Source organism: Lepidochelys kempii, chromosome 1, assembly GCF_965140285.1.
Source record: "Lepidochelys kempii isolate rLepKem1 chromosome 1, rLepKem1.hap1, whole genome shotgun sequence".
Taxonomy (NCBI): domain Eukaryota; kingdom Metazoa; phylum Chordata; order Testudines; family Cheloniidae; genus Lepidochelys; species Lepidochelys kempii.
In genome coordinates, this window is record NC_136380.1 from 145362038 (window position 1) to 145434126 (window position 72089).

A 72089-nucleotide genomic window follows, 5' to 3' on the forward strand; every position below is an offset into this window, starting at 1 on the left:
GGAGAAAAATTGTTCTTAACCTCTGAAAATAGGACAAGAAGCAATGGGCTTAAATTGCAGCAAGGGCAGTTTCAGTTTCACTGGAATAAATTGCCAAGGGAGGTTGTGGAGGTTGTGGAATCTCCATCATGGAGGATTTTTAAGAGCAGGTTGGCCAAACACCTGTCAGGGATGGTCTAGATAATACTTAGTCCTGCCATGACTGCAGGGGACTGGACAAGAATCCCTCTCAAGGTTACTTCCAGTCCTATGCTTCTAAATGGGCTAACAGAATGGATCATTGACAAATTTTTAAAAATACAGCAAGAATTTAATGCAAACTCCCCCCCGCAACTAACATTCAGAAATACTCCTCAAGATTTGACCTTGAGATCTGCTGGAAAAGTCTCACAGTCACTTGGAGTGGCAGTGTGGCCCAATGGGTAGGGCAGGTGAATGAGAGTCAGAAGACATAGGCTCTAAACCTACCCATGCTACTGACTTGCTGTGTGACCTTGAGGAGGTCATTGCACTTCTCTGTGCTTCTGCTTCTCTCCTTCTCTTTTCTTCATAGAGTACAGACATTTCAGGGCAGAGATATTTGTTGTGATGTTTGCACATTGCCTAGCATAGTGGAGCACCACGTTCTTGGGCCTCTAAGCATTACTTCAATACATAAATACAATAACAAAGAACACTCTTTGTTGCGGGAAGTTGTTGTCTCATGTGCCCACTGAGTCAAAAAGTGTTCAATTACATTTTCTGGCTTTTTTCATTCTTCCTTCTGCATAATGCTATTTATTATATTAATTATTATTATGACTATTATTAATTAGTTAAATCACAGTCTTGTTGCAGCATAAGACACCAGGGAAGACACATTCCTATCTTGAGAATTTTACCATCCAACTGGCAACGTGTTCTACAAATTCTTTTTTGAAGCAATTTTTGAGGGACATTAAATAGTAGCCACGTAATAGACCCTCAAAATGTGTGCATTAATATTTTATACTTTTTTGACACTAGCTACTGCTAGAAATAAAGGATTGCTTGTCAAAAATTTCTTATGGGCTACTTTCAAAGAAATAAATGAGGTCAGATGACTATTTGACTCAAAGATGTGTTTTAATCACATTATTCTTGAAAATGAAAAAAATATTTCTTTTGATGACCTGATTATTACATTATTATATTCTTCTTCTAGCATCTAGTGAAGTCCCCTATGACCACTGATTTACATCAAAGTTTTGCTGACAATTCAGCATTCTCAACTTATTCTTATAACTAGGAGAAGAAATGCAATGTAGTTTAGTTTGGATTATTCACTAGAGGGCAAAGGAGATGAAATTCAATTAGATGGGAGAAGAACAGTAAAATTTTACTATCCTGCAGTTTTCATAGTGCTACATAAGCCTAAGACCCCAAATATATATGACATGACAGATGACTGTAAAGGTGCTTTATTAGATCGTGTGTGTGTGTGAATTTCATCGTTGGTACTAAATACACTGATTGGTCAGAACAGCCTTTGAAAAAGGCTTTACACAAAGGAAACAAACATTTTAATCAGGATTGTCAAGTGATTAAAACATTAATTGTGATTAATTGCTCAATTAAAAAATAATCACAATTAATCACACTGTTAAACAATAATAGAATACCATTTATTTAAATATTTTTGGATGTTTTCTTCATTTTCAAATATATTAATTTCAATTACAAAACAGAACGCAAAGTGCACAGCACTTACTTTGTATTTTTGATTGCAAGTATTTGCACTGTAAAAAAACAACAGAAATAGTATTTTTCAATTCACCTAATACAAGTACTGTAGTGCAATCTCTTTATCCTGAAAGTTGAATTTACAAATATAGAATTATGTACAAAAATAACTGCATTCAAAAATAAAACAATGTAAAATTTTAGAGCCTACATGTCCACTTGGTCCTACTCCTTGTTAAGCCAATTGCTCAGACAAACAAGTTTGTTTACATTAGCAGGAGATAATACCGCCCAGCTCTTGTTTACAATGTCACCTGAGAGTGAGAATGGGCTTTCTCATGGCACTGTTTTAGCCAGAATCGCAAGGTATTTACAGGTTTCAGAGTAGCTGACATGTTAGTCTGTATTCGCAAAAAGAAAAGGAGGACTTGTGGCACCTTAGAGACTAACCAATTTATTTGAACATAAGCTTTCATGAGCTACAGCTCACTTACGTGCTAGATGCACTAATGATTCATATGTCTCTTCATGCTTCAACCACCATTCCAGGGGACATACGTCCATGTTGATGACGGGTTCTGCTCAATAAGAATTCAAAGCAGTGCAAACCGACGCATGTTCATTTTCATCATCTGAGTCAGATGCCACCAGCACAAGGTTGATTTTCTTTTTGGTGATTTGGGTTCCATAGTTTCCGCATTGGAGTGTTGCTCTTTTAAGACTTCTGAAAGCACGCTCCATATCCTGTCCCTCTCAGATTTTGGAAGGCACTTCAGATTCTACAACCTTGGGTCGACTGCTGTAGCTATCTTAAGAAATCTCACATTGGTATCTTCTTTGCATTTTGTCATTTCTGCAGTGAAAGTGTCCTTACAATGAACCACATGTGCTGAGTCTGAGACTGCTATAACATGAAATACATGACAGATGCATGGAAAACAGAGCAGGGACATACAATCAGTGGTGAGCTGGAGCCGGTTCGCACTGGTTTGCTAGAACCAGTTGTTAAATTTAGAAGCCCTTTTAGTACCGGTTGTTCCACGAGGGACAACGGGTTCTAAAAGGGCTTCTAAATTTAACCGGCCAAAAGTGGCACCTTAGGTGCTGACTCCAGGGATGCTCCAGCCCTGGAGCACCCAAGAGGAAAATTTGTTAGGTCAGCAGAGCACCCACCAGCAGCTCCCCGCCCCACCCCCAGCCCCAGCTCACCTCTGCTCCACCTCCTCTCCTGAACACGCCGCCCTGCTCTGCTTCTCTGCCCCCCTGACTTCCCGCGAGAAGCAGGCTGCAGCTTCCTACTCAGGCCCCAAGAGGGGGGGGGTGCGAGGAGGGCCGCCTGCGCTGCAGAAGGTAACCCGGTGGGGGGGCACGCAGGGGAACCGCTCCCCACCACAGCTCATCTCCGCCACCCTCGGCCTGAGAGGGAAGCTACGGCTTGCTTCTCAGCCCTCTCCAGCTTCCCACTGAACAGCTGATTCGCGGGAAGCTGGGGGGGGGGGCAGAGAAGCAAAGCGAGGTGGCACATTCAGGGGCAGAGGCAGAGCAGAGGTGAGGTGCGCTGGGGCCAGGTGCAGGGCGGGGAGCTGCCGGTGCGTGCTCTTCACCCACCAAATTTTCTCCGTGCGTGCTCCAGCCCTGGAGCACCCAGGGAGTCGGCGCTTAAGGTGCCACTTTTGATGTGATCAGTGGGAGAGTGGCTGCTTCCCCCCTAGCTATGTTTCCCTGCCCCTAGGAGCCAGAGGGACCTGCCGGATGCTTCCTGGGAGCTGCCCCAGGTAAGCATCTCTGGAACTCCCCACCTCGCCCCCTGGCAGGTGCCTCTGGCTCTTCGGGGCGGGGCGGGGTGGGCACCCACTATGGTGGCCTACGAGACCCTCCTGCCCGGTTCTGGGGGCAGTCAGGGGAGAGGGGAGGGGGGTCAATGGGGCAGGGGTCCTGGGGGGTGGTGTCAAGGAATGCAGGGAGGTTGGATAGGGCAGGAGTCCCGGGAAGCGGGGGTGGGCAACGACCCCCTCGTGGGGTGAGGAGGGAACCAGCTGTTAAGATTTTGGCAGCTCATCACTGCATACGATTCTCCCCCAAGGAGTTCAGGCACAAATTTAATTGATGCATGGAAGCATGTCCTCTGGAACAATAGCCAAAGCATGAAGGGGCATATGAATGTTTAGCATATCTGGCACATAAATACCTTGCAATGCCAGCTACAACAGTGCTGTGTGAATGCCTGTTCTCACATTCAGGTGACATTTTAATTAAGAAGTGGGCAGCATTATCTCCTGTAAATGTAAACAAATTTGTTTCTCTTAGCGTTTGGCTGTACAAGAAGTAGGACTGAGTGGACTTGTAGGCTCTGAAGTTTTACATTGTTTTGTTTTTGAGTGCAGTTATGTAACAAAGAAACCTACATTTATAAGTTGCCCTTTCATGACAAAGAGATTGCGCTACAGTACTTTTATGAGGTGAATTGAAAAATACTTATTTCTTTTGTTTATCATCTTTACAGTGCAAATATTTGTAATAAAAATAATATAAAGTGAGCAGGGCACACTTTGTATTCTGTGTTGCAATTGAAATCAATATATTTGAAAATGTAGAAAAACATTCAAAAATATTTAATACATTTCAGTTTTTATTCTATTGTTTAACAGTGTGATTAATCATGATTAATTTTTTTGAGTTAATCACGAGTTTACTGCGATTAATCAACAGCCCTAAAAATACTATTTCTTCTATTTCATCTACCGTGCAAATATTTGTAATAAAAATAATATACACTTTGATTTCAATTACAACACAGAATACAATATATATGAAAATGTAGAAAAACATTCAAAATATTTAATACATTCAATTAGTATTCTATTGTTTAACAGTGCAATTAAAACTACGATGAATCTCGATTAATTTTTTTTAAGTTAATTGCGTGAGTTAACTGCGATTTATCAAAAGCCCTAATTTTAATACAATCAATTGTAGGTAAAACTGTTCAGAACAGATTTGATTTATGGCTCTTGGTAGACCAATATTCAGGTTTGATGCTGAATACCATTTTGTCTTTGAATTTCCATTCAACAGCAGCTTAAACCTCAGATGCTTAGATTTAAAATATTAATAAAATACTTTTCCTGTTTTAGATGTATCCTGAATAGGAACAAATATCTTATCTGGGTAGCTTGAACAAGGACTGGTTATTATATATGCTCTTTCTCCAAACTGGAAATACAAACTAGCTGTATCTACACAAGAATGACATTTGCTTTCTGTTAGCACTAAAGTTCCCCATCCCAAATTCAAATACAATTTGAAAAGAAAGACATTCATTCATACTATCCAGGATGGCTCAGAAAATATCAGTGCTTTGCTGTATCGTATGGGATTAGACTCAGCTACAAATAATTGTGCTACAAGGTATCAGGAAAGCTGTTTAGAAAAAGGGAGAAAATATAAAAAAAATGCACATTTTGAAATTTAAATTAGCACTAGATTTTAAAAAAAAAGTAATGGCACCCATGAGTTCACCTTTCATAGTGAGAGAAATGTTCATTTGAGTTTTGAGCATTAAGGTTTCAGCTGCAAAGGCAGATGCTTTGAAGAAGCCATCACAGCTTTTCATGGGAGAAGGCAGGTGGATTTATATTAAAAATGTTTGGCCTGAAAAAAAAAAGTGACATGAAAGATTTCCATGAAGATTGCTCATTACTTCTCTAAAAGAAAAGGAGTACTTGTGGCACCTTAGAGACTAACCAATTTATTTGAGCATGAGCTTTCGTGAGCTACAGCTCACTTCATCAGATGCATGCCGTGGAAACTGCAGCAGACTTTATATATACACAGAGAATATGAAAAAATACCTCCTCCCACCCCATTGTCCAGCTGGTAATAGCTTATCTAAAGTGATCATCAGATGGGCCATTTCCAGCACAAATCCAGGTTTTCTCACCCTCCACCCCCCCACACAAATTCACTCTCCTGCTGGTGATAGCCCATCCAAAGTGACAACTCTTTACACAATGTGCATGATAATAAAGTTGGGCCATTTTCTGCACAAATCCAGGTTCTCTCACCCCCCTCCCAAAAACCACACACACAAACTCACTATCCTGCTGGTAATAGCTCATCCAAAGTGACCATTCTCCTTACAATGTGCATAATTAAGGTGGGCCATTTCCAGCACAAATCCAGGTTTTCTCACATCCCCCCCACCCCCATACACACACAAACTCACTCTCCTGCTGGTAATAGCTCATCCAAACTGACCACTCTCCAAGTTTAAATCCAAGTTAAACCAGAACATCTGGGGGGGGTAGGAAAAAACAAGAGGAAATAGGCTACCTTGCATAATGACTTAGCCACTCCCAGTCTCTATTTAAGCCTAAATTAATAGTATCCAATTTGCAAATGAATTCCAATTCAGCAGTTTCTCGCTGGAGTCTGGATTTGAAGTTTTTTTGTTTTAAGATAGCGACCTTCATGTCTGTGATTGCGTGACCAGAGAGATTGAAGTGTTCTCCGACTGGTTTATGAATGTTATAATTCTTGACATCTGATTTGTGTCCATTTATTCTTTTACGTAGAGACTGTCCAGTTTGACCAATGTACATGGCAGAGGGGCATTGCTGGCACATGATGGCATATATCACATTGGTGGATGTGCAGGTATACGAGCCTCTGATAGTGTGGCTGATGTTATTAGGCCCTGTGATGGTGTCCCCTGAATAGATATGTGGGCACAATTGGCAACGGGCTTTGTTGCAAGGATAAGTTCCTGGGTTAGTGGTTCTGTTGTGTGGTATGTGGTTGTTGGTGAGTATTTGCTTCAGGTTGCGGGGCTGTCTGTAGGCAAGGACTGGCCTGTCCCCCAAGATTTGTGAGAGTGTTGGGTCATCCTTTAGGATAGGTTGTAGATCCTTAATAATGCGTTGGAGGGGTTTTAGTTGGGGGCTGAAGGTGACGGCTAGTGGCGTTCTGTTATTTTCTTTGTTAGGCCTGTCCTGTAGTAGGTAACTTCTGGGAACTCTTCTGGCTCTATCAATCTGTTTCTTTACTTCTGCAGGTGGGTATTGTAGTTGTAAGAAAGCTTGATAGAGATCTTGTAGGTGTTTGTCTCTGTCTGAGGGGTTGGAGCAAATGCGGTTGTATCGCAGAGCTTGGCTGTAGACAATGGATCGTGTGGTGTGGTCAGGGTGAAAGCTGGAGGCATGCAGGTAGGAATAGCGGCCTGATTCCTGATTCCCTTTTTTGCAACGATGATACGCCACATAAGATTACTCACTCTAGGTAGCTTGGCCTGAGAAAGAAGTTACTCTTGGATGCCTTGGGTCTCAGACTGGTTACTTTTTACTACGGCCACTCCAGGAGAAGGCATAGCTGGCTCCTTTTTCAGGAAGCTGTCCTTCTTCAGGTAGGTGAGTTTCACTCAGGGCCACTATCTGGATGCAACATCTGGTGAGTTCTCCACCAGCTAGAGCTGTTCTTCTCTCTGGTCTAGCTGCTGTTGTGCAGTCCAATAATGTGTTCACATTCTGAGCACCGCTGGCAAGAGGTGTCACCTTGGTCCTTTTTTAAAAAAAATTATTTGTCTTTTTGTGTGATTTTTGACCACTTTAGAGGGATCCCCATCAGCCACAAGACGCTGACCAGGGTTAAGATGAAACAGATAATGTTTAGGGCACCTTTTCTTGTCTTTTCCTCATACTACGGAAGTGAGCAGTGTGATCCTAAATAGGACTGCTCAGTCACCCAGGGGGCTGCTGAATTCCACTGCTACTTCAGTCCAGTGAAAAGCAACCATACACCCTGTGATGCCTCGGTGCAGGTCTGCAGCTACAGCTCCCAGTGTATCCACATCTGCTGCTTTGCTGCTCACCCATCACCACAGGACTTGAGCAGGGGGATGAGTAGTTTATGTCATGACTAGCACGTGAACTGGATTTAAGTGAGGAAAAGTTGCGCAGAGTCTCCCTCACTCTCTCTTCCAGGCCTGTCTGAATCCAGTGGCACAACAATGTCAAGATGTCTGGAGACAGGTCTGAGTGCAGTGGAAGGCCATCAGGTCCTACTGCACCCGAACTGATGTCCTAGGCCATCCACACAGCTCTCACCATCCACTTTCACAGTTAGAAAGATAAGCATATCTGCTTCACCACCTGGTCCACCAGAGAAGACTTTTCAGAGGGAGCCAGGTGTAGCTGTCTACTCTGGTCAACAGTTGCAGGTAGCATCGTCTACTGTTACTTACAGTAGCACGCGTAGCCTGACCTGTCTTGAGAAGTTCAGACCGTGTTTCAGCTGAAACCTCACCTCAGATCTGTTCGCCAAGGGTGGCCTGACCAGGAGTACAAGATTGCTATGCCAGACAGCAGGTGCTCCTATAGTGCTCCAGCCCATGCATGTTTTGCAAGGTGTGGCAGGGTGCAATCTCCCGAGTCCAGAGCAGCTCTTTAACTCCCTCCTTTCCAGTGTTGGGTTTGTAAACCCTGCATGTGCATCAGCAAGACCAATCTTTCAAAGTGTATCGGTTCTCTTGAAATTTTTGGAGCATGAAGGAGGCTGCTGACTTGGTAGATGTTTTGACGAGGTAGGTGATGTTGAGTAGGATGCTGGCTGGACATTAGTAGAAGGGCTTTTTATTGGCAAAAGGCTACTTTTCATTTTTCCAAATAATTGTTTTAAAACTTTGTGCATGCCCTTAAAGGTTTGGTGAAGGCACATTTGGAACCAGTGAATAGATAATTAAATAAAACAAGTAATATGCTTTTCTAAAAAAGAATGCCAGAACAAAATGGTGGAGTATTTGGGGAGGCACTATTTCCACTGCTATAACTTAGAGACATGACAGAAGTTCTATGTAGGTCTTGTTAGAAAAGACTTTATCATCAGGAAAAGGAGCCACTTGGTTACCGATGGGTATTCTAGACAGTGGTGAAATAGTATTGGAGGAATACACTTGACAATATTTTTCCATTTTCCATCAAATAATTATTAGAGAAAGATTTTTTGTGTGGTATTTGACTACCTCTATAACTGGCAAAATATTGTTTGTCTAATACATTATCTGAAGAAAAACATAATATTGCCTAGTGCTTTATTCAACTATTATTTTATTCTGATATTGAAGTAGCTCTAAACTGGAGCATCAGCAATGAAACAGAAGAGGCAGGAGATAATCTAAAACAGCCCTGAAGGAGTCAATTATGTCATGAATCCAATACTGGACTAAAATATGACATAGAAAGATTGGTAATCTGTAAAAATGGCAATCACGGCCATGAAAATGATTTGATGGGAAAATATATTTTCAAGCTTCTTTCATGTGAAAGTCCCTTTGTAAAGATGGATTGATGAAGCACTGACATTTATTTCAAATGAATGGTCAAATCCTCCAAATTATTAATGCCACCAGTGATTATACATTCAACAGGCAAATTTGGAAATGTTTGCCCTGAAACGTGCTCTGTGTAAATGTAACATTGTCTGAGCTAATTCTAATTCAACAGATCAAAACTGTGTCTCAATGCCAGATGAAATTCTTTGAAGTCCCCCCAATTATTATCACTCTTCCAATTTTTCTGCTATTGGATACATGTTTTTGCCTAGAGAAGCAGCAAGGCAGCACCTGGGAATGTCTTTAATTAAAATCTTAATTATTCCAAAAATTCTAATTAGTTACATAAGAGAATGGTAGCTACTTTCTTCTCTAGTTACTGGTTGACTGTAACATGATGAAGGGATAGATGGCAATTTCAGGAGCAGAGCTTTGAATAATTACGCCCTAGTGACAGTATGAAAAATTGCCATATTAACTAGCCTGAAGATAATGGCAATCCAAGAAGTGCAAAGCTCACTTACAGTATGATGCTTCAAAATAATAAAATAATAATTATTCTGGTCTGATCCCACCATTTCATCCAGATGGACACTGAGCTTGACACATAGCTTTTAATGAGACTCCTACACCTATGGCTGCAAGGGGCTGCTCCAGAACCAGTGATTGGTAGGATACAGAGATACTATGGTCTGGGAGGAGATGTAGAAGCAGCTCCAGAGGCTCAACTCACTTCAAGATTGTATGATGCAAAGCAGGTTTAGCACACCAAAAGATCAAGGCTGATGTGTCTGTGGAACCCAGAACTGGGGCCTCGGACATGGCTGAAAATGTAAGTGCTTAGCATCTCTATAAATCAGGCTTTATGGGCTAGATTTCACAAAGACACTTTGGTGTGGTGCTTAGCATCACCATGCCTAACGTTTAGGAGCCTAGAAAATCACTGGGATTCACAAAGCTTGAGTTCAGTGCCTAGGCTTCCTATACTATGATGGAGAGAGATAGGTGCCTCAGAGTGGGATTCACAAAAGCCAGCACACTAGGTGGCTACTAGGTGGGAATGTCACACTCAGTAAAGCACAAGGTGACACACTAGTTTACATCACACATGGTCTTTAGTTTTGCTATTCCACTGACTATTGTACAGCTGATCCTTGAAGGTCACTCAGATGCTTTCAGTCAACCAATAACTTTTTGGTTCCTGTACCATGCATGATCAATAAGGATGCATGCCATGTTCACAGACCCAAATGCTTTGTGTATTCTTTTTCTTGCTCATTTACTTCAGGATCTTAAAGCTATTGACCTAGGTTTAAAATTGAGTTTTTTCAAAGGGCAAAATCAGTAAATCACCAGTATTCCAGGATTTTAAAAGTGGGATTGAAAATAAAAACAGGCAACAAAAAAGTAATCAGATTGTTTCTTTAGATACATTCATTTCAAGGAGGTCTTGGCATCCCTTAAGTGCTTCATTAAGATTAATATCTATTGAAGTTTATTGCATAACCATGAATTAAGTTCTTATGAGATTTTTAATTAAAATTAAATTTTAACTTAATTTAATTTGAAATCACATTTCATTTGAATTCTGTTTCACTATTATTTTGTCTTGGATGGTTAGCTGAATGATATTTCCATCAATTCAGCTGTGTTTCTTTTAATGTTCATTTGTCACAGAAAGTTGGGAACTGGTCCAGTAGTGGAAGTAAGACATGTTATGCTTCTAGTGATTTATACAGACCCCAGGAATGTTATTTATACCATATATCCAGTTTTGAAAGGTTAAAGGTACAGTTCCTACTGCCCTTGCAGAATACGCACAAGGGGAAGCAGCTATTACCCAAACAGAATAGATGCTAAATTGCTGATAGTGGCTAGTGCAGAAAGAGGTAAGAGGCTGGGAGTTGACAGCATCCTAAAATGGGGCCGTGGGGGAAGAAAGGTGATAAATCAAAGTTGGGGCAGTGCATATTTTGCATCTGTTTTGATTGTTTTCTGTTTTCTGAAAATGAAACAGTAATGTTTATGATTCCTGGAATTTGCTCATTGTTGTGAAACACAGCTCTTTCAATTAAGTATAGGGGGTAATCTTCCAGTTCTTCCAAAACAGTGGACAGTAGTTTTTCCCCAAATTGTTACAATTTAGAATCAATGTTTTGTTTCAGTTGGGAAACTAAAAGCTTTCAAGGAGAAAAAAAATATATATTCAGTAGTTATTTCAGTGGGAAAGTAGTATTCAGGATGCAAAATGTCATTGTAATAAACATGTGCTAATAGCTTCTGAAAATTAACATTCAGAAGGCACATTTAACAAATGCTGAATTACAATGGAATGTTTTTAACTATATGCTGTATTCATACTGATTCCAAATGAGGTTAGTGCAATGCAATGAATATCAAAGTCACTCATAAACATAAGACATTTTGAGTAAAGTGCTATGAATGTTATTCTCCTCATTGGTCTACCATTTGCAGCTGATGTTTTCTGGACTACTCTCATTTGACAAGATATTTTACAGTTTTTCATCAAATTAAGTAGATGTCATTCAGGGTTTTTTTTTTTTTTTTTTTTCATTTGGCGTAATTGATCTTGTTCTGTCACGACCCACAGAATATTTTAGTGGTTATAGCAAGGACAGAGACCGGAGAATTCTCAAAGCTAATGCTGTGTAGCTGAATAACTGACAAAGTTTGAGCCATTGGATAGCTCAGTGTCTCCCAAACAACCTAAATTTGTAAAACTGGGTTAGAAAAGGAGCGTTCATCTTCTCAGATGCTGTTGCATCTAGCTGACCTTTCATTATAAAATAAGTTGAAAAAATAAGCTACTTCAAGCACTGTGAAAGTAGTGATTGTCATTAAAATATCGATATTTACCCAGTCACTCCATAACAGCATGTGTTATCCTACATTCCACAGATAGGACTGGATCCTGCAAGCAGAAAGAAATGTTAGTTAATATGGGCATGAAAGGAGAAATATAGAACATTTCAGTTTTATATATCATCAAACATTGTAAAATATCTGGCCAAAGGTAACTTTTCTTAACACTAACAATAGACAGGGCTGTTTGACGATAATAAAATATTTAGCCAGGTGGAAGTTCAGAGTGCTCAGCACCTCAAAGGAGCTTGTTTGCTGTTCAAAGTACAGAGGATAACTGTGTTATCTCATATCACTGTGAGGTAAGCGTGCGTAAATGTTGCCTTTTTAATGGTCACCACTGTGTTAGTCAAATGGATTTCCTCTGGCAATGCTCTTTTCTTGATACATTCCTATGGTGTTTATTTTAGCTCTTTCTTCCATATCTGAAGGAATACTGTTTGTGTGCTATTCTTTATATCTTAAAAACAGCACTGCTACTTGGATTCTACTTCATTTACCTAAACAGAGCAATTAGCACTATGGCATCAGCTTGCCCATATTTCATCAAGGCTGCTTTATTCCATATGAGAAGTTAATATTCTGTGCAATTGCTTATGATCCCTCTATTGCATGGCTTTTTACGTAATGTCATGGGACATAGTCTTCAATAAAACCAGTCAGCAGAGGAAATAAGTGGAGTTAACCTTTAGCATGGATGTATAGCCTTAATAAAACTGGGGTAAATAAGAGGAGAATAGTAATCACCCTTGTCTTGCTGAACCCAGCAGAAAAAAGAAATGTTAAAATAGATCTCTCTCTCTCCCTGATTTAAACTATCTTTAGCCCATTGGCTGTTCCACCCAACAGATATTTGAATAGTTAAAAAGCCCCCCCCCCACCCCATGAGTACAGAACTCTGACTACAGTTCCTGACTAGCTTATCTAGTAATTTTCATTTCTCATTTTTCTCCAATTTTCTCAGTTTTCTCTGACTCTCAGTAGTATTTTTTCAATTAATTGTTTTTTTTTTGTTACTTACATTCTTATCCAAAGATCCAAAGTATTTTATGACTACTTCCTTAATTACCACCCTGCATCTCATTGGTTTAGTAAATACTTTTATCATGCCACCTTTTCACCTCATCTTTTTCTACCTCTATTATAAAGATTATGCCCATCACTATTTGGCCCATTTTGCCATCCTACCAATTTTCTAGAAAGGGATGATCTCTCAGTATAGAATTATCCCTCATTATTTTAATTTTGAAAAAGTCTAGGTAAAAGTGTGGAGACTTCTGTGCTTCTCTAAAAATTGCTAAATCATAGCTATCATTCCATTATTGTGATACCCCAGTAAGAATGTAAAACACAATGGGTAACTAAATTTAATTAACATGGCCAAATTTCTCATGAGTTCAGTAGAATTTTGCTGCTGGACTAAAGGAGATTTGACACTTTTCTTAAGTTTAATTTTGAGTGATTATTCCTAATAATCACTTACTAATACAAAATTCCTGCAGGAAAGGAACAACACTTATCATTATTACTAACTTTATATTAATCAGCAATACCAAAACCTGAAATTCTACAAAATTAACATCAAAGTATCGCGATGATATCCCACCGAGTGTGCAACCTGGGTGATAAATTCTATCCTTCGTTTTCCATAAACACAGGATTTTATCAATGCTAATCAACTCTAAACTCCTGGCCTGGCTAGAAGAGTACAGCTCTAGAAAAGAAAAAAACTCATCCTCCAAACTCAGGCCTAAACAATTTGGTTAATTACTACCGCTGATGAGAATATTTTGAAATATTTGAAATTTGGACAAAATGTGTTAAAAATCTGTCAATTTCCCCCGATTTTTTAATTTCCCCCCATTTCTGTATTAACTACTCAAGTGCCATTTTATCAAGCTTTCATCTCTGCTTATCAATTGTTGTAGCTAATCCCATTCTCTCTCTCAAAACACACAGACGTTACGAACATACCTGCAACAAACCAGAAATATCTTTTTATAAAGGAATTTACTAAGTATAACTTTCTAATCATTTTAAACACTTTACTATACATATGCATACACAGTTGTCTCAGCAACAGTAGATATAATACAACAAATTATTTCATACATATACAATACACATATAACTCTAACAAAGCCATTTTTTTCTAGCGTGTGGCTGTCTAAAAACACTGAAGAAAAACTCTCAAATATATGTATCAAGCATGTGATAGGGTGAGTATCTGCAGTCAGGCACGCATGTTCACATCTCCTTATTAATGAGGTATCTACTCTTAAGATGTGATTAAGAAACTAATTGGGTTAGCACCCCAGAGAAAAAGTCTGTAATACTTATCACCAGATATTAATTCAGTCACAAGCTCTCAGCTTGAGCTGCAGTTCCTTACTTCCCAGTTGTAGTTGGTACTGCAAGAATAACTCAAGCTATTAATGGTACCGTATATTTTTTGTTCTAGTAATGCCAATAGACCCCTTGTGGATTGAAAAAGAGAGGCAGTTAATAGTGTTTAACTGTAATAAGTCTTTTGATGATATCAGCACACAACATCCTTAGGTCTTAGAGCTTTTGGATATCATCCTCCATTTTTAACTGAATTTGACTTGAAGAAGCAAATTCTGAAGCCATCATAATTTTTTAAAAACAGACTTAGGGTACAAGTCCCCTGTTAAAACTCCTTCTGAGGTAGAATCTCAGACAATTCAATGGAGGGGCCACACTTATAACATCCCTTTCCACAAGTCTAACCAGAGGAGGTGTCACATTTGCATTTATTTATAACTTAGCCACTCAGTTCATTTTTCAGACACTCATATTTCTGGTGATATTCATTGGTACCTTATTTTGGGGAGTCAGGGGATGTTACCCACATAGACTGCTCATAAGTAATGTTTTTTTGACACTGAATGAGGGGGAAACTTGCAGCATGTATAGAAGCCTGATGCAGCTTCCTCTTTGAAATAAGAAAAATGTTTTATGTCTATATTCCTTCTTTGGTCTGTTTTAATAGAAATTCCAGGACCTACATCAGTTTTCCATTTGTTTAGAAGAGGTGACATCAACTTGTTCTTACTAGTTGCTTGCTTACTTGTATGGCAGTTGCAAGAATCTTTGCCATCTACCACACATCCTCCTCCTCCTCCTCCTTCACGTATGCACAACTTGCTTCAGGTGGCACAGGACCAGGATTCATCTGCTGGTTGGATCATTAGATGTGAACACTGACATGAATGCTGATCCATGCCCACTACTCTTATTCTTCTGATAATGATGGTTTCGTTAGAGGTTGTGTCCCCTTCTAGATTTCTTTTTCTGCTTTTAGATACTTGGGTATATAAACACATTGTACAACTTTATCATACAAAGACATGATTTGCTCTATAATGATTCCATAACTTTGTATAGCTTTGTTTCAAATACATTATTAATTTATTAATTATTATTATTATTTTGTATTGCAGTAGCAACTAGGAACCTCAGTCCTGGAGCGAGACCCCATTGTGCTAGCATTGAACAAACAGAACAAAAAGACAATCCCAGCCCTAAAGAGTTTACAATCTAAGTAATTTTTAAGATTTTAGGTGTTAGAATAAACACTTTTACACAGTATTTGGGTTTTAATCTTTCTGTAAGAAAATATAACCACTCAACTCCATGGTTGGCATTTGATATTTCTGTTTTTGGAGCTGTCTCACAATATCCAACTTGGTACATTGCAGCTAATATTTATTTCCTCATGGTTAGTTTTTTTTTTTACTCAGTTTTAAATCCAGGTGAGAGTTTTCCTAGCCAAGTCTCTCTGAATTCAAGTTTTAAATAAGAATTCTCAAGATGTATTATCAAATGCTTTACTAAAATCCATATGTGTGGAGATATATAAAACATTCTCTGCATCCCTTTTGGTACCTCTGCAGTTGTCCAAGATGTAGCAGAAGTAGTTTTTAGTACAGTCACATTGGAGAAAAACAGATGAATTACCAATTTTCAATTTAGGAAAGAAGAGTGATATTGACAATTACCAATTGAATAAAATAGTTAGAGAAATACGAAGGCCATGTCTGCACTACAAAGCTAAGTTGACTTAAGTTACAGCAGTTTATGATCATCGCTGTAATTACATCGAGTCAGAGGACCGCATCCACAGTTGGTGCGCTAGGAATGACAGAGAGAGCAGTGCACCTTGGGTAGCTATCCCGCTGTGCACCTTGTCACCTTCTCATGGTAGGAGTTCTGGGAATGGATCACAATCTATCACAGGGGTGGGATCACTGCCCCATGATACAGTTTTCTCCATCCTATAATTCCAAGGTTTTGCACCACTTTCAACTGCTGCTATAAACTTTGCGCCCACCTAAAATCATGGATCCTGCACTGCTCACTAGTCTTGTGAGAAGCATTATGAACATAACACAGCTGATCCTGCAGTATTTCATGACCTGCAAATATGAACAGGAATCCATGGTGCCTACCCTACTGTGTGCCATGGAAAAAAACAATTCAAGATTGATGTTGGCATTCATGGAGCAGCTGCACATAGTGGACCACCACTATTGGGCTTGGGAATCAAGCACTGAGTGGTCGGATCAGATTGTGATGTAGGTATGGGATGATAAGCAGTGTCTGCAGAAGTCTGTATGTGCAAAGCCACCTTCCTTGAACTCTGTGCGGAGTTTGCCCCCACCCTGCTGTGGTGCAAGGACACCAAAATAAGAGCTGCCCTAATGGTGGAAAAGTGTGAGGTGATCAGTGGATGGAAGCTGGCATCTCCAGACTGCTACTGGTCAGTCAAAAATCATTTTAGAGTTGGGAAGACCACCATGGGGTTCTGGTGTTGCAAGTGTGCAGGGCCATTAATCTCCTCCTGCTACTAGGGGCTGTGACTCTGGGCAATGAGCAGGAAATCATAGAATATCAGAGTTGGAAGGGACTAGTCCAATCCCCTGCTCAAAGCAGGACCAATCCCCAATTTTTGCCCCAGATCCTTAAAAGGCCCCCTCAAGGATTGAACTCACAACCCTGGGTTTAGCAGGCCAATGCTCAAACCACTGAGCTATCCCTCCTCCCTAAATAGCAGATGGCTTTGCAGCAATGGGATTCCGTAACTGCGGTGGGATGATAGAGGGCACGCAATCCCAGTTTTGGCCCCAGAAACATCTTGTGATGGTGTATATCAACATAGAGGTCTACTTCTCTATGGTATTTCAGGCATTGGTGGATCACTGGGGTTGTTTCCCTGACATCAACGTGGGGTGGTCAGGGAAGGTGCACAACATACACGTCTTCAGAAACACCAGGCTGTATAGAAAGCCGCATGCAGGGACTTTCCATATCAATGGATTCCAACAGGGGATGTGGAAATAGACTCAGTCTACCCCTTATCCCTGAGGCTCTTGAAGCCATACACCAGAAACCTTGACAGCAGCAAGGGGTGCTTCAACAATAGGCTCAGCAGGTGCAGAAGACCACAGAATGTGCAACTGGCAGATTAAAGGGTCACTGGTACTGCCTTTTTGGCAGGCTAGACCTCAATGTGGAAAATATTCCCATGGTCATAGCAGCCAGAAGCCAATGGGTAAAAGTTTCCCCGGGGTGAAACACTGAAGTGGATCACCTGGTGGCTGATTTTAAGCAGCCAGACAACAGGGCTCAACAGGGACTATTCAAATCAGGGAGGCTTTGAAGCAACATTTTGACAATGAGCCCCAGTAATGTGTCTTTCTGTAATGAATTGAGCCAGACATTGTTTACTTGTCACCTTGAATGATCCCTGTAATGATTCCTGCCTGAGTGTTAATTGTAGTCTGCAAATGTGCCAATTGCCACTGTGTATGAATTTCTGTTCAACCACCCTGTGTAGGTCACAAATAAAGAATCACTGTCTTTGTAAGACTAAATACATTTTTATTAAACATCAATACAGAGATTAATATTTATTACAAGGGACTTGACTGTGAGCACCACTTTCTGAAATGAGGATGTCACAGATGTCTGTAAGCCCAGCTGTTGTTATGGAAAATGTCCCTGGGAGAAGGGTTGGAATTTGGGGGGAGCATGGGCTGTTATAACAGGGATAAAAGAGAGACAAGACAGAACTGGGGGGGGGGGAATCAAATCAGTATCTTAGATGTCTGTATACTAATGCAAGAAGTATGGGGAATAAGCAGGAAGAACTCAAAATGCTAGTAAATAAACAGAACTATGACAAAGTTTGCATCACAGAGACTTGTTGGGATAATACACATTATTGGAATATTGATATAGAAGGGTACAGCTTGGTCAGGAAGGAAGACAAGGGAGGAAGTGTTGCCTTATATATTAAAAATGCATACACCTGGACTGAGGTTGAGATAGAAATAGGAGACAGACTTGTTGAAAGTCTCTGGGTAAGGATAAAGGGAGTAAAAAAACAGAGGGTGATGTCATGGTAGTGGTTCACTACAGACCACCTAACGAGGAAGAAGAGGTGGATGAGGCTTTTTCTAAACAACTAAACCTCCAAAGCACAAGACTCGGTGGTGTTGGGGGACTTCAACTACTCAGACATCATTCTGGGATGTATTAGCAGGAGTGTTGTAAGCAAGACATGAGAAGTCATTCTTCCAGTCTACTCCATGTTGATTAGGCCTCAACTGGAGTATCATGTCCAGTCCTGGGCACCACAGTTTCAGGAAAGATGTGGACAAATTGGAGAAAGTCCAGAGAAGAGAAACGAACAATGATTAAAGGTCTAGAAAACATGACCTATGAGGGAAGATTGAAAAAATGGGTTTGTTTAGTCTGGAAAAGAGAAGACTGAGAGGGGACATGTTAATTTTCAAGTACATAAAAAGCTCTTAAAAGGAGGAGGGAGAAAATTGTTCTTCTTAACCTCTGAGGATAGGACAAGAAGCAACGGGCTTAAATTGCAGCAAGGGAGGTTTCGGTTGGACATTAGGAAAAACTTCCTAATTGTCAGGGTGGTTAAGCACTGGAATAAACTGCCTAGAGTGGTTGTTGAATCTCCATCTTTGGAGATATTTAAGAGCAGATTAGACAAATACCTGTCAGAAATGGTCTAGATAATATTTAGTCCTGCCATGAGTCCAGGGGACTGGACCAGATGACCTCTCAAAGTCCTTTCCAGTCCTATGATTCTACTTAAGGACCTAGCTGAAGCAATCTCTGAATCATTAGCATTTATCTTTGAGAATTTATAGAGGATGGGTGATGTCCCAGAAGATTGGAGAAGGGCAAACCAACTTATTTTTCTTCTTTGACAATATTACTGGCCTAGTGGAAGGGGAAGCAGTAGATGTGATATACTTTGATTTTAGTAAGGTTTTTGACAAGAGTGCCACATGACATTCTCATAAGCAAAGTGGGGAAATGTGGTCCAGATAAAATTACTGTAAAGTGGATACAAAGACCAAACTCAATAAGTAGTTATCAGTGATTCACTGTCAAACTGGGATAATATATATTTAATAGGATTCCATTAGAGGAATCAGGCCTGAGTCTGGTACTATTCAATAGTTTCATTAAAGACTCGGATAATGGAGTGGAGAATATGTTTATGAAATTTGCAGATGTCACCATGCTGGAAAGGGTTGCAAACCCTTTGGAGCACAGGATTAGAATTCAAAATGACCAGGAAAAAATGTAGAATTTATCTGAATTCAACATGATGAAATTCAGTTAAGACAATACGCTACACTTAGGAAGGGAAAATCAAATGCACAATCACAAAATGGGGAATAACTGGTTAGGTGGCTGAAAAGGATCTGGGGGTTATAGTGGAACACATATTGAAAAAGAGTCACCGATGTGATGTAGCTGTGAAAAAGACTAATATAATTCTGGAATATGAACAAGAGGCTGCTAGCCAGCTCTCTAACTCCACATTCTACAGGCCATTATCCTCTGATCCCACTGAGGATTACCAAAAGAAACTGGACCATCTGCTCAAAAAACTCCCTGAAAAAGCACAGGAACAGATCTGTGCAGACACATGCCTAGAACCCCGACCAGGGGTATTCTGTTTGCTACCTAAGATCCATAAACCTGGAAATCCTGGAAGCCCCATCATCTCAGGCATTGGAACCCTGACAGAAGGATTGTCTGGCTATGTGGACTCTCTCCTCAGGCTCTACACTACCAGCACTTCCAGCTGTCTTTGAGACACCACTGACTTCCTGAGGAAACTAAATCCATCTGTGATCTTCCTGAAAACACCATCCTGGCCACTATGAATGTAGAAGCCCTCTACACCAACATTCCACACAAAGATGGACTACAAGCTATCAAGAACAGTATCCCCAGTAATGTCACGGCAAACCTGGTGGCTGACCTCTGTGATTTTGTCCTCACCCACAACTATTTTACATTTGGGGACAATATATACCTTCAAGTCAGCGGCACTGCTATGGGTACCCGCATTGCTCCACAGTATGCCAACATTTTTATGGCTGACTTAGAACAACGCTTCCTTAGCTCTCGTCCCCTAATGACCCTACTCTACTTGCGCTACATTGATGACATCTTCATCATCTGGACCCATGGAAAAGAAGCCCTTGAGGAATTCCACCATGATTTCAACAATTTCCATCCCACCATCAACCTCAGCCTAGACCAATCCACACAAGAGATCTACTTCCTGGACACTACAGTGCTAATAAGCGATGGTCACATAAACACCACCCTATACCGGAAACCTACTGACCGCTATACTTACCTACATGCCTCCAGCTTCCATCCAGGACACACCACACGATCCATTGTCTACAGCCACGCTCTAAGATACAACCGCATTTGCTCCAATCCCTCAGACAGAGACAAGCCCTACAAGATGTCTATCAAGCATTCTTAAAACTACAATGCCCACCTGCTGAAGTGAAAAAAACAGATTGACAGAGACAGAGAGTATCTAGAAGTCACCTACTACAGGACAGGCCTAACAAAGAAAATAACAGAAAGCCACTAGCTGTCACCTTCAGCCCAAACTAAAACCTCTCCAGCACATCATCAAAGATCTACAACCTATCCTGAAAAATGATCCCTCACTCTCACAGATCTTGGGAGACAGACCAGTCCTTGCTTACAGACAGCCCCCAACCTGAAGCAAATACGCTCCAGCAACCACACACCACACAACAAAAACACTAACCCAGGAACCTATCCTTGCAACAAAGCCCGATGCCAACTCTGTCCACATATTTATACAAGTGGCACCAACATAGGATCTAATCACATTAGCCACGCCATCAGGGGCTTGTGCACCTGCACATCTACCAACGTGATATATGCCATCATGTGCCAGCATGCCCCTCTGCCATGTACATTGGCCAAACCGGACAGTCTCTGTGCAAAAGAATAAATGGACGCAAATCTGACATCAGGAATCATAACATTCAAAAACCAGTAGGAGAACACTTCAACCTCTCTGGCCACTCAGTAACAAATTTAAAGGTGGCAATTTTGCAACAGAAAAGCTTCAAAAACAGACTCCAAGGAGAAACTGCTGAGCCTGAATAAATATGCTAACTTGATACCATTAACTTGGGTTTGAATAGAGACTGGGAGTGGCTGGGTCATTACACATATTGAATCTATTTCCCCATGTTGAGTATCCTCACACCTTCTTGTCAACTGTATAAATGGGCCATCTTGATTAACACTACAAAAGTTTTTTTCTCCTGCTGATAATAGCTCATCTTAATTAACTAGCCTCTTACGCCATCTTTTCATGTTCTCTGTATGTGTGTGTGTGGTGTGTGTGTGTGTAATCTTCTTACTATATGTTCCATTCTATGCATCCGATGAAGCGGGCTGTAGCCCACAAAAGCTTATGCTCAAATAAATTTGTTAGTCTCTAAGGTGCCACAAGTACTCCTGTTCTTTTTGCTGATATAGACTAACATGGCTGCTACTCTGAATTCTGGGGTTTGTTAACATAAGTATCATATAAGACAAGAGAGGTAACTGTTCCATTCTACTTGGGACTGGTTAAGGTCCCTTCCAGTCCTACATTTCTAGGATTCTGTGATTCCACTGAATCTATAGACAAATTGTTTGTTTTTCTAGAACATGAGGCATAAAAAGATCTGTTTTCTTGTGCATTGGTGATTTCTTGATGTAACACTATTAATATTTCATTTTTGTCCTTGCAAAATAATAAGCCAAAATGTCCAAAACATACAAACAATAGGAATTTTGTGTGTGTACTAAATCTTTTAAATGTCCATCTATTGCTAATCATGATTCTTAATATTCTTGGAGCTGCTTGTATGATTACCACTTTTTTCTGTCCATATATAACAGAGATGCAGAGGTTATTGTGCCCAACCCTGCTCAATTCAGATATTTGGTCTAGCTATATTCTGCCTTTATTAAATTTTCTGTGACTAATGGGACTGATGAATGACAAATAAAATTATAAATATAATATAACCCCCCCACCACCAAATGTAGAATATATTTCAATAATTGCTTAATGGAACACGATATAAATATAATAAGAAATATACGGTCCCAAATATCCCTGCTGGTCCTTAGTACCATTTTTAGGAAAAGGGAGCTCCCAATCATTTCAAGTTACCAATACCAGCCAGGCAATTTGTATGTCGTCTGAAAACAGGCAGCAACAGCAGCAGGTTAGGGCATAGCCATCCTGAACAGTAACTGAGAAGTGATTAAAGACACCAAAATACCCTGTCTTGAGACTATTGGAAGCAGAGAAGCTGCACCTCACAATCAGATCTAATTTAATACCAGGCATCAAATCAAAAAGATTTCTTTAATTTTTCCAATGATTTACAGAGAGTGAAACCTAAAAAACAAAATGAAGAACAATAAAAAAACAGTATGAGTCCTTAGATTCTGCAATTCATATATCTCTGTGTTTTATCTTGACGATGTACAGTACTGCAATCAAAGTGGGTTTACTAATTAAGAACATTGGATTAACAAAGTTCATTCAAATTTCCTTTTGTTCAAATCCATTTGAGAAAAAGTTACTGTATGTGTCAGTTTAAAAGCACTGTAATCATGCAGCAGTTCATAGTACCCAGTCAGCCGGCATTAGTTTCAATAGTTTCTTTCCTAATGAAGTTGACTGAGGACACATGTAGAGAAGGGAATAAAACTGATGTGAAATAATAGAATCTGTGTCTTGAAATTCCACCTCTGGTGTTGCATCCTTAGATCAGATCTACGATCAACATAAGTCATTGTGACTCCTTAAACATACAGAAATACTAAATTTTTCTTGAGCAAGTCAGATTTTATTAGTCAGGATCCTATTTGTCACAAGATGACAGTTGCCGTCGGGGTGGGGGATACACATAAGAAATGTAAATGTGTTCTGAGGTGCCAAAGTTCATTATTTTACAAGCCCCCAGCAAATCAGTACATATGTAAATGATATGCACAATATCTTAACACGATGCATCACACAGGAGGCATGTAACACCTTTCTGGGTTTTTTGAACCCTTAGTCCATATGTGTTTGTTATGGTTGTTGGCAATATGGGTGTATAGATCAACATCTGCCTAGCTTCGGATTAACTGAGTAGATAAATAATATTTGTTAACTTTGCTTAGAAGAAAATTCCTACTGATAATCCATGTTTCTCTTTATTGGAATATATATTATTTCAGTCTTTAAATAATACTAGTGAGAAGAGCTATAAGCATCCTCTACTCACCTGTGGATACATTGAAATTCTCTATTAACACATGGAGGGGTGCACTTTACCATCTGTATTAAGAGACTACAAACCTTCTGGCTAATAAATGGTCTTGCTTTAAAATATACAAGTAGTTATAGAAGACCTTCATTATTTGAACATGCTATTATACTGTACCCAGGCCAGGGCACTGCTGCTGGGTGCACAGTCCTTGCCTCAGCTGGCACCACCTGGAGGCATGTAATATCCCGTCATCCCTAAGAAGGATTCTGCTCAGGCAAGGGACCTGCTGATTGGCTTCAAACATCAAAAGATTGCAGTCTAGGCCACAAACATCACTATCTGAGGATTATAAAACCTATAAAAGGAATGTCCTCTTGTGGGGCCTGATTTTTCATCCAGCTGCAGTTATTATGGACTTGGAGACACTCTGTAATTATGAATAGTGTATGTTAGCCTGGTTATTATAATGTTAACTGTGTGGATTTATTGGTTTGGTTTATTAGGGGCTTTCAGGGAAAATAAGCAGGAAGGGAAAGAATGGCTCAAAGATAAGCAAATTCTCAGCCAACACTTGAGACTTGTTAAAAGATAATGACCATGGTTAGCATGTAATGATGACAACTTATCAGGTCTATGCCCCCTTCTGTTAGTGGGCTACTCTTAGAGTCATAAGGAATCATAGAATCATAGATTCTTAGAATAATTCTTAGAGAATTCTTACATAGTCCTTAGAATCATAGAATACCAGGGTTGGAAGGGAACTCAGGAGGTCATCTAGTCCAACCCCTGCTCAAAGCAGGACCAATCCCCAACTAAATTATCCCAGCCAGGGCTTTGTCAAGCCTGACCTTAAAAATATCTAAGGAAGGAGATTCCACCACCATTCTAGGTAACACATTCCAGTGTTTCACCACCGTCTTAGTGAAAAAGTTTTTCCTAATATCCAACCTAAACCACCCCCACTGCAACTTGAGACCATTATTTCTTGTTCTGTCATCAGCTACCACTGAGAACAGTCTAGAGCCATCCTCTTTGGAACCCCCTTTCAGGTAGTTGAAAGCAGCTATCAAATCCCCCCTCATTCTTCTCTTCCACAGACTAAACAATCCCAGTTCCCTCAGCCTCTCCTTATAAGGCATGTGTTCCAGTCCCCTAATCATTTTTGTTGCCCTGTGCTGGACTCTTTCTAATTTTTCCACATCCTTCTTGTAGTGTGGGGCCCAAAACTGGACACAGTACTTCAGATGAGGCCTCACCAATGTCGAATAGAGGGGAACGATCACGTCCCTCGACCTGCTGGCACATATACATCCCAAAATGCCATTGGCCTTCTTGGCAACAAGGGCACACTGTTGACTCATATCCAGCTTCTTGTCCACTGTAACCCCTAGGTCCTTTTCTGCAGAACTGCTGCTGAGCCATTTGGTCCCTAGTCTGTAGCGGTGCATGGGATTCTTCCGTCCTAAGTGCAGGACTCTGCACTTGTCCTTGTTGAACCTCATCAGATTTCTTTTGGCCCAATCCTCTAATTTGTCTAGGGCCCTCTGTATCCTATTCCTACCCTCCAGCGTATCTACCTCTCCTCCCAGTTTAGTATCATTTGCAAACTTGCTGAGGGTGCAATCCACACCATCCTCCAGATCATTTATGAAGATATTGAACAAAACCGGCCCGAGGACCGACCCTTGGGGCACTCCACTTGATGCCGGCTGCCAACTAGACATGGAGCCATTGATCGCTACCCGTTTAGCCTGACAATCTAGCCAACTTTCTATCCACCTTATAGTCCATTCATCCAGCCCATACTTCTTTAACTTGCTGGCAAGAATACTGTGGGAGACTGTGTCAAAGGCTTTGCTAAAGTCAAGGAACAACACATCCACCACTTTCCCCTCATCCACAGAGCCAGTTATCTCGTCATAGAAGGCAATTAGATTAGTCAGGCATGACTTGCCCTTGGTGAATCCATGCTGACTGTTCCTGATCACTTTCCTCTCCTCTAAGTGCTTCAGAATTGATTCCTTGAGGACCTGCTCCATGATTTTTCCAGGAACTGTTTTATATTTTGTTGTCAAAATATCATTCATATTTCTTGGAGTCAGGGAGAGCAGTGACCACTGCTTGAATGAGGTGATGGTCAGTCCAAGACAATGACTGGTTTGTAATGTTTTCTTTGTCAACATCTATTCAGAAGGCCAGGTCTAAGTTATGGACAGCAGTGTGAGTTGGACCAGATACGCGGCTATTTTGGTGGTGCCAGTGGCAAGCCTTCAGGTTCACCTGCTAGGTACTGCTGCTTCCATAACAGCCTTAATCTCTGTTATTATGAAACCTACAAATAATCAAATAAAATCAAATATAGGGTGATTATTTTCCTTCCTCATATGTTATGGGAATAATTTTTTCTTGAGAAGGCATGAGTGTTTCTCTTTAGGGGCATACTGTGCTTACTCGATCATGTACTTTAAACTCTCTGTTTACCTGTCCATTTCTCAATCAGGATGATCACTTTTAATCTTGCAACCTTCACCAATGCATAAGGGTAACTCAGTTTTAGACAGGTTTCAGAGTAACAGCCGTGTTAGTCTGTAATCGCAAAAAGAAAAGGAGTACTTGTGGCACCTTAGAGACTAACCAATTTATTTGAGCATAAGCTTTCGTAAGCTACAGCTCATCTGATGAAGTGAGCTGTAGCTCACGAAAGCTTATGCTCAAATAAATTGGTTAGTCTCTAAGGTGCCACAAGTACTCCTTTTCTTTTTTCAGTTTTAGACATAAGTCTGAAATCTAGACAAAGTACAGCATTAAAGATCTTTTCTTTGCCCATATAATTATTCATAGTTTATTTCCTTCTTTTTCCTTTTAAAAAAAAATCTTGTCATTCCCCCCACCATTGATTTAGTTAAATGACTTTTCTTCATCTTCATGTCTGTTGAGGAAACTGGCAAATCAATACATTGTTTTTTTGTTATTATTTGTATAACAGTAATAACTAGCGGCACAAGCTTAGATCAGAGACACGTGGTGCTAGGCACTGTACAAACCCGTGTTGAGAATCAGTCCCTGCCCCCTGCTTACAATTCACAGAAAGTTCATGATTTTACTTGCAATAACTTCACATATGTTCTATTGGAGCAGGGGTGGTGGAACCAGGAGGGCAGGTGGATAGAACCCCCCTGGAAATACTGAGGGGATGGATCTATGTTTCCACCTGCCCCCCCACCCATCTTGCAGAGATGAGAGCATGACTGGGCTATGTTCCATGCACATGTGGGAAGGGGGTGGAGATAAAAGCAAAATCCAGAGGATGGGCTAGAATGGTTGCCACAGCACACAAGATCAGGCCAGCTGCTGGGAAACAGGTAGGACTCCCCAGCCCAGCTCATTCCCAACTTCAAGCTACTGGAGGTCCAAGTAAAGACACCCAATCCAGGTGAGGAGCAGGAGCATGTGCGCCTGCCACCAGGGTGGGTTATGGGACATAACATTGACATCTGGGGGTCATCGGCACACAGCACCAGCCTCACTGGGCATGGAGAACAGGGCACTGTGAACCAGCTGCCGAGGAACTGCATTAGGAATGGCAGTAGGAACCACCAGAACACCCCTTACCAGCCTGGAGCCAACTTGTTCTCCTTTCTGCCCCCAAATCTGAACAGCTGCCCTCCTATCCCTCTGCCCCTTCCCTTCACAGGGAGCTTCCTCCAACCCCTCTTGCCCCATATAGCAGCAATAAGAGTAATGTAGCTGCTGGCCCAGGTTTGTCTTGTGCTTCAACAGATCCTTCAGAGAATTCTATGATCCTTGCAAAAGTTAGTCAATTTGTAGACTTCCACTCAGTCTAATTGCATGATCAATAAGATACAATCCAATTTTCTTATATTTTCATCTCTATTAATACCCATAATTTAACTTCAATCAAACTTCTCATAAGACATCATAATTCATCTGTGGTATTCCTATTTTATTTTTATTCTATTTAGGTTCTTATATCACGCTCATCACCACAGTATCTGAGCACCTTCTAGTAGGGCATTAAGCAATGTGATAAATAACTTTCATGTGTTTGCTCTCTCATCCTCTCCCCAAGGGTAGAATGTTTGTTTGGGCAAAGACCTTTTATGTGTATATATCTATCTATATATCTAACATATGTTGCATATGTTTGTTAGAGAAGGCCACATCAAAGAACTTCGCCTTGCACTTGAAGTGGAAGGTGGTCAGGTGGCAGTTCATTCCACAGTCTTGGGTCAACCACTGGGAAAGCTCTCTCTCCTGTACAGAGGAGCTTCACTTTTACTGTACTAATCTCATTTTGACAGAGGAGTGAAGTCTCTCTCTCCCAGTGTCAACTAGGCTCTGCAGAGCATCCCTCATATTGCACTTCTAGCTGCTGGATGCTAACTGCTCAGTCTGTCTTCTTGCATTTAAAATAACTAGTGAATTCTGCCATGTCATTGAGTTCCATACATTGACCAGGTAGGCTGTATCATGAATAATACAGTAATTAAAAAAATCTAAATATTTAAAAATAATGAGGGTGCACTGCTTTATCACAAGCAGGCATTAGTTTGTACAATCACACTGTGACACTTTGTTTCTTCTTATTCAGGGATCGGCAACCTTTGGCACACGGCTCACCAGGGTAAGCCCCCTGGTGGGCCGGGCTGGTTTGTTTACCTGCCACGTTTGCAGATTCGGCCGATCATGGCTCCCACTGGCCGCAGTTCACCGCTCACTTCACCGTGGGCCGAGGCATGTGATGGCCGCCGCTTCCCTCAGCCCCCATTGGCCTGGAGCGGCGAACTGCAGCCAGTGGGAGCTGCAATAGGCCAAACCTGCAGAAGGTAAACAAATAGGCCCGGCCCGCCAATGGGCTTACCCTGGCAGGCCATGTGCCAAAGGTTGCTGATCCCTGTTCTTATTTTTATGAGTCTCATGTTGTCATCTGCAGGGCAGCTGCTGATTCTCACAGGTTCCAGAATCCAAATGAAGCAATGTTCTTCTATCCCACTGTCATCATGCTTGAATTGCTGGGTTAGGATATATGTTCCTGTTTTAACTAAGACAATCCCAAACTAAACCTCTGGACCTATACACCCCAAAACTTTGTGGAGATTGAGAATCTGAATCCAGATCTGTAAGTAAAATTTGTGAATTACCCCAAGTGATATAATAAGCAGACACAAAATCTGATACCAGACACCTTAAAGCTTTCAATATACATATTCCAAATGTGAACATAAGAACAGCCATGCTGGGTCAGACCAATGGTCCATCTAGCCCAGGATCCTGTCTTCCGACAGTGACCAATGCCAGGTGTTTCAGAGGGAATGAACAAAACAGATAATCATCAAGTGATCCATCCCCTGTTTCCCATTCCCAGTTCTGGCAAACAGGCTAATAGCCATTGATGGACCTATCCTCCATGAATTTATATAATTCTTTTTTGAAGCCTGTTAGTGTTTTGGTCTTCAGAACATCCTCTGGCAAGGAGTTCCACAGACTGACTGTGCGTTATGTGAAGAAATACTTCCTTTTGTTTGGTTTAAACCTGCTGCCTATTAATTATATTTGGTGATCCCTAGTTCTTATGTTATGAGGAGTAAATAACACTTCTTTATTTACTTTCTCCACACCAGGCATGATTTTATAGATCTCTGTCACGTCCCCCAAGTCATCTCTTTTCCAATCTGAAAAGTCCAAGTCCTAATAATCTCTCCTCATATGTTGCATACTCCTAATAATTTTTGTGGCCCTTTCCCTAAACTTTTCCAATTCCAACATTTTTTTTTTTGAGATGGAGTGACCAGATCTGCATGGAGGATGTATGAAGCTTAGTCAAATTATCAGACTTAGGATAAGTAAGTTAATAATAAACCTGCCTGTCTTGGGCCTATGTTTATCATATGTTGATGTTCTGAAAATAACTGCTGAGTTTGGAGTATGTCTGAGAGAGTTCAGTAGACACCACAAGAGACCATTGGTAGCCAGGATGAAATGTTAGAGACTTCCTTAAGGTAACTGTCTGTTAATACGGTAATAATGTGGTGGAAATGTTAATAAGTACAAGGGAAACTAATGAGTTAGCCTATAAAAATGGAGCACTCCAAGAGTAGAGGGGTGTGGAAATTCAAATAAGGAAAAGGAGTTAAAATCTTCAGAGATGTGTATGAACACCAGTGGGCATCAGCATAACACATTTATAAAAGGTGTCATGGTCTGCATGCCTTGGTGTGGGGGAGATGCAGGACAATGACCACTGGTGAGGGTGATGATGAAGACTAACAGTTTGGGTTTTCTGCAAGGCCTGGTGTGAGTAATGCAAATATTATGCATTTTGTAATGGTCTCGCTCCTTTACCTGATTGCAGTCTGTGTATTGTTTGGTTGGCTACTAAAAGTAATTATTGTAGAAAGAGCATGGTGTAGATTCTATTGTGCACCATCGGGTCCCTGTACTATTAAAAGCTTCTCTCTACTGTAGTTGATCTTGGGGGCTGAACTCTCATAGATTAACATAGGTTTTAACCCTCACTATAGGGTGAGTAATTGGTTAAAGATGTGGGCATACCATGGATTTATATAGAGGCATTATGATATTTTCTGCCTTATTATCTATCCCTTTCCTAATGATTCCCAACGTCCTGTTAGCTTTTTTGACTGCCACTGCACATTGAGTGGAGGTTTTCCTGGGTGTCTGTGAGCCAAAATATGCAGTATAGGCCTATCTCTTGAGTTAGCTTTTGATTGGATCTGAGTCCATATTATAGAAATCATCCTCTCCCTCTTTGTATTGTTATCTCTTCTATTGTAGGTTAAAGACTGACTTAAAATCTATCACTCCCACTTTATGTGCTCCTGAATTAAGTTGGTATTTTCTTGGTGTAAAAACGAGGAAAATGACAGCTACTGTCATTTACGTTGCAAAAAAATCCAGCTAACTTAGCTCCCAAACTTTCCAGCTCTTAACTGCACTAGATCCAAATTGCACATCATTTCAAGATTGCTCATCAGTGTAAAAATCCTTGACAAACATGCCATTTGTCAAACATCTACAGTTTACACAGGGCTGTCAATAAGCCAAGCCATAAAGTTCTGACCAAAATCCACTTTATGAAAGCTGAAGGAGGTAAGAAGTGAGGTTTGAGGGAGTTGCATTGGAACAGGATAAAGAGAGGACTCAGTTCACAAGTTTCAATTGAATTTAGATCCAGACTTCTCCAAAGTCTGGGCATGGTCAGATCCAGTGTTTTGGATTAGCTGCATTTCTGCTTAAAACTCTATAAAGCATACAGTCCAAAAAGTTCACAGCACAAATTAAAGTGTTCCTGTCATAGAGCTCTGTATCTAAAAAAAGAGCATGCACTTTCCATCATGTAGTACATGGTATATGTGGAGTGTTTTAGTTAGCAGGCACTCAGGCATGCAAAAACTCTACATAACCCATTACTTGATGGTACATAATTACTGCATTTTTAGAGTGCAGCAAGTTGTTCACTTTTCTGTTTTAAAATGGCTTTTGCTGCCTTTTTCCTTTTCTTCGTTGATGTGCTGCAGATTTATGGTAGCAATTCTTCCTAATGCTAATAGGAACTGAGTATGTAAAACAAGCGTAAAACAAACAGGTAGCATTAGAATGATAGATGAAAATATATATGCAGATGGTTTGGGGGGTTATTTATTAATTTACGGATCCATCCTTGCTGTTTTTTTAATCAGAGACCAACTTTGCACATACTTTCTCTAAACATACATTTTTATTATGGCAAAGTTACAATAAAAATTAACATACAACAGCATACATTACTTGATACATATTCAGGATCAGTTTAATTTTCAAAGAACCTGGCTAAAGATTCTGTCTTGTTGGCTAGGGAGCCCTTCTCCTCTGAGTATGCTAAAAAGAACGAGCAACGTTCTAAATACTTGTCCTCTTTTTGGCACTTCTCTTGTGTTCATACTTGGCGTGAAAGCTTTTCCATTACAAAGACCGTCCATATTTAACTATACCACAATTCCACAGAAGTCACATTTTTCCAATAATGTGCAATACAAAGTCTTGCTGCTAACAATAAAAACAACAACGTGTTGTTCTGTTTAAAATGTAGATCCTTTGTAGGTGTCTCATGTAAAATGGGATGGGAATTCCAATCTGTATGTTAGTGAGAAAATGCTACATCACACTATACACTCATGTTGCCAAAGGAGTGACAGATAGTATGGCCATCAAGAGTGAATTGTTCACCGACTGTGACAGGAATTTGCACCACCACTGTCCAAGTGATACATGCTTTGTGGACTAAGGACTGCCGTTTGAACTGTGAGTCTGTCAGCTTTTACAAGCATTAAATTCACTTTTTACAACATAACACAGGGAAGCAGAAAGTGTAAGAACCTCAAAATTAATGCAACAATATTTTTTCCACATTTTCGCCACATTGAAGTAAGTGAAAATCCCAGAGAAAGGAAAAGAAATGACTCAGCACCAGAAAACATAATATAGTATCTTTTAAACATGATTATTTCTCTGCTTAGAACAAATACTTCCTTAACATCTATTTGTTAACTACTGGCCAACTTATGCTGGAGATTGCAGTAGTTATATGGTATTCATTGCTTCCATATGTGTTTCATTAACTGATGAAAAAGCAAATTAGAAAATGGGACAAAGCTAAGGGAGGGAAAATCTCAAAAGAGCTAGATGACATCTCTGAAGTTCTGATTAAATCAGAATAAAATATTTTCTGAGGAATTAATTTTCCAGTGTACTAAACACAGACTTCCAAACACATAAAAAATTAATTCTCAGACATTCAAGCTTCCTTGTTTTGCATAGTTTTCAGAGGAAATGGCAGATAATAATGCCTGCTCCACATTTCAGAAAGGTGGGGTCAGAAAAGAGGTACAATTACATGACAGCATGGGTACTTTATCTGAAAGCAGAAAACTTGATCGCTACAGTTGTGAGGAACGAAGAAGTCTTCAATGAAGAGAAATATTTTCCAAGTCATAATTATCATCTAGTTCACACACTGTATTAAATTGATTGTAAAAAAATGTAATCACAAAAAAAAAGAAATTGACAGAAGCATGACATGGGATATATGCTCGTGCATATATCATGATGTTCCTATATGTAGAAATTGAAATGAATTGTAAAAGTCAATGAAGCATCAGAGAGATAGCTGACTGTAAATCCTAGCCAGTGTCCTAAATGTGTCAGTCTTCAAGAAACACATACTCTCTGACATTGCCTTTCCCATTTACAAATTGATATCTAGAGAGCTGATGAATAGGGCCTTGGGTTAATTTGCATGTCACTGATTACTTCCTCACCCTCCAGTATCCCCCACCTCCATGCAATAGGGTGGCAACATTTTCCCACCTACATAACATGCAACAGTGTTAATTTTTTGATAACTTCCTAGTAATTACATGACCCTTAAAGTGCTCCTGTGCAGGATTCGAAGATAATCCCCCAGTCTGAATGTGAATCTTGTCTCATTTGAGGCTGGCACATAGTTATTAGCTTTCACTTGGCTGACAGATGTAGTGGGCGACAGCAGAACAAGAAAAAGAAAGAGGGAATAGGAACCAACAGCTTTAATCTAAATAGAAGAAGAAAGAAAAAAGGTATGTAAAATCTAGAAATGTATAGATCAGTTTCAACAGAGCATATTTAGTTATTTTCACAGGGTTTTCTTCAAGCTGCATAAATTGTCCTATTGTTTAAAGGAAATACAACATGTACTGTACACATAACAGTTTCAACCTGTGTTCCCTGCATGCCTTCCACAGGGATTAGTACAGTATGTAGCATTGCTATGGGGGAGGTTTGGAGTAGGGAGTCACCTTGGTAATATTGCTTTCCTGGCTGCTGAAATACTGGCATGATGTTACAAAGCGGACATACTTGGCCTCCTCTCCAGAAGTGTGTGCATGAGACCCACCATTCTTAATTTATCCCCTGCCAGCCAACTCTTGGAGTAACACTGAAGGTGTCTAGCACCACACTCAGAAGAGGTGACAGCAGGTTTTACCCTCTTTGTCTAAGGTATCACTACTGTTGAAGTGGAAAATGAGGGGTGGAGAGAGGCAGCCCATAACAGAGAAGCTGGAGAAAGCTACAATTTATATATTGTGAAAGATACCCAGCAGCATCAGCCAAATAGTCTACAAGTTTAAACTTAAAATACAAACAACCTGCAGTTTGACATTTCTCACAGCATTATATTAATGACTAGATGATAGCAGCTAAGCAATTACATTTATTAAAGGCTGAAACTGGCATTTAACCTAAAATCTGAGTTAAGATCAAGGTATTTAAAAGAACTAGACTTCCACTTTTTAAACAGTCACCTATAGGATATAAAGTCAGATTTCTCCCTCTCTCTCAAAGGTCATGGACAACTTGCAGCACTATTTTAGTCCATCTATCTATTACTCTAGCTGTGCTATTATCACAGCAGCCTCCTGAATGTTGTCTCACAGGATTTTCAGCATTTCTGTTTCTTTCCTATGGAGATTATAAGGCTGCAAAAATTTTCTGTGTCTCGGAGTACTATCCAATATTGCTCTCATTATTAATGCTTATAAATATTTAATATAGCTATGATACATTATGCCAATTATGATTTTATTATGTGCATTATGTCACCTGGAGGCCTCAAGCAAGATCAGGGCTCCATTGTGTGGGGCAGTATACAAACATATAATGAGAGACAGTCCTGTGCACCCAAAAAGCCTGCAGTTTAAACAGCCAAGTCAGTTAAAGAATGGGAGAGATACAGAGGCTCAGAGAGCTGACGTGACAAGCAAACAAATGGCAGAGCTAGGAATAGGTAGCCCAGATCCCCTGAGTTCCCATGCAGTGCTCTACCTACTAGATCATACTGTCTCTCTGCTTTTTAAACAATTTTTGTTGCACTGTTATCTACTAGAATAGAATGGTTTTTTTCCCCCCCTTGATACAGCATTATTTATAAATATGGAACTTGGCTTATAATTAAACACTTGAACAAGAGCACCCAGAATGCGTAGAAATCTGACACACACTTTGGTGTGTTGTGAGGGCACAGGGACTAGGACACACACACTGAAGCAGCATGAAGGGGGACACATTTGTGGACACACATGCACACACACATTTGGAAGCAGAGATTGCTCTGTAATGGAGACTGCAAGGGGCTGTCAAGACCCCACACAAAATATTTTTTTCCTCTCTTATATTGATTAGACTTTGTGCTTTGTCTCTGACCTTAACTCAGTGTTGCCCTTCTGTGAATTTGACATTTTACAAACAGAAAAATACCCATTATTAAAGTATGCTAAGGATGTGTTTAAAAGTAATACAGATGGCTTATTTATTTTTGACCCTATAACTTTGTATCAACTAGATGGAGGAAGAGAATCTCATCTGGAGGTATAGTTTTAGCCACATTATTTCCCTTTGTGCTAAAAGAAATAGTTTGGCTAATGTTCTATAGTCTACGCACTAGAGATAGGGCCTATACTAAAAACCTGGGTCTGAACATCCTGTTTGGAGAAATTTGGATGCAGATTTCCAATTATAGTGAAACACTCCTGTCTCTGCTCTGCTGAAATGTGTCCTAGCATCCTGACACTCCTAAAGCTTGAAGAACCTCAGATCTACAGTCAGAATAAAACTTCATGACCCAGGGTAAGTCTATTCCCCAAATATGCGAGGAGTCTGGCAATATTTATCTTCTATCAGCCTTAACAGAATTATCTCTATCAATCCCCTGTATAGCAATTAGGAAATAGACACTAGAGTTCCAAATGCAAGTTTGGTCTTGCTCTCCATTACTCAATTCATATCAGTGTAACTCCATTAAAGTAAATGTAATTACAACACAGTGAGAGCAAAACCTCTACCTCTGATAATTTCTCTAAATTGCCAGAAGATGGGTTCTCCTTCTCCACTGGTGTGAGTAGCACGCTTCCATCAAGAGAATAAGTATTATTTCTCCTTTTCATTGTGTATATATAAAAAAGTCCATATACAAATTCTCCTTCTTTCTGGAACCCCACTCTTCTCCTGTACTGAAACTAAACACAGCAACTACTCACTGACTAATTGAGCACACTGGCCTTCTTGTTTTTATACAAACCATCCGGGCATGATAGGTTAACAAGCCTCAGCTGCATTTAGTCACCAACCAATTAACTCCTCCCTATCTGGTTACAAACCCTGGCAGGCCTAACAGGAAAACTGGAAGTTTGGGCTTTGAGTTTATGTAGGTGATTCCACTGTAGCTTTATACCTCATTTTAAATTAAATAAAGAGGAATAACATATGGGTTATTGCAACCATTAGGGGTTGGAAACTTTTCTCTATTTTGGGATAACTTTTCAGGCTAAATTGTGGTATTAAGTAACATCTGGTAGTAAGGGGCAGTGGAGATGGCCCTCCCTGGTGGGAGGTCCTGAAAGCAAAGTACTATAGAATATGTCTGCTGCATTACCTTTAAAATAATATTTGGTATTCTCAAAAAGAAAAAGGAGTACTAGTGGCACCTTAGAGACTAACCAAGTTATTTGAGCATAAGCTTTCGTGAGCTACAGCTCACTTCATCGGATATGAAGTGAGCTGTAGCTCATGAAAGCTTATGCTCAAATACATTGGTTAGTCTCTAAGGTGCCACAAGTACTCCTGTTCTTTTTGCGAATACAGACTAACACGGCTGCTACTCTGAAACCGGTCATTTGGTATTCTGTTGCCTAGAGTTGAAGAGGGGTGGGGATCTCCTCTGGGGAAGTTTAATATGACACTACTCCTGGGATAGTCTTTGCTCTCATAGGTCACAAGAGCTATTGTACTGAATCTTGCCCTGGGCATTAGGAAGAGAGGTCTTCACTTCCTCACTTGCACCCTTGCAGAACTAGGTGCAATTGAGTCCAATTGATTTTTAGCAGATTTACCAGATAAGGTTTCATACTCAAATCAGATGCTGAAGAACGAGCATTCTCCAGACTAACACACTGTCCCCCTCTAAAAGAGATTGATTTTGAAGAATCAGAGGATGGCAATACTTTTAAGCAGCCTACACTATCATATTGTCACTGAGCTTTATTCATGTCTATCACATTTAAATACACCTTAAAGGGATTTCATCTAGGGCTTGTTGTTGTTTATTGTAATACCAAGCCTCAAAGAAAACTTGGGAGCAAACTTTCAGCTTGTGTAACTCCACTAAAGTCAATGAACAATTTACACCAGTAGAGGATTTACAAAGCTTGTTACTTCTACATTTCAATTAAGTGGAAAATGACAATTGGTGCAGTCTCTGGAAAAAACGTGGATCCATTTCTAAGAGGTACCAAGGGCATTCTCAAAGCATTCTGCATCTTGCAGGATCATTTCTTATATGTTCCATGTATTACTATTTGTAGGCCTGTGCACTTTGTGCATTATTTAACAAGAATAAAGAAGCACTAATGAATTGCTCATTTAATAGTAGCTGACTAAATGAAATTTAATTGCTAACATTCCAATTGTGCTGATGTTGTAGAGGTGAACTAGTGAAACTAGAGTTCTGCTTGATGAGTGGCTTCAGACATGAAACTTCTCTCTTCAGCTGCTCGTAACTTTGAAAATATGTTTCCTTCAGGCTGCAACTTGTCACAGTTGGTCTCAATTTTGTAGAATTTTTTTGTTGAGTCTGACAACTTTTGATTCTCAGGGATAGAAAGGAAAATTCTGAGGTCAAGGCACAGAGGAAAAAAAAAACACTTTGTTATAAAACTACAAAATTGGTTGTGATTAGTTTGTAAAGAGGAACTGCCAGCATTTCACTGCTCATAAAATCCAAAGTGAGCCTTGAGTTGTGTTTGCAGACTTAAAAGTCAAAATGATGAATTTTATCATGAATTTTTAAAATAGTGTTTGCTCCTTATTCTAAATAATGAGCTTGGGCTGCAAGCCTTCATTGTCTTCCTTCAACTAGTGCTGATGTTGCACACACCAGTTGTCAAGGTTCCTCCCCCACTCTGAACGCTAGGGTACAGATGTGGGGACCTGCATGAAAACCTCCTAAGCTTATCTTTACCAGCTTAGGTCAAAACTTCCTCAAGGTACAAAATATTCCACCCTTTGTCCTTGGATTGGCCGCTACCACCACCAAACTAATACTGGTTACTGGGGAAGAGCTGTTTGGAAACGTCTTTCCCCCCAAATACTTCCCAAAACCTTGCACCCCATTTCCTGGACAAGGTTTAGTAAAAAGCCTCACCAATTTGCCTAGGTGACTACAGACCCAGACCCTTGGATCTTAAGAACAATGAACAATCCTCCCAACACTTGCACCCCCGCTTTCCTGGGAAATGTTGGATAAAAAGCCTCACCAATTTGCACAGGTGACCACAGACCCAAACCCTCGGATCTGAGAACAATGAAAAAGCATTCAGTTTTCTTACAAGAAGACTTTTAATAGAAATAGGAGTAAGTAGAAGTAAAGAAATCCCCTCTATAAAATCAGGATGGTAGATACCTTACAGGGTAATTAGATTCAAAACACAGAGAATCCCTCTAGGCAAAACCTTAAGTTACAAAAATGATACACAGACAGAAATAGTTATTCTATTCAGCACAATTCTTTTCTCAGCCATTTAAAGAAATCATAATCTAACACATACCTAGCTAGATTACTTACTAAAAGTTCTAAGACTCCATTCCTGGTCTATCCCCGACAAAAAGCAGCATATAGACAGACCCTTTGTTTCTCTCCCTCCTCCCAGCTTTTGAAAGTATCGTGTCTCTTCATTGGTCATTTTGGTCAGGTGCCAGCGAGGTTACCTTTAGCTTCTTAACCCTTCACAGGTGAGAGGAGTTTTCCTCTGGCCAGGAGGGATTTTAAAGGGGTTTACCCTTCCCTGTATATTTATGACACCAGCTATTGAAAGAGTGCTACCAAATTCAGTGGCAATAATAGAAAATCAGATTTTAAAACACAAATACATCAAAATGCCATGAAAAGATCCCAGGTGGAAATATCAGGAAAATATTTGGAAATGTAAGCTTTTAAAAGCTGGGGTCTTTGTTATGATAACATTAAAAATCATAGACTATTATTTATTAGTGTTATCATAGTGACTGGGATCCCCACTCATGGACCAGGTACCCCCTGAGCTAAGTTTTTTCAACCTATCCACTTTAGACATTTGGGAATATTCACATATATTTTTAAATACTAAGGCCTAGATCCACAAAGTAACATCGGTATCTAAGTCCTGTTGGTAGGCACCACTGAAATCCACAAAACTGTTCAGCTGTTGCTGAACCAAGTAGGCAGGTACACTTAGTTGGCACCTATGTTTTTGCAGTAAAAAGTTCCCTACTGGCACTGCTTCTTCACTCTAGGTGTCAGGGTGCCTAAGTTCTACCTAAGCCCCAGAGCAATTCAGAAACCAGGGAAAGAGAGGCACTCTTCCACCTAATTCACATGGAGGGGGCATGAATCTGGTAGTGGGGCTCAGGGTACATCTATGCTGCAAAAGACCAACTGACTTAGGCTTGCAGGGCTCATGCTGCCGTGCTGTAAAACTGCAGCGTAGACCTTCGAGCTGGGGCTGGAGCCTGGCCTTTGAGGCCCTGCAAGGGGGAAGGGACTCAGACCCTGGGTTCCAGCCTGAGCCCAAACATCTACAATGCAATTTTAGATACCCATGAGCCAGCTGTGGCTGTACTGTGGGTCTTTTATCATCATGTAGACCTACCCTCAGAGGGCACCCAATACCACACAAAACAGACAGGGGTAGGAGAAGAAGCTGCTCTCTTATAACCTTTATCCCGGTGGCTAGTGCATTCACCCAGGATATGCGATACCCCCAGTGTAGGTCCTCCTCTCTTATGTGAATGCCCCAACCACCATGCTATAGAGTTATTCTCACTTTCAGTGGCCCAATTAAGATACATTACTCAATTATTTGAATCAAGTGGAACAGCTTCAATAGGAGAGATTGAGAGAACCCCACATCAGAATAGCCTCATGGTTAGAGCATGGCAGAGGCCTGTTTAAAACTCTTTTCCTCATCAGGCATGGGCGGGGAGCTTCAACGGGTGATCTGCTACATCCTGGGTGAGGGTGTTACCCACTCCACTACAGATTACAAGAGGGGCTTGTCTGTCTTTCTTCACCCCCACCCACAGCTGTTCTACATGGAGTTAGGTGACCTCTGAATATGCCTATCAGATTGGGCCCCAGATGCAAGTTAGATGGCTGAATGTCTATGTTCCCCTGGCTCATAGCTCGCTAGCAAAGCTAGGAGCCTCCCTGCAGCCCAGATTTAGGCAACTATTTCTATGAGAGGGGAGGGGCTTAGCAGACTCCCCTCTCATTGGCATCTCCAGTTGACTACCTTAGATGGTTTTGTGATTCAGTATGATTCCTGTGATTTTCTAAATGTTTCAGTGCTCAGTGGTACAGTGTCTAAATCCTTTTGTGGGTCCAGGCCGAAACATCTTCTCTGGAAGTAGCATGTTCAAAACTCCCATTGACTTCATGGTCTACATGATAACGGCCTAAAAGTGAAATTCAGAAACATCTTTATCTTGCAGCCCCTTATGGGTTTGGCAGCATGTCCCGAAGCCCGAAACTGCACCTGCAGGCAGTGGGAGGTTATGTTCCTATTGCCTTTTTGTGGAACTGGATTGTCACCTTCATGGGGCCCACAAAGATCCAGCTGGCAAGAAGTAAGTAGACTGCTCTGTTGCTCTACTGTGATCCCCCTAAACAAGGTTCAAGGTGTCTAGAGACCTGGCAGATTGCGGAATGCACTCATCCTTCCCCTCTTCCTGCTGCTTCTGCTTATGACCTCTCCAACACAGCTGCAAACTCCACTGTGCCTGTGCCAGAGAAACTGTACTGCACGGCTCAGAAAGAAAGAAAAGCCTGGAGCTAAAGGTCAAATCTTGGTCTAATTGACAACAATGGGAATTTTGCCACTGATTTCAAAGAAACTTAGGATTTGGCCCTGAAGGTTTACACTACATTACTGCAGCTGTACAGGCTCCTACTTCTGCTTAATTCATTTTAGACTTTGACTACATATCACTTTTACCAGTAAAACTTTTGTTGCTCAAGGGTGTGAAAAGAACATACCCCTGACCAACATAAGTTTCACTGGCAAAAGTGCTGGTGTGGACAGTGCTATGTCGACATAGCTCACTCTGCTCTTTGGGGGTGGTTTAATTATTCTGGTAGGAGAGCTCTCTCTCCCCGGCAAAGAGCCGCTACACAGGAGACCTTACAGTGGTGCAGCTGTAGTGGTACAACTGTGCCGCTGAAAGGTCCGTAGTGTAGACAAACCTTAGTCTTTACTCTTTAAGCTTCTCCCTGTAAAGGAGGGGCTAACATTATTTGTAGATCAAAGATCAAAACTTTTTGTTTATAGGCTTTAAAGAAGGACTACTACAAATATTAACTGACATTCTCCTTTAGGTTGCTAGCTAGCACTTTGATACAAAAAAGGCTAGAGATACCAATTTCAGCAAAAATGGATCTGTTATGGTTTTCATAATGTGAAGATAATCACAAATTTGACTTTGTCCCACCCTTGGGAGTCCAATTCTGGACTGCTTGCTCACCCAAAATTCCCACTCACTTCATTATGAATTTGGCTGCACAACTAATTCAGAATCAGGTACTTAGTTAGCTGCCCAAACTTATCTGCAATCTCCCCATAATTGTATGCTGTCCATTGAAAGAGTACACTTATGCATCATTCTGCTTCTGTTAATTTGAAATATTACTATTGCTAATTGAGAGACACACAGTCGGCTAATAAGATTAACTGTTGCTGAACAATAGTGATGAATATGTCTCATCTTAGGGTTGCTTTAGCAAATATATATCCTGAGGCTTCTCAAAGGCACAAATCTTTGTTGGTGGCATTACTGGCCTGCCTATTCCATGGGAATGTTAGCTTTTCCAGGGAGTTAAAACTTTCCATAAAAAAGCCCAAAGTCGTAGTCTTATCCAGGAAACTGAGGCTAGAGACCATGTGCACTGTGCTACTTTAAATTATTTAGCCAGTCTCTTTTCTTCTTTGTTGCCTGCAAGAGTTCATCACGTACTAGTATGTTTATGACGTAAACTAAATGTACTACATAAATTATTGCCTCATAAGCCGTGGTTTGGAGCAGTGAAGAATGCAGGGGTTTGGAAGCCCATTTTAGGGCATGCATTTTTTGTAGGATTTCTTTAAAACAAATCATTTTCAGTGCAAGGCTCTACAATAATTTATTTGAGGTTTTAAAACCACTTGTGCCTGGAAATTCAAATTAAGGTTCTACGAAAACCGCCCCTGGGTGGGTAACTATTGTGGGTTCTGATCCTGCAGCCCTTATATGCTTATGGCTTTCAGTGGGAGTTCTGAACACATAAGGGATGCTCTATCAATAGGATTTTTAGGGTTTTGAATCTAAAAAGCATATTGAAACTCAGGGGGTTTAAATCCAGATGGATCAAAACCAAATAAAATATTGATGTGACGGGATGCCATTAAATATTTTTTACATCTCCACTGATGACAACACTTAATAAACAGCCACTAAAAAATGTTTACTTGCATCCTACAAGTCATAAACACTGATTGATTCAGATGATTTTTTGGGGGATGAGGGGTGTCATAAATATAAAGGGAAGTCTAACCACCTTTAAATCCCTCCTGGGCAGAGGAAAAACCCTTTCACCTGTAAAGGGTTAAGAAGCTAAAGATAACCTTGCTGGCACCTGACCAAAATGACCAATGAGGAGACAAGATACTTTCAAAGCTGCATGGGGGGGCAAAGGGTTCTCTCTCTCTGGCTGTATGTTGCTTTTCCCAGGACCAGAGCAGGAATGCAGGTCAGAACTCCTGTAAAGAGTTAGTAAGCAATCTAGTTAGATATGCGTTAGATTCTGTTTTGTTTAAATGGTTGGTAAAATAAGCTGTGCTAGAGGAAATATATATTCCTGTTTTTGTGTCTTTTTGTAACTTAAGGTTTTGCCTAGAGGGATTCTCTATGTTTTCAATGTGATTACCCTGTAAGGTATTTACCATCCTGATTTTACAGAGGTGATTCTTTTAGTTTTTCTCCAATTAAAATTCTTCTTTTAAGAACCTGATTGCTTTTTCATTGTTCTTAAGATCCAAGGGTTTGGGTCTGTGTTCACCTATGCAAATTGGTGAGGATTTTTATTAAGCCTTCTCCAGGAAAGGGGGTGTAGCGCTTGGGGGGATATTTTTTGGGGAAAAGACATTTCCAAGTGGGCTCTTTCCTGGTTATATTTGTTAAATGCTTGGTGGTGGCAGCAATAAAGTCCAGGGACAAAAGGAAAAACAGTTTGTACCTTGGGGAAGTTTTAACCTAAGCTGGTAAAAATAAGCTTGGGGGGTTTTCATGCAGGTCCCCACATCTGTACCCTAGAGTTCAGAGTGGGGAAGGAACCTTGACAAGGGGGAAAGTGCTTAGATAGCTCAGTGGAGGAAGATGAATTTATAAATCAGAGAGAGGACAGCTAGGAGGAGAGGAAAAAATGACATTTGACTGGAGCTTATTCAATTAATCTGAATATTAGTGACTAAATTAAAAATTAAAGATGTATGCATGGTGTCAGGGATCCATGTAATTGTAAACACCAACTGTCACTTAAAACGTAATCCTGGTGTCTCAGCACATAAGGAACATAGTTTTGTTTTATTACAGATGACATACTGGCTGGAGGAAAGACTTTGATAACTTCATCTAAATAGTATCACTATGAAAGAGAATATGACAACAATAAGAAAGTGAAAGTTTTGGAAACTTGTCTCTTGGCCATTATTGGTCATGGTATTCTGACAAGATAGCAGTGAACCATCTTGTAGTTCAGAGACTACAAGTTGAAATGCAGGAAATATATGTCAACAGTTAAAACAGTTTAACTTTCTATCCAAAGTTAGTGGTTCTGATTTCCAAAGAAACAGAGGATCTCTTGCTCCCATAGATTTCAGTAGGATTTGTGGGAGATCAGCAATTCAGTATATATTGCTCAGCAATTTGAGAAGTACCAGGATTATCACTGTCACTGCTAGTAGGTTGTACATTTTTACAGCATGATAAAAATGGAGCAATCTATTCAGTGAATGAATTGGGGACTATGTGACATTTTTGAAAAGTGTGAAAGCCAGATAATTTTGATGATTCTGCAAAATGGGGAAAGAATTATTGCTGTTCTCCTGTGATTTATTTTTTGGCATAAGCTAAAGGTCATTTTTGCAAGGAGAAATGAAAAGGGCTCACAAAAATTACTAAAATACTCAGCAAATATGTGTGAAATTCAGGGAAGAGGGTAAAGAATTCTGTATGGAAATATCTGCAATACATTTCCTGACCTATTAATTTGCCCTGGAAAAAAAACCAGAATAAATCCTGCCACAATAGCCAGATACCCAGAACATGAGTGTTTTTATGAGGTGCAATATTTGTTGCTTCCTGATGTGGTAAGAGTCCTACAAATCAATCTATATTATTATTCTTAACTTTTAGAACAATACTGTGATGCATACCATTTTATGCATAAGGAATCCATCAGGGCACTTGCCCAAAAGAGCTTGTAAGCTAAATTAGCTAGACAAAAATGAGGGTGTGATAAATGAAAGGAGGGAGGGGAGTAGCTTCCTTTTATGGACACACAGCTAGCAGGTTAGCTATAAAATCCCTCTTGGTGCTGTTCTCTCCTTGCTTTACCTGTAAAGAGTTAAAAAATCCCATAGGTAAAAAAGAAGGGATTGGGCACCTGACCAAAAGAGCCAATGGGAAGGCTAGAACTTTTTAAAATGGGGGAAAAAACTTCTCCTTTCTGTCTGTTGTGGTTCTCTGGGAAAGAGACAGAGCAACAATGCTGTAAGCAGCTTTAAAACCAGGTATGAAAAAACATCAAATCATACCTCAAACCTACTTATCTGAAACCCCAAATATGAGTGTTTACAGGGAATGTCTAGGAAGACATGATAAGGGTTATTTTTTTAAATTTCTTATTGGCTTATGGACTCCTCTGTGCTAACCCCAGATGATTTTGTTTTGCTTGTAACCTTTAAGCTGAACCTCAAGAGAGCTATCTTGATGCTTAATTTTTGTAATTGTGTTTTTTTTAATCTAGCAATAGCCTAAGTTCCAGATGTATTTTCTTTCTTTTTGTTTTTAATAAAATTTATCTTTTTTAAGAACAGGATTGGGTTTTTGGGGTCCTAAGAGGTTTGTGCATATGTTGTTTAATTAGCTGGGGGCAACAGTTAATTTCCTTTGTTTTCTTTATCAGCTCTTCCCCCACCCTCAGAGGTGTGTGTCTATGGGAAAGGGCTTGAGGGTACCCTACAGGAAGGAATTCCCAAGTGTGCCTTCCTGGGTTCCAAAAGAGGGTTTTTTGCATTTGGATGGTGAAAGAATCTACCCATCCAAGGTCAGACAGAATCTATAACGTTGGGAGTTTAATACAAGCCTGGAATGCCAGTATTAATTTTTAGAATCCTTGCAGGCCCCCACCTTCTGCACTTGAAGTGCCAGAGTGGGGAATCAGCCTTGACAGGGGGTAAAAGGGATAATGTTAAACAATTATTATTTAATTATTTATATAAAATGAAGCACTTCCCACAGGACAGCTTGCTAGAAAAAAACTGACTCTATAGCCCTGTGATTGTGGGATACTTGGGATATAGGAGAGCTGGGTTCAAGTCTGTGCCCTGGCTCCTTTGGAGCAGGGACTTGAAGCTAGGTCTCTCACTGCCTACATAAGTGTACTGAGCCATTGGCTATTGTGCAATGGTTATTTCTCTTATTGGTTTTTCACAATTTTTTTTGGAAGGCCTCGGTTGTGTCCTGATGTAAAATTGGAAAATTATTGACATCTCCAACATTTGTATGGGATGTGAAAATCATTTCCCACCCAACTCTAGGGACTAGTTGTTAAAGAAGGGTTCAGCGCTGGAAAACAGAGGGTGAAGTGGAAAGTGGAAGTGATTCTCAGTAGGGGAATTAGGAGTCAGGCTAGGTGTTAGGGGCTTATTCCTTCACCCACTTACTTCCCTGGTACTTCTCTCATGAACAGAGAGCAACAATACGCAAAGTCCAAAGTTGCAAACAATTCAATGCTTATTGGGGTGAACTTCAAGCAAGCATGATTCCAGTTTCCTTCCTTAGTGTCCCCCTTCCCAGCTCTGACATCACAGAGCCTTACCTGTGTTCCTGTTCCCATTCCCCCCCTTAGCAAAACATGATTCCAATTTCCCCACCTCCATTCCCTGTTCCCATTCCCCCCCTTACTTCCTGATTGACTGCAGACTATATAATAAAACTTTGAGTTCTGCTTAGCTATACCTTAACCAATCATTTTACTGAAATTTAACTAACCAATCCTAACATTGTAACATGATTATTTAACCAATTATATCCCACCACCTTAATTAGTTTACACCCAGCAAAATTAATTATACAGCAGACAGAAACAATCACAGAACCAGACAGAGATTATACAGACAAACAATAGGGAAATGGGGACTACAATGATAGAACAACACAGAAATGAGGATTTCATATCCTAGCTATTGTTAAGTGAGTTCTTGCCAGACAGGATGCGATCAAACTAAGTTTCCTTTTACATTTTCTAGGCACTTCCCTTTTTCTGGAGGCAATAGGCATTATCAGGACAGGATTGTATTCCTAACAGCCCAGTAGCACCTTATTTCAATTAGACTAGTTTGGAATGTAAAGATGTGACCATTCACTTCCCAGCTTATGGCTGCCTCTGCTGTTTAGCCAAAGGCCTTAGCCTAAGAACAGGGCCTCAGACTGTCACAATAAAAGAAGGCCCTTACACCGGCAGACATGATTCTTTCTTTTATACCTCTATAACTAGCTAAGTGATAAGAATACATCTAAATTCTTAGAGTATAGGTCTTTACAGACAGGCCTGAATATCTATATCCTAACACTAGGTACCAGAGAAGGAAGCAGGGTGGAGAGATTTCCAGTTGATTGGCGGTAAGCCAGGGCTGATGGGGACAAGTGAAGCAAGGAGTGTCTCAAATGGGAGTTGAGATGTGTGAGGGATGAAGGAACAAATGTAGGGAAAGAGCAGGAAGCATATAAGACAATCAGTCAAGGAATCCAGGATTTTGGGAGAGGTTGGAATGTTATAAATGCCTTTGGTAGATATTTAAGGTGGTGGTGTCTCTGTTTACCTTTCCCCATAAAGCTTATCTCAAGACTACTGGGACTTTACCCCTTGAGATTGTTCTGGTAGGACTGCAGTATCTGAATGGTGGACAGGTACAGATGGAACCTCCTGCCTTGCCACGACACCACAGAACATTGTGCTTATCCACAGTCAGGCCAATAGATTTGTGAACGGCAAGCAGCACTGCTGTTCTCCTTCAGCAACACACCAGAAGACGTGACGCTGGATTCGGTAATTGCTTTCCATAGTGTCTCCACCATCTTGTTGTCTAATATACTGCAGAAGTACCCATCATTATTGGGCCTTTGAAGACTATATAGATGACTTCCTTTAACAAAATTCTTTAGCTTGCTTTCTTTCCTACTGCCTTTTTATTGTCACCAGTTCTTGTAGTTTCTCTTGCCTTATTTTGATTTGGATAATAAATCACTTAATGCCTATAAGGCAGATGGTACCCTTTGATACTTCCATGGGGGCTCAGGCTGGGGACTAATTGAAAATTCCCCTGGTGTGCAGAATTACACTTAGCTCTCATTACCCACATAAGGGAAGAGTTTGCTCATTGGCATACATCACAATCTCTCACTCATTAAAATGACTAGAGATGAGCAAATCCCTTTGCCAAATTTCAGAAGCCCTTAAGGCCAGCAAATTTTAATTTGGGCCACAGATCAGAGGCTTCCCAGATTTGTGCTCTGCCTACTCCTGACAAATATGACTTCACTTCCTGATTGGCAACTTATACTTAGTTCTTAGTTCCAAATAAAATGACCTCCTCGCATCAAAAGACATTTCCTTCCTACTTCATGGACTGGAAATAGTGTTAATCTGTCCCTCTCTAGGTATGGGTTTCCAGAGCAGTTAAGGAAACATTAAAGGACACAGATGTAACCTTCCAGTAAAATGATTGACACAGGCAGTATTATTTTTCCAAAATGAAATATCTTTTATTAACATAATCCTCCTACAATGTATTCTAAGAATACACATATCCCTTATTGCAACTTAAAGAGCATTAAACAGTGATAGGATATAGTCTAAATCAGTGGTTCTCAAACTTTTTTTTTCACAGTCCACTTGAAAATTGCCGCGAGTCAAAAATCAGTGCATAACTTCAACTAAAGGAGACTGCACTATGGCTGTAAATTTTTCAATGCGATTTCCTCTGCACACCAGTATTAGCTCTGTTTTGTTTGAGTTCACCTTCAGCTGCTGTTATTCATGAATGAGCTGGTCTCATTCAAGCACTGGGCCATCTGGTGGCAGTGGTGTGGTTGTATTAGGGTTGCCAGTTGTCCCTGAGGCCCCTAGGCGCATGTGCGATCAGGGAAGCTCTGTGCACTGCCCCCACTCGAGTGCCATTTCCGCAGCTCCCATTAGCTGGGAACTGCGGCCAATGGGAGTTGCAGGGTCGGCAACTGTGGGCGCAAGCAGCCCACAGAGCCTCCTGGCCAGCCCTCTGCCTAGGGGCCGGACATGGCGGCCGCTTCTGGGAGCGCCATGGAGACAGGGCAGGCAGGGAGCCTGCCTTAGCCCCCCTGCACCACCGACAGGGAGCTGCCTGAGGTAAGCACCCACCTGCACCCAATCGCCTGCCATAGGTCAGAACCCTGCTCTCACACCCAAACAACCTCCCAGAGCCTGCACCCCACATCCCCTCCTGCACCCCAATCCCATGACCCAGCTCGGAGTCCCCTCCCACACCCTGAAACCCACATTCCTAGCCCCCCCCGAACCTGCACCCCCAGCTGGAGCCCTCACCCCCTCTCAGATCCCAACCTCCTGCCCCAGCCCAGTGAAAGTGAGTAAGGGTGGGGGAGAGCAAGTGATGGAGGGAGGGGGCTGGTGTGAATGGGGGCAGGGCCTCAGAAAAAGGGCGAGGCAGGGGCATGGCCTCTGGGAAGGGGCAGGGGTGGGGCAAGGGTGTTCGGTTTTGTGCAATTAGAAAGTTGGCAAACCTAGGTTGTATGTAATGATGGATTGGTTTATCTGTGTGCCATCTATATATTACTGGCACTTGAGTCCATGGTCATCTCAGTTCATCTTGTGGCTGCAGGTAGGTGTTACATATACCGAGAGAGAGAGAGCATTAAACCTTGTGCAACTCCTCATGTGTGAGGACAAGAGGCAGAAGTACAATTTCCTATGTCTCCCCTTTGGGTGCATCCTTACAGTAGGTATTAATCTATTTTAGTCCCTGGACCTCTACTACCTCTTTCAGTCAGGACAACAGTATCAATCTTAGGAGTATTATATTGCTATGCAATATCATAGTATCTGAGAATCCTGACAATTACTGCAGTAGTTAATATTAAAGAGTAATACTAACTGGATAGGAAAATCATAATAATTGAAAAGCAATAATCTTATAAATATATTAATAGTTCCTTTTCCATTCTATAACCTATAAAGGCCAACAGTAATTATCTTGTTTACAAGCATCAACTTATTAGCAGAAGATGATTAAGAGTGTCCCTCTAGCATTCATTCATTCTCTCTCTTTCTCTCTCTCTCTCTCAATGCAAAATATTTGAAACAAAGCAATTAAGGAAAGCTACAGTACCTAGGGGATAGTGGCCATCCCTATTTGACCATCCCAGATGTTTAAAATTCACTTCAAAATGTACTAGTACTTTAATTAATAGTCCAAATCAAGCAAGTACATGTATCGAGATTTCCACAGTTGCTGAATATCCGGAGGGAAAGAAAAACTGAAGTGGATAACATGTTATTTTATCAGCATCACTTACTGAACACTTAGGACCAGATTCCAATCTCACTTACAGGTTTAATAACAATATAAGACTACTGATATCAATGGAGTTACTCCTGATCTACACTGGGGGAAGGTTTAAGCCAAAGGGATTGCTTTCTCCAATCGCATTGAAGAAGATTGCTTGGGTCATCCAGTTCAGAAGCCTGCCTCTGTCAGCAGCTAATAGCTGATGTCTCAGAAGGTGACAATCCCCAATAACACACTTATACAAAATTTAAGGGGGTGAGGGATCCCTTCCTGATTCCCCACTCATCCCTCCTACCTCCTCCACATACATACATGATCAACTTATGCCTTGAAAAGTCAGGCTTGATTTTCCTTGTATCATCTAAGTACATGCTCCATTTGCCAGGTTTGGCTTTGGAAAGCCTTACTTCCTTGCTTTATTATGTTTTTAAAAGATAATTGTAGTAAATAAATCCAGGCACACTTTCTGGAGGCCAGCCAACATCTGATCTTAGCCTCTCACTAGGTTAATAAAGGAGTTCTTTATGTGATGTGAGTTTTCTGTTGCTACTATATAAGTACACAGTGAAGTGAAGAATGGAAGGCATATAAAGACTGAAAACAATTTGCTGTGTCCAATGTATATTTATTAATGATATTGTTATTTATTATGTGTATCACAGCTCCATGTAGAGGCCCACCCAACATCAGGCTCCATTGTGCCTATTCAAACACATAGGAAGAAACAATACCCACCCCAAAAATATGACCAACAAAGGGTGTGAAAAATGTAGTATTCCTTATCTCCATTTTACAAATAGGTAACTGAGGCACAGAGAGGTTAAGGCCGAAAGTGACAATGGAAATTAGGAGCCTAAATACCTTTGCAAATCTGGTCTAAGTGACTTGCCCACAAACATACAAGAAATGGGTGGCAGCACTGGGAACTGAATCCAGAATTCCTAAATAACAAGTGTGTTCGCCTCTTCTTTGGTTTCAAAAAAGAGCCTTGTTTGGAATGTAAGGACAAAGCTCCAGAAGAGACATTAATTGGGAAGAGCTGATGAAAGTCTGTGGTGCAGTCTTTCACTTTACTAGCCTCAGTGTGTACTGCGTCTTGTTTTTGTTTGTTTGCATCCTTCTTTGTTTAAAGAAGAAATGTAACCTCTTGTTGTTTTTACTCTGACCTGGTTTTCTATTATATTAATAATAATGTTTATTATTTTCTTTGCACAAAACTCTTTAATAGAAAATTAACACTGCATGACTTTTTCATAGTCAAAAGGCACAGTGCCTTAGGTATTTTGTCATTTCTTGGCAAATACTTGGGAATATTTCCCAACTTTTCCCCAAAAGACTCTCCCTCCATATCCAAGCATTCCTTGTAGTGATGTGTGGCTTGAACAAAGAAACTCACAGGGTCAGAGCTATAAAAACAAGTGGCAGTAGGAAAGGGAAGAGATGAAATCTGACATGAAGACAAGTTGCAGCCTTTTACTTTTTGTACTCCTGGTAGAGTTTCACAGTGGAGAGTTCACATTTGAGTCAGTGTTTTAGACATGAAAAGGTGGAATCCTTCATGGAAATAGTCACTTACTGACATATTCTTATGAAACAGCAAAGGGACAATATGAAGATTAAAAAGATTTTTTTTCCCAGCCATACTTACTCTTCTCTCAGTCAATGACACAAGTGGCATCTTACTTTTGATTCATGCAGTGTATATAAGTGCTTTCTATATCCTAGCAAATTACCTCAGTATGAGCATGGAATCCCTTCATGAAGAGTCAGATAAAAATGCAAGTTTCTTTGTCCTCCGTGGCACTGAAAGCTTTTCCTCTAGCTTTGATAACTTGGATAGTGATGTGAAAGTCAGTAAGCTTCAACTGGAGAGTGTCAAAGTGGAGACCACAAATGCAGAGGGAGTTGGCAGAAAATTGAATTACCAGCTAAGACTGGTAATAACTGTTGCTATTTTGAACATATGGAATGGAACTATTAATAAATATGCATGTGCCATACCATCAGAATTATTATCCTAAATAGTGCTCAAGGCCTTTCATATTTAAAGTTGGTAGAGTAAGGATTTGGGTTGCCTTTGTGGAATACTGTAGATGTCATAAAGCCCTGGGGAACAATGATAGCTGTATTTTCTGACTTTATTATTATTCACGTTTATTATGGAAGTGCCTAAAGAGCAACCAAAAAAAAGAGCCCCATGTTGTAGTACACATGGCACGAAGACAGGTGTAAGAAATAAGAAATATAGTGTCTAAAATGCAGCGTACAAGACAGGAATTTGCTACCCTATAAAAGTACTAACGATTCCAATACTGATGGGTAACTTATATGGAAGGCTTTTATCTGGGGGCAAAGTCAGCTACTAAATTGGGGATGATTTACCCCAACATTACTCCAGTTTTACCTTGGTTTAACTCCACTGAAATTAATGGTGTTACACTGACAGAAAACTGGAGTAACTCAGTGGCAAATCAGGCCCTTTCATTGAATTAGGACTTTACAGAGAGAATGCATCCAGTAAGATTTCACAACACTGGAAAAGAAAAACCTCTCCAGAACTTTTCTCTCAATGGGGAAAGAGGGGTCAGTGCTAGTGACTTACTACAGAAATTGTTGCTGCTGTGGTGTTTTTTTTGTTTGTTTGTTTTTGGGGAGGTAGGTTTTTTTTTAATTTGAGCCTACATTGAGTAACTAAAGCTACAAATGCTGTATTTTTAGATACAGTTACATTCTACTGGTGTCTAATTGGTTCAGGTATTTGTGCATTGGATCTACCCTATTTTCCTTCTGTTAGTGTATGTGTAGCAACAATAGGAGAACATAGCATTATCTCTCATTAGATTTCTGATTCGATTTTGTAGTTTGCTGCCTACTCTCTCCAAAAGATCCTGTATGGTTTACTAATAATCAAATGTGGATGCTTCATATATGGAGTGCATGTCTGTCTTGTATGTGAAATTGATTTCACTATATTTGGTTTTATATCACATTCCATTAAGTTAAGGGAAAAACCAAACCAACTCTAAACAGAATTTATCCCAGGGCACTCAGAACTCCCCGCAACAGTGATGCACAAAATTTGTTCAGAAACGAATTTGTTTGGAAACTATACCAGTTTCACCTATAGTTTCACCTATAACCCTGCAGCCTGCCTCCAGCCTGAGTGACCCTTCTGTGTACTGTCAACCTCTCTGCGGGGCAGAACACTCTGGATCAGTTCTTCAGCTAATGTCAATTGGCATGGCTCTACTGAAGTCAATGGTGGTCCTCTAATTTACACCAGCAGAGAATATGGTCTTATATGTGACATTGGGGAAAAAAAAAGCATAGGATACAGTTTGGAGATGTGTTTGGTGCACAGTAAAATGGGAATATTGGAAAGCTGGAGGACAGAAGCCTGTTTTCTTAATGAACTGTACTCAGCAGAGAAGACTAATTAATTGAAAAGAACTGCCAAGAGGTCTGCATTGCTTTTTCCTCCCTCAATTCTTTTATTTAATAAGTGCTCTGACTACAGATTAATACGTTCCAAATAGAGATTAACTTTTTGTCTAATATTTATTGTTTCACCTGCATTGAAATGGGAACTGGAAGCACTTTGTTAAATGGACTGAAATTCTGAAAAGTTGCCTAATTTCACTGTAGCTTCTGTAAGAACCTCTTGATCATTTATCTGCAGTGTTGTTTTGTACCTGCCAAGAGCAGTTCTCCTGAGGGAAATAGATAGCCCAACACCAGCCATTGCATTTTTTCCTCTTTTCCAGTGGTGAGGAGGACAATAGAATTTGCTGTGGAACCCTCTATATGCCAATGCCAATGAATCTAGCATTTAGAAGAAAATCCTGCCAACTCATTCATGGTTGTTGAGGGCCCTGCCTGCCATGGAACACTGTGTAATGCAAAGGGAGCGCTATTTGGGAAGACCCGCAGTAGGAGCAGATTCTTGCATATTGTGAATTCAAGGGCTGTGGGTGTGTCTCTGCATAGCAAAGCTTGGGCTGGGACAAGGATGGGCTGGGAGAGACATAGGGACAGGGCTGGTGGAACCACTAGCCCAGGGATTGGCAACCTTTAGCACACGGCCCGCCAGCGTAAGCCCCCTGGCAGGCTGGGCCAGTTTGTTTACCTTCTGTGTTGGAAGGTTTGGCTGATTGCAGCTCCCACTAGCCACGGTTCGACGCTCCAGGCCAATGGGGGCTACGGGAAGTGGTGACCAGCACATCCCTCAGCCCCTGCTGCTTCCTGCAGTCCCCATTGGCCTCGAGCAGTGAACCGCGGCCAGTGGGAGTTGCAATCTGTCAAACCTGTGGACGTGGCAGGTAATCAAACTGGCCCGGCCTACCAGGGGGCTTATCCTGGTGGGCTGCATGCCAAAGGTAGCTGATCCCTGCACTAGCCACTTCCTCCTATGCCGTAGGAGTGTAACAGCAGCAGGGCTGCCTTAGGCTATGTCTACACTACAGCCAGGATCGACAATCTGAAATCAATCCACCGGCGGTTGATTTAGCAGGTCTAGTGAAGACCTGCCAGATCGACAGCAGATTGCTCTCCAGTCGACCCCTGTACTCTACCCCCGACAAGAAGAGTAAGGTAAATTGACTGGAGAGTTTCTGCCGTCGACCCGCCGCAGTGTAGACCCCCTAGTAACTCAACCTAAGGTACGCCGACTCCAGCTACGTTATTCACGTAGCTGGAATTGCGTAGCATAGGTCGACTTACCGCAGTAGTGTAGACATAGCCTCATTTTCTTTGAATTAATAAGGCTAGGATTAGACATTTAAAGCATTTTCTTTCCTTACTGTCTAAATCTACTGTCTCTGAAGAACTGATGTATCTGCCATTAGTCAATTCATTATGACCTTTTTACTCCCATTTCCTCTTATTGAAAGATTTGTTCATTAACTATACCACCAAGACATCAAGCTCCCCCTCTGCAGAACATCACAGCAAAAGTTCCCTTAAAGTGCTTGCACTTAACAAGTGTATTCAATTTAGACAGATTTTAGCATTTTTTTAAAAAGAAGTTGCCTATGCTTAAAATGGGGAAGTGCCATCTGAACTATAGCTATCGCTCTACGAACTTTCCCAGGTGTGTCTTTTCTCTTGTACACAGATCTGATATATGATTTTGAATCATTGATAACTATGAAGCACCTTGGGCCATGTTCTCTGCAGACTGTGACGGGGCAAGGCCAGATGGCTATGGAAAAGTAGTGGGAGATAGATATATTAGCTCCAGGCTAAACAAATCCCTGGTACCAGGATAAGTGAAATGGCAGCTGCTCCAGGTCAATTAAGAAACCTGGGGCCAATTAAGAACTTTCCAGAAGGCAGGGAGAAGGCTAGGCTGATTGGGACACCTGAAGCCAATCGGGGCTGGCTGAAACTAGTTAAAAGCCTCCCAGTTAGTCAGGTGGGTGTGCATGTCAGGAGCTGTGGGAGGAAGTTGTGCTGTTGGAGAGACTGAGTGGTACACACCATATCAGGCACAAGGAAGGAGACCCTGAGGTAAGGGTGAAGTGGAGCTTGAGGAAGTGAGGACTGCTGTGGGGGAAGTAGCCCTGGGAATTGTACATATCTTGTTTCTAAAAGGTCAGCTACCATAGCTGATACTATTAGGGTCCCTGGGCTGGAGCCCGGAGTAGAGGGTGGGCCTGGGCTCCCCCCCACACCTTTGCCCCCTGATTAATCACTGAGACTGGGAGACAACAGAGACTGTGCAAGTAAGGATAACTTCTCCTCACCTCCCTCGCTGGCTTATGATGAAAATGGCTCAGTAGACTGTCTCCAGAGAGCGAAGGGTTACATGGAGGGTGACAGTGAGCCTCTGAGGCTAGCGAAATCCACCAGGAAACGCGGGACCCATAGAGGCAAGGACAGAGCTTTGTCACAAGACCTACTCTGGATTTACAGTAGTATTTCCGAGAGCAGAAGTCAGCCACTTGTCTTACATAAACAGACAAAACCGTATAATATGATTTGGTAGCTCTCTTTTAATAACATCACAAGGTTCTAGAATGCTGCTGCATGCTTCCCCTTTTTTACCAACGGCTACTCTAGTTTCATCTGACTTAGAGAAGGGATAGGGAATCTCCTCATATAAATTTCTGAGGCGAACAAAAACTGGCATTTTTGAGATTTTTTTCCCCCCTAAGGCTATAGAGTGGGTGGCATTTAAAAACAACACTTGCTGTTACTATGGAGAAGTGTTGAACTTCACTGAAATATTTCATATATATTTAGAATAGGAAATACCAAAATATTCTTTTTTTATTCACTGTATCCATGGCTCTGAAATATACAAAAGAACTGTTTTTTTTTAATATAAAAAAAGAGGCTGTGAATTTCAGGGAGACAAATAAATGCTGAACATGAAGGATCTGAGTGGCAGGATTTTTTTAAAGGTTGTACAGCCTTTAAGCATGAGAGAAGGGGAGAGTGAACAAGAGAGTTTGTACTCTTCCAGTAAAACTGAGGGACCTGATAGTGAACTCTCAATGAAAACAACAAAACAAAACATTCCCTGTGTCTATTGGTGTAACAGGCTGTCAGGTTTTAGGATCCTGCCTAAGGATGCAGTATGCTTCTACTGACTCACCCTATTGTCAGATACTAAGACACTGCAAAGAGATGCTGAGTTATTTTATTGATTCATGCTGGCAGCCAGAACAGATGGGTCCTATCAATTCCTGCCCAGGAATTTAAAAGAATTTGTGCATCTTTTTGAGGCAGAGGGAACTATGCATAGGGGCAGAAGAAAGCTACAGGGGAGCCAAGCTCAAGAGAAAATTAAGGCTGATAGCATCAACAAAACACAAGTATTTAATTAACAATAATGGCAAACCCCAGGAAGGAGGTAATTTGGACTAAAGCTAAGTGTGTGTGCACTGTGTTGGGAGCTAGGTGTAACTCTCCACGTGTTTGCAATTGGTTTGCTTAGAAATCTTTAGTATGGATATTTGGGTTTGTTCAGTCTGTCAGGAACCTATGAGGAAAAGGGAGAAAAGTCAGATAACTTAAATAAGGGATGGTCTATGAGAGTCTTTTCCAGGAGTTATTCTGCTGACCTTGGATGAGTCCTGAGCCAACCCCAGCTGCCCTCCATCTTCCCATAGTCAAACACAGAGAGGGAAACAGCTGCATCAGCTTAACCCTACACGTACCATCTTTTTTCCCTAACTATGTGTACATGTATATAACAGAGGCAGGTTGTTTTCTGCATGTTCCCTTCTGCATTTAGGATCCTGCTGACTATGCCACTTGTAGGAGACCAGCACACTTTATTTCATAGGACTGCTTTAAAAATTGAAAACCAAAACTCTCATAGATGTACTTTAAAAAAGCCACAACAAACCCAAATTTTTAGAAATGGCCAAAAAATAAACACACAGCAATCAAATGTCAAATGAGCACTGAATTTTGTCAAAGTGATATTTAAGGTAATGCAATTTTAAAAATCTGGTGACTCAGAGACAAGGACAATTTTTCTTGTCCTTGTTACAAGATGCTACAGGACTGCAGATTCAAAGACCTCTGCACACATTAAGTGTTTCAAATCATATACAATCTTGTTGACCCCCATTAAATTCTGTGTTATAATAACACTTGCCACTCCAGCTTGCTCTTACTTACAATGCAATTAATGCATGAATGCACCTGATGAAGTGAGCTGTAGCTCACGAAAGCTTATGCTCAAATAAATTGGTTAGTCTCTAAGGTGCCACAAGTCCTCCTTTTCTTTTTGCGAATACAGACTAACATGGCTGCTACTCTGAAACAATGCAATTAATGGTTTCTGCAGATTGTGGGAGGGTTTAGAAAAAATTAACAATGCAATGTATCAAAAATAGCATACTGCATAATAAAAAATGATTGCATGCAGTGTTGTTGTAGCCGTGCTGGTCTCAGGATATATTCTGACCTGAAGAAGAGCTCTGTGTAACTCGAAAGCTTGTTTCTCTCACCAACAGAAGGTGGTCCCATAAATGATATTACCTCACTCACCTTGTGTCTCTAGGTAGAGAGACAGATGGAATATATGTTGGTATGACTTTGTGTATGGCTTTATTGGCACTCATTTGGGTTGGCTAGCATAACTTGCAAATGGAGAAGACATATATGCAGGCTGTCCCAAATGAGTGCCAGTGGAGTCTCTCTAGTAGCCTGCTTTGTGGTGTCTGGTCCAGGGAGTATCCTAAAGAAAAAACTAGTTTAGAAAATATTAAGAGTTTTAAAAATTTCTTCCAAAGTGAGCACATCAGGCACAGACCCCTGTTGAAGGAGTTGCAGTGCTCTCAGATGTGCAGTATCTCCTTAATCTCTCTTTTGAGGAGAGCACGTTTCAAATTGTGGCTTGCCTCTGCCTAGGAAGGTCAAGGTCAGAGAAGGCTCCTTGCATTCTCTCACTTTTGTTCACCTATGCAAAAGCTGGCTGCAGTCTCTTTAACTGAGACTATTTCTTGCCTTGAGAAATATGACTCTTGAGAGACAGGGATGAAGAGTTCTCGGAGCTGGAACTGTTCATGATGATATCCATCAGCAATGATTGGTCTTGTTTAAAAAAAACAAAACTGATTGTAATGTAAAATGAAAATTGGCCAAAACAGGCTCTCATTTTATTGTGTCTATTCTTGTTACACTCTGCAGGTGTAAACCATGGAAAGAAGCAAAGATTAATTGGGGGGACTGGTCTAGGTTGTTTGTTTGTTTTCTGACTGTCTGCTGTCCACCCAAGTCCTCAAAGGTCCTGGGCTCATGTTGCTTGTTTGAGGAAAAAACAGTTTTCAGGATCTCTTTATAAATGCTACTAAAACACTTAAAAATAAAACCCAGTACCATCCTCTGATCCAGAGCCCAAGGGTGGACAACTATGTCCTGTATTTTGGGGTGCTAAATAATTGCCTCCCTAAATCCCTTCCTGTCTGACTTTTCTCCTTTTCTCCCCTCAGGGTAAATTAAATGATTAAAAAAAAATAAAGTTCTGCTCATCGCAAATTGTCACCAGCTTCTCCTTTGCAGGCTTGATTGGGTCTCAGGTAACCAGAGCACCTGGCTGTTACTGCCTCAGAGCAGACGTCTGTTCCTTTTCACTGCTGGCCCCCTTCTGAACGGGTCTATTTCCCATTTTAAGCTCCACCTCGGGCCTGTGCCAACTTTGCAGGTGTGGCTGGGCAGGGCCACCTGGTCCCAGAGTTGCTCCTTAACCCCTTGTTCTCCAGTGTGGGGCTTGTATATCCCATCACAGGTCTGTATTTCTATATAAGTGTAACCCTCTGCCTGTCAGAGTTGGCAGCAACAAGGGCCAGGTTCAGTATCTAGGGATTACATTCCAATAACACAATGCAAAACCGGCTCGAGCCCCCACCCAGTGACCTGGGACAAATATATACCACCCCCGCTGGGCGCCTCCAAGACGCAATACTTCCCCTCTCGCAAGCACATAGTCGGAATGTAGCAAAAAGCCTTTTAATAACAGAGAGAAACAATGTGGCATTATGTTGGGGAAACACCACCAACAGGCTTCATAACACAACCCATGAGCAAAAAAACCCACCCCAAGCAAATTGGGGCATGCCCTTTTCCCTTTGGTTCTTGAGTCCAGCAACCCAAAGTCCCAAAAGTCTCTGTCCCTGGTCAGGGCAGCCCCAGAGTTCAAAAGTTTATCTGCAGAGTTTTACCTCCCAACCTGGGTGGATATTTGGGGGGGTGGGGGTTAAGGGGCACCTTATATGGTCCAAAGCTAATGGCCCCACCTCTCCATGGGGCTCCGCTCTGCCAGCCACCCCATGGGCTGCTCTGCTCAACCAGCCACTCCACTCACCATCCCACAAGCTGCTCTGCTCCACCAGCCACTCCACTTGCCGTCCCGCAGACTGCTCCACCATATATCTTCAGGCTCCCCCACTACTTAACACAACACTCAGTGATTTCAGCTCTTAGTAAGTTTAGCTCTTTTGTGATTTCAGCTTGTAGTAGGGGAACCTCAGTGTTGGTGCAGCATTAGCCCAAAGTAAATTCAGCTCAGCAGCCTGTAACTAGATTCCTAAGGGAATCAAAATTAGCTCTGATATTCCACAGTGGAGAGAGGAGGAACTGCAATTAGCATGTAAGGCCCTTACCAAGGGGCCCATGCCACCAAGTATTAAAACCTGTTCCCAGCCTCTCTCAATTCACAGAGTTTTGGAACCCATGTCCCTTGCCTAGCGAGTGCTACTCAGTTGATGGCAAGTCCCTCCATCATAACAAAAGGCCAAGTACAGTTCCACTGTCCTTGATTCCCATAATCAGGGTAATAACAATTTATTCTTCCTGCCCCAATAACAGAGAGACTGGGGATTGCACAGCAGCCAAAGTGACCATTTGGGCAGCTATGGTCTCATTCTAGGCGTGGTGGGTGTGCCTATGCAAATGAGATCAGCCTTTGAAGTTCTTTTCCACAACTTGCCACACCTCACCACCAGATGTCAGGGTGGAGCTCATCCTGACTCTGCTTACATCAGCTATCCCTCTCACACTGTATATAGCTCATTGCTTATATTTTTCAACTGCCTTAAGGCCCAATTCTCGAAGGCATCTTTATTCAGGAAATAATTTAAGAATGTGCTTAACTTTAACAGCATGCTGAAAGTCCCACGGAAGACAAACGGATTTAAGACTACAGAATGCTTAAAATAAAGCATTTGCTTAAGTGCTTTTCTGAACTAGGTACTAAGAGACATGAAATTTAGCTTCCTTGCCCCCACTGCTCCATATCAATGAGAATAAACCCCTTAGACATTAACGGGATACATTTCCCCCATGATACAAACTGCATACTAATCCTCTGTTAACTAGTATAGGAATTTTACTCCTATTTCTCTACTTTTCACAGATGAAAGTTTACTCCAAAGTATCCAACAATTTTGGCATTTTAAATAACTATTGACATCACCCATTTGCATGACAATTTTAAAAGTATAAGCTGTCTTTTTACGGACCAAAAGGATTGTTTTATCATTTCCATAGTCCTGTGTCTAATGACTATGGAGCCATGCTGTGTCCATGAACCCATTACATGCTGCACAATACACATTTGTAGTTGTATGCACATAGAATCATAGAATATCAGGGTTGGAAGGGACCTCAGGAGGTCATCTAGTCCAACCCCCTGCTCAAAGCAGGACCAATCCCCAATTAAATCATCGCAGCCAGGGCTTTGTCAAGCCTGACCTTAAAAACTTCTAAGGAAGGAGATTCTACCACCTCCCTAGGTAACACATTCCAGTATTTCACCACCCTCTTAGTGAAAAAGTTTTTCCTAATATCCATCCTAAACCTCCCCCACTGCAACTTGAGACCACTACTCCTTGTCCTGTCCTCTTCTACCACTAAGAATAGTCTAGAACCATCCTCTCTGGAACCACCTCTCAGGTAGTTGAAAGCAGCTATCAAATCCCCCCTCATTCTTCTCTTCTGCAGACTAAACAATCCCAGTTCCCTCAGCCTCTCCTCATAAGTCATGTGTTCCAGACCCCTAATCATTTTTGTTGCCCTTCGCTGGACTCTCTCCAATTTATCCACATCCTTCTTGTAGTGTGGGGCCCAAAACTGGACACAGTACTCCAGATGAGGCCTCACCAATGTCGAATAGAGGGGGATGATCACGTCCCTCGATCTGCTCGCTATGCCCCTACTTATACATCCCAAAATGCCATTGGCCTTCTTGCTAACAAGGGCACACTGCTGACTCATATCCAGCTTCTCGTCCACTGTCACCCCTAGGTCCTTTTCCGCAGAACTGCTGCCTAGCCATTCGGTCCCTAGTCTGTAGCTGTGCATTGGGTTCTTCCGTCCTAAGTGCAGGAGCCTGCACTTATCCTTATTGAACCTCATCAGATTTCTTTTGGCCCAATCCTCCAATTTGTCTAGGTCCCTCTGTATCCTATCCCTGCCCTCCAGCATATCTACCACTCCTCCTAGTTTAGTATCATCCACAAATTTGCTGAGAGTGCAAACCACACCATCCTCCAGATCATTTATGAAGATATTGAACAAAACCAGCCCCAGGACCAACCCCTGGGGCACTCCACTTGACACCGGCTGCCAACTAGACATGGAGTCATTGATCACTACCCGTTGAGCCCGACAATCTAGCCAACTTTCTACCCACCTTATAGTGCATTCATCCTGCCCATACTTCTTTAACTTGCTGACAAGAATACTGTGGGAGACCGTGTCAAAAGCTTTGCTAAAGTCAAGAAACAATACATCCACTGCTTTTCCTTCATCCACAGAACCAGTAATCTCATCATAGAAGGCGATTAGATCAGTCAGGCATGACTGTCCCTTGGTGAATCCATGCTGACTGTTCCTGATCACTTTCCTCTCATGTAAGTGCTTCAGGATTGATTCTTTGAGGACCTGCTCCATGATTTTTCCGGGGACTGAGGTGAGGCTGACTGGCCTGTAGTTCCCAGGATCCTCCTTCTTCCCTTTTTTAAAGATTGGCACTACATTAGCCTTTTTCCAGTCATCCGGGACTTCCCCCATTCGCCACGAGTTTTCAAAGATAATGGCCAATGGCTCTCTAATCACAGCCGCCAATTCCTTTAGCACTCTCGGATGCAACTCATCCGGCCCCATGGACTTGTGCACGTCCAGCTTTTCTAAATAGTGCCTAACCACCTCTTTCTCCACAGAGGGCTGGCCATCTATTCCCTATGTTGTGATGCCGAGCGCAGCAGTCTGGGAGCTGACCTTGTTCGTGAAGACAGAGGCAAAAAAAGCATTGAGTACATTAGCTTTTTCCACAGCCTCTGTCACTAGGTTGCCTCCCTCATTCACTAAGCGGCCCCCACTTTCCTTGGTTTTCTTCTTGTTGCCAACATACCTGAAGAAACCCTTCTTGTTACTCTTGACATCTCTCGCTAGCTGCAGCTCCAGGTGTGATTTGGCCCTCCTGATTTCATTCCTACATGCCCGAGCAATATTTTTATACTCTTCCCTGGTCATATGTCCAACCTTCCACTTCTTGTAAGCTTCTTTTTTACGTTTAATTATCCGCTAGGATTTCACTGTTAAGCCAAGCTGGTCGCCTGCCATATTTACTATTCTTTCGACACATCGGGATGGTTTGTCCCTGTAACCTCAACAGGGATTCCTTGAAATAGAGCCAGCTCTCCTGGACTCCTTTCCCCTTCATGTTAGTCCCCCAGGGGATCCTACCCATCCGTTCCCTGAGGGAGTCGAAGTCTGCTTTCCTGAAGTCCAGGGTCCGTATCCTGCTGCTTACCTTTCTTCCCTGTGTCAGGATCCTGAACTCAACCAACTCATGGTCACTGCCTCCCAGATTCCCATCCACTTTTGCTTCCCCTACTAATTCTTCCCGGTTTGTGAGCAGCAGGTCAAGAAAAGCTCTCCCCCTAGTTGGCTCCTCTAGCACTTGCACCAGGAAATTGTCCCCTACGCTTTCCAAAAACTTTCTGGATTGTCTATGCACCGCTGTATTGCTCTCCCAGCAGATATCAGGAAAATTAAAGTCACCCATGAGAACCAGGGCGTGCGATCTAGTAGCTTCTGCGAGTTGCCGGAAGAAAGCCTCATCCACCTCATCCCCCTGGTCCGGTGGTCTATAGCAGACTCCCACCACTACATCACTCTTGTTGCTCACACTTCTAAACTTAATCCAGAGACAGTCAGGTTTTTCTGCAGTTTCGTACCGGAGCTCTGAGCAGTCATACTGCTCCCTTACATACAGTACTACTCCCCCACCTTTTCTGCCCTGCCTGTCCTTCCTGAACAGTTTATAACCATCCATGACAGTACTCCAGTCATGTGAGTTATCCCACCAAGTCTCTGTTATTCCAATCACGTCATAATTCCTTGACATCACCAGGACCTCCAGTTCTCCCTGCTTGTTTCCAAGGCTTTGTGCATTCATATATAAGCACTTGAGATAACCTGCTGATCGCCCCTCATTCTCAGTATGAGGCAGGAGCCCTCCCCTCACAGACATTCCTGCCTGTGCTTCCTCCCGGTATCCCTCTTTCCCACTTACCTCAGGGCTTTGGTCTCCTTCTCCCGGTGAACCTAGTTTAAAGCCCTCCTCACTAGGTTAGCCAGCCTGCTCGCAAAGATGCAAAGATATTTGTGATTTGTACATACAAATGTGCATTTGCAATTGTGGAAGCTTACCCAATACACATGGCTTTGAAAATTTGCCACCACATTGCTCGGTATGTATATTGGATTCCTGGATAAAGTGTAAGATCATACTGTGTAAAGGACAGATCATGGATCAGCTGACAAACTGTGAACTCAAATTCTGAGACCAGTATATGAAAACAAGTTTGATGGCTTCACCCAGGTCTTCATTTGTGTACATCACAAATCCACCACAAACTGGCAGTCTCTGTTTCAGAGAGGCCTAGGACTAGAATAAGCAGGGTTGTTGGAAATTAAGATTGGAGTATATTGGCAGAACTGAGTGGGTAAATTTGCAAGTCATTTACCTGGTTCAAACCTGTAGTGTTAAGTCTTTCCGGGCCAGAGCCAGAAAGGGATTTATGCGCCACTCAGATTCACAAAACCATGCTCAGCTGCAGCCTAACCCTGTAGGCACTGCCTAACCCCATAAGGACCTAAACTCACTCAGCACCTACATTTGCTATAAAAGTCCCCTCCATGCCTAAGTTTCTGCCTCTGGGCACATGCATTGTCTCATTCCTCAGCCTCAGTGAGATCCTCAAATCAGGCAAATATAGGCATTGACTCACCTCTCCTGCCTGTGGGGCCCAATCTGGTACACAAAATCCCAGCTACACAGTATCCAGCCAGTAGGAGGCCTTCCTTTTAACCTTTAGGTCAATGGTTATGGAACTCAGCTGCGATGTGAGAGATCCCAGCTCAGCTTTGCAATGCCTAAATCCCTTTGTGGATCTGGCCCTTCCTTTGTTGAGTGCCAGAATTCTGATCTGATTTTTTTAAAGGGTTCCAGAACAGATAGCTATTGATGTGTATGTGGACTCGCTCCCTACACATTTCATTACAAAAATAAAACATTGAAAATAGTTCTGATGATAAAACATTTTCTCTCTCTTTACCAGTTCTTCTCAACATACTATTCAAGTGCACCATTGGGTTGCTCTAAGATTCAGCGAAACTGGCAACATCTGAACAAAGTAATAAATGGAGGATGGTATCACTTAGGTCTAGCACTGCAATGAAGTTCATCTTACTGGTGGATCCCAGGTATATTTTCATCAAGCCAGGCTACGGAACATGGCATTTAATTTGTGACTATAAGGATTGCAGTGGATGAGTGATGGGGTTCTAAAGTGATTTCCTTAGTTCTCTAGGCATGAAACATCAAATAAAATAACTCATTTGTACTGGTGTTCTATCCACAGCTTCTTCAAAATCAGTGAATAGACTGTAACAATCTTGTTATTTATCATAGGATTATTCATTAACAATATATTGTCTATTTTTTGTGTATAATTGTTGCTTAGTTACTTGTGAAATTTTAATATTAGATCTGTTGTATTTCAATATTTTGCAAATATCTGAAAACCAGTGCAGTATTGCAGTTGTACCTTTGTTATCTAGACCATACACTCTAACAATCTCATATCATATGTCTTGAAGACAAGTTATTAGAAGTGTTAAATATTACTGAAAATTAAGTATTTTCACATTTCATTATAAACTTGAACCCCTTCTAAAGAAAATTTCACTGATTTATAAGCAAAAACTAGCTCTTCTACCATTAAAAAGTTATCATTTTCAGCAAAAAGGGTATTTATTAAGCAAAAGTGGATCAATTTTTGTGTGAAATTGGCTTTCAGATTAAAATGACATCAAATCTCTATAGTAAATACTACCATAAAAACTTTTTAGAAGTTAATATTTGCCAAAATTTACCATAACTATTGCCCATTAAAGTACAGGTAAAAGTGTGGGAAATACTAACGTGTGGAAATGTGAATTTTGAATTGCAATCACTATATTTTCTCTCCAGATGGGATAATCTTATTATGAATAGAACTGATTGAAATGTTCAATATTTGAAAAAGAAATCAAGAAAAAAAATATTGACAACATTTTTGTGATTTTTGGGAGGACTTCCCAACCTCCTATAGAACTTACTAGAACTTTTTACATTTTGCATTTTATAAATTCAAGTTTGGGGAAAAAGGGGAATTGTTTTTGTTTTTAATTGCAAGTGTTTGTCCCTTTTTTGACCAGCTCTATGTTTGAATATGATTGCATATGTGATTCCATGCTTGTGTGTGTTTGTGACTGTGTGCATATGACATAAGGCCCACAAATTGTGAAATGGAGGAAGATAGGGAGAAAAAAGGGGAAAATGAAAATGGACTGAGATTCAAGAATCCTTTTAAACTTATTTTAAAAATTTCTATATAGAGAAAGGAACAGAAAAAAGAATGAGGAAAGTGGATTGAGTCCCAAAAGTAACCCTTTGTGACTGATTTTCAAAACAGTTCAGGACGTTTTCTACTGAGAGTTGTGCAGGAAACTGAAATTCCATTTCACAGGAAAGTCTGTGATTTCAAAATTTGTTTTCATTCCAAATCATAATGAAAACAAAGAACTTCAAAATTTTCCACAAAAGGAAATTAAAAAAAAATAATCCAAATATTTCATTTTGATAAGATGGAAATGTTTGATTTTGATTTTGACATTTTCTAAATAAAACAAAAAATAAAAATGTTTTGTTACAAAAATGATGAAACAGAATTTTTTGACCTTATCAAAATGCTTTCCCATCCCTTTACTTTATTTATTTATTTAATTGAAATCAACACATTCCTATGGGAAGTTTCTGTGTCAATGAAATTGCATTAGCCATTGGAAAAAAGTTCCAACAGAAAATCTCTCGCTAGCTCAAGTATGGGGCTTTTTCAACTGCTTCTGTAGGAGCCACAATGGTGCTGCATATTTTGAAGAACTGGTACCTAAATGGGAACAGTTAGTTTGAAAACCTGGTCCCTGTTATGGATGCTGAGCACGTGAAAACCTAGCATGGAGCTTTGTTTAATATTTACCCCTTAAAGTGTTTAAGAAAGTGAAAATTAAAAAGTAGCTAATGGACCTGAGCTGCAGTCAATGGCAGCCTCTACCACTGGCTTCATAGAGTTGGGATCAGGCCCAGTGAGAAGAAAGGTGAGAGTTCATTGACTGAGCCTTAAAGAACACTTTTCATTGCATTTCCCTATGTTCCCCTCCCCCCAGTGCTCCATCACAACCTTAAGAGTAGAATATGGATTCAGTGATGGAAGCAGCCATCTTGTATATCCTTTCTTTTGCCTTTATTTATTCACATCACAAATAAATTCTATGGTCCTACCTGCCAACTAGGCAATTGCCTGCTATTCCTCACCCTGATGAGACACAGAATAGCTGAAGATGTTAAACTTGAAGATGTTACATAAAACTGTCTAGTCACAGTGACAGTAGAGAGATGGAGCTTTTTAAACTAGGAGATATTATATAATACACTACACACTTTAAAACCATACTTATTGTTCAGCAGTTTAAATATATTGTGATGGTTTTACTCTTTATGTAAGACAAAAGAAATACCAATTAAGGATCTTTATTTAAAAAATCACAGCATTAAATCACATAACTTAAAGTATTGGGGGTTTTTCAGTCAAAAAATAACTGTGAGCAATAACAGCACAGCGGAAATACAGGTTGTAAATCCAAGGGCATCACTAAATCTTATAAGGAAATAGACTTTTCAGTACTGAAAGAAGCCATTGCAATAAGCATATTGATGGTATTGAGATAAGGAAATGAGTTTTGGGGTTGATTTAATGCTGCATTTGGACTTATATTTATTTCTTCCCATGTGTATGTTTTTTTACATTTGATTTAAACTGTTCTAAATGAATTGTTTTGGAGAGAGATTTAATCTATATTAAGTAGCGTTTGGTTCTTTCTCTTTTACAAATGGATTAATATTTATTCGGAATCAGTAATCTCTCTCTGTATGATGGAAGTTGAAAGACTTACACCAAAAGATTTGTAGCTAGATTGGGACGAACTCAGTTTAAATAAAACTGAAAAATATCAACGACTATATCTCAGTAGCTACATCTGTCTGCATGCATCATCGAGAAGACGCAAGTATGATGGGGAAAATTGCTACCACTGCTCAGTGGCTGAATGCATATGAGCTTCCTTGTGAGCAGGGCAGCACAGAAACTGCAGTGCCTTTCGTGCTCAAAACCCCTGTAAGGGGTATAGCATACTTTCCCCCATGCAGCTGGCTAATTCTGCTGACCAGCACATGAGAGTTTGCATGGAACCATACCTGCACTCTGTCCCTTGCCACCTCCTTTTGATCATGTTGTTCCTGGGGAAAGTTGGATATCTTTTAACAGATATCATGGAACAGACTTTCTATTGCATTATGATCCCATTCCACTGCTCACAAAGGAGCTGCAATCTGGTCATAGAAATACCCAGTATTTATGCCTATTCTCTCCTGTTCCTGTAATACTGAGGAGAGAAAGGGGGTATGTTAGAGTCAGGAAGGAGGTGAGGATGGCATGTGGTGGAGCAGAGCTCTGCTGCACCAATCCTCCACTTGTGTAGAGTCCATTAAACTTCTGTATCAGTGATATAAGTTAGAGCAGACCAACCGCTCTTCCAGGTCACTTCAGCCCTGGAACCAGCCACTCCCTGACACTCACACACCCTCCTTTTCTTTACAAATTGATGTTCTGGTGCAGGAGAAAATCTAGCCCCACATCTTTAAACTTTATGGGTCTGATATAATGCCTTCTGGAGACAATGCACAGTCCTCCCTTCTGAATTATATGTACATTGGATCAGGCCAAATTGGAGTCAGCTGCTGCTGTGTTTTGTTTTGCTGGATTTTTTTACTCAATTTTCTTACAGATGGAATGGTTTGGGTTAGATAGAGCAGGCAAAAGGGAAAGATGGTGTTCTGATTTTTAATTCTGTCAGTCAAGGTTTGGAGAAAGCTTGTTTATCTGAAGTCTTAGGAGGAGGTCATGCATGATAACAGTGAAAATCATTTACAGTATCAATCATATGATTTCCCTGATCAGCCTTTTTTACACTCTACAAAAGCTTTATTTAAATGAAATGAACCCATCTATTCAATAGTTACTTAGGGCTGGTCTACACTACTGTGGTAAATTGATCTAAGTTACACTACTTCAGTTATATGAATAACGTAACTGAAGTCGACCTAGCTAGATCCACTTACCGCGGTGTCTATGGGAGATGCGCTCCCGCTGACTTTCCTTACTCTTCTCGGGGAGGTGGAGTACATGGATTTTTAGCATGTCTTCACCAGACCCACTAAATTGACACCACTGCATTGATAGCAGCAGTGCCGATTTAGCCGGTGGTGTAGACATGGCCTTAATTTGACTTTTAATTTCTCATACATCAAGCCACAGACAACATTTCAACTATCCAGGCATTCCTTTCTGAGATGGCACTGCCCTTAAACCATAGAGGTGATCCATTCCTCTGGGCTTTAGGAAGACAGCATGAAGAAGATGCAATCTTTGCTACTGCTGCTATGCCTGTGTCATGGACAGAGGATTTTGGTCTCCAGTGCTCTCAGTCTGATACCTTTCAAGTGTACTAAGTTGAATTTCAAAATAACATTGAAGGATCGTTTCCTGAGGGAGCCAATCTAGAAAACTGCTAATGGATCATGGAGGAAGTTGCTATTTCAAGCCCTAGATATTGAAGACTTAAACAAAGGACTTTTAGAAAATCAATTTCCTTCGTTGGAGTGAACGCATGGACATCCTGAGAACTAAAAGGAGAAAACTGGGGAATGATAATACAGGAATCACAATTGTCTCATTGATAAAGTCCAAGAAATCACTATTGGAATATACAAACTGGTGCATGTGGTTCAGTGTAGAGAAAAACTTGGCATCAAACATAGAGAGAGATTTATTCACCATGACAAAATGAGCTGTGGAGCTACAATATCATCACACACACACACACACACACACACACACACACACACACACACACACACACACACACAGAGATGTATCCACAACTTTGAAACTTCTGTATTCCTCTATTGTGGAAGTGGCTACAATGACATTGTAAACATTCTGTTATATTGAGAACAATGTCTTGCCTTCCTACTGATTATTGTTTATATCTTTTGACATCTAGGAAAAGATCAATACTGTAAACATAACACTGAATCCATAGCTACATACAAGCCATTTATTAATTTTTCAGCACATAAAGAGGTAATTACTTTATTTTTCTTTGACACTTTTTCCACCTCACAGTTTATAATGTCAGTAATGATCTCTGGATTGGGCATTTCCTAAGAGTTAATAACCAACTGGTTTAGTGGCTCTCTGGCTTCATCTCTAGCTCCCAATATCTCCAACTAGTCATTAACCACTAGAAAATGCCCTGCACGTTAGGCCTTATTACTTAAATAAAACACTGAGAAAAAGGAGAAGATCTCTTTGAGTGTTGATTTCTTAAATGAAATGACTTGCTTGACTGTAATTGCTGCCATGTAAACTATTCTTCCAGTTGTTGTTCAGAATTTATTTTCCATGCCACTGAAAATGTTAATAACAAGCAAGTGAATTGATCCTAGATACGTTCCCTCTAGCTCAGGGATTGGCAACCTTTGGCCCGTGGCCCGCCAGGGTAAGCCCCCTGGAGGGCCGGGCCCATTTGTTTACTGGCTGTGTCCACAGGTTTGGCTGATCGCAGCTCCCACTGGCCACGATTCACTGCTCCAGGCCAATGGGGGCCGTGGGAAGCGGCGGCCAGCACATCCCTCAGCCCACACCACTTCCCGCAGCCCCCATTGGCCTGGAGTCGCGACCTGTGGCCAGTGGGAGCTGTGATCGGCCGACTCTGCAGATGCAGCAGGTAAACAAACCGGCCTGGCCTGCCAGGGGGCTTACCTTGGTGGGCTGCGTGCCAAAGGTTGCTGATCCCTGTTCTAGAGTCTTGGAGAGGATACCTGAACACTAAAAAGGCGACTGTCCCCCTAGAGACTCCATCTCTGGCTACACATGCTGGGATAGGCCTTTGCGAAATTAGGCAGTAATGTCTGACTACTCTTAAAGTACAGGTATGATCAATATGTTCATAATTCTGTGCTTTACTATGACATCTCAGTACCCTGAGATAAGTAACTCCAGGAAGCTGGAACACAACAGCAAGGAAGACTTAATCTGGATTTATTATTATAGGTAAACATTAGGGCCAGATAACCAATTTGGAAAATTATATTAGCTGGATTTATTGTTACATGCGGCACCAAAGCTATATGAATTCTAAGGATTCCCAGGGCTATGGTGGATAGAGGTAGGCATAGTATGGTACATCTGACCCAAAAGAATTCTCAGAATGCAAGACAGCTGAACAGACTCACTGGCCGGAGGATAGCAGAGAGAGTGCCAGAACGGAGTCTCAGTGCAAAATGGATTATCACCAAAGGAAGGATCAGTGTGTAAGTGGTCTGGAAAAGATGTTGGTCAAAGGAACAGAAGGACCAGATTGAAGGACAGAGAGTGCGCAAGTTACGTGAGGAGTTTGGAAGATGGGAAATGGGGAGGAAGAGAGAGATCCTCAAAATGTATGGTTTTAAGTTTGATCTTTTGAGATTCATCCCACCTTTATCTCCAAATCTTCATACACTAGACACTCTTGCTGCTGCTACAGATGGTGACAACTTTTGAAACTAACAGTATTCATTTTCCATTTAGATCAGAGGCAGCATCAGAATGTAAAGGAACCCTCTGTCAAGGAACTGAATGAGAGTACCATTATGCCTGCCCAGACTCAATTGAAGACTGAGTAGAACAGAATATAATAGAACATCAACCTGTTTTCAAATCTGAGTTGACTCTGTGACTGTGTGTTTTGTCTTTTTGTCACATCAGTTATATTTCATTGAACTTGGAGACAAAGAGTCGGCAACTCCAGTCCAGTGTGGCCAATGTGTGTTGCACTGCCAATATCATTTGTACATGAATGTGTGTTAGCCAGCCAGGGACAATCACCCAGCAGAAGACTAATTTTAGAATGAGACAGAGCCACCTTTATGCCATGAACTCTCCCAGCTGCCAGCATAAAAGAGAAAAACAGATCTGGCTAGAGAACGGGGCATGGTTGCTCCCATGCCAATCTGATCCTCTGCTTTGTTTTTGGATCTTGTGGTCATTACAGCCCAGTGTAAATAACAGTAGCCCTTAGTCTATTCTAACCCAGTGCATGAGGAACTGCCTGTACAGAGCAGCACCATAATTACTGCAATACAAAGTTGAGTCACATTTGATGAGCTCTCCTGATTTGTACTCTGTGCTGTCTGGATGTACCTAAGGCTCTCTGAGTCAGTGTTTTGCAGTTATCCAAATGTCTGTGGAAATGTTGAGGCAATTTTTCAAAATGCATTTCTTGTGCTATCTTTCAAGCTAGGCTGGTCACCTGGGGCATGTAGTTGGTTACATGGTAGTTATTCCAGTTTCCTAATTAGCTAATCCAAGCTCATGTGTTCTGCAG